This window comes from Dendrobates tinctorius, unplaced genomic scaffold (genome assembly GCF_039654945.1).
Source record: "Dendrobates tinctorius isolate UK_male_01 unplaced genomic scaffold, ASM3965494v1 ptg000006l, whole genome shotgun sequence".
Classification (NCBI taxonomy): Eukaryota; Metazoa; Chordata; class Amphibia; order Anura; family Dendrobatidae; genus Dendrobates; species Dendrobates tinctorius.
In genome coordinates this window covers 12209412-12281500 of record NW_027361674.1, presented here as the reverse complement: position 1 = coordinate 12281500, position 72089 = coordinate 12209412, and the positions used below count along the sequence as shown (strand labels likewise).

The 72089-nt window shown below is 44.5% G+C and overlaps 1 protein-coding gene across 1 annotated transcript; it reads left to right on the top strand.

The window, feature by feature from the left end:
• Positions 1 to 26757: 26757 nt before the first annotated feature.
• AKAP5 (A-kinase anchoring protein 5) lies at positions 26758 to 66842 on the top strand. The gene is made up of 2 exons (XM_073570749.1): positions 26758 to 26857; positions 61541 to 66842. The coding sequence occupies exons 1-2, from the start codon at positions 26773 to 26775 to the stop codon at positions 63043 to 63045; spliced, it is 1590 nt and encodes a 529-aa protein (XP_073426850.1). The 5' UTR covers positions 26758 to 26772; the 3' UTR covers positions 63046 to 66842.
• The last annotated feature ends 5247 nt before the right edge of the window (positions 66843 to 72089 follow it).

Sequence of the window (72089 nt, the reverse complement as noted above, 5' to 3'; positions counted from 1 at the left end):
CAACCTCGGAGACCGGGCCCCGGCCTTTGCGCTCTGGACTGGAAGGGTTCTCTCTCTTTCTCAACCTGCTTCCCACCGTCCTTCTATTCTCCTTCGTTCCGATCTGTTCTATCTCTCTTATGGAATCTGTGGTCTCCAGTCTACGTCTCTTTCTCCTTCTCTTCCTTAGAGAGCTCGTTCCACCAAGACCAGTCCTCAGCCTCTCCTGACTGACTGTCTTCCTCTGCCTTGAGCTACTCTCAGGCTGACCTGCTGTCAGCCTGCTCTCTCTCTCAGACCCTCGTCTGCTCACTCACCGACTGACCTGAAATCCTACACTTTCCCTCTCTTTTGTATCATCTCACTCCACCCGCCTCCCAGCACATCTTGTGTTACGAAGCAGGGTTCCACGAGGGGTGCTCTGCTAACCCCCAGCCTGAAGCTGTTAGGTGGCCCCACTGAACTATCCCGTGTGTGGAATGCAGGTGTGGAGCGTGGTCAGGATTTCCCACCCTACCTGTATGGTGGGGCACTACACCACATTCATCTCATCACTCCAAATCATCCATTTCCAATCTTCTACTGTCCTCTTTTCATACTATTTTGCACACTCGACCCTACGCTTCTTATGGCTATATTGAAGTCAAAGCTTCTTTACCTTTTTTCGAGCCACCATTCCAAACTTGTGCAACATGTGTCACATGGTGCTTGCATGGACATCTGTGATCTCAGTATTACAAAACATATGAGCCACCTCCAACTGCAGGGTTTTGTTGCATCAGAACTGATAGACCTTGGGATGAGCCAACTTGTTGACTCAGATATTTTGCCTGGAACTTCACCTATTGGCATTTAGATGGACAGACTTCATTTCGTATTCTTCCAACTGTCATGGCACTCACATAATGCAGTTTGGCAATTTTCTTGGCCAAGAGACCACTATTGATGAGAGGGATGATGCTGTTTATCTTTTCTTAGGAAATCTTCTTCATGGCTGCTCCTTGATTCAATCCAGTGACCTTTCACGTGGGAATCAACCTAATAACACACTGAGCTATTAGAGAATGTGAGAACAGGTTGTATTTTGTAGTATTCAGGAAGAAAAAGATTCTTCCATCACCAGGAGCAAAAAATAACAATGCAGTGACATCTGCACAACTAATCATATGCTAAATAGCTGCAAGTCAAATTTATGTATAAGATAGTCAAGAAGATTGTCTGTAAAATGATAGTAGCTTCACGTTCAAAACAGTAGTGGATGGTAAAATATGGAGCCTGAAAGTCAAAAGATCAAAACATGGTTACTCTTTTGCTCATCAGTGTATACTGTATATCCAAAATTTTTGAGGGGAATTATAAGAGATGACCTGCAGAAATATATTATAGATAATAATATACTGTAATAACTGACAACCAGTGCATGCATGAAGAATAAGTTGTGTCAAACTAACATTTTGGGTTTCTATGAGGAGGTAAGCACAAATCTACAGTTGTGGCCAAAAGTATTGACACCCCTGCAATTCTGTCAGATAATACTCAGTTTCTTCCTGAAAATGATTGCAAACAAACACAAATTCTTTGGTATCATTATCTTCATTTAATTTGTCTTCAATGAAAAAACACAAAAGAGAATGAAGCAAAAAGCAAAACATTGATCATTTCACATAAAACTCCAAAAATGGGCCAGACAAAAGTATTGGCACCCTCAGCCTAATACTTGATTGTACAACCTTTAGCCAAAATAACTGCGACCAACCGCTTCCGGTAACCATCAATGAGTTTCTTACAATGCTCTGCTGGAATTTTAGACCATTCTTCTTTGGCAAACTGCTCCAAGTCCCTGATATTTGAAGGGTGCCTTCTCCAAACTGCCATTTTTAGATCTCTCCACAGGTGTTCTATGGGATTCAGGTCTGGACTCATTGCTGGCCACCTTAGAAGTCTCCAGTGCTTTCTCTCAAACCATTTTCTAGTGCTTTTTGAAGTGTGTTTTGGATCATTGTCCTGCTGGAAGACCCATGACCTCTGAGGGAGACCCAGCTTTCTCACACTGGGCTCTACTTTATGCTGCAAAATTTGTTGGTAGTCTTCAGACTTCATAATGCCATGTACACGGTCAAGCAGTCCAGTGCCAGAGGCAGCAAAGCAACCCCAAAACATCAGGGAACCTCCGCCATGTTTGACTGTAGGGATCATGTTCTTTTCTTTGAATGCCTCTTTTTTTCTCCTGTAAACTCTATGTTGATGCCTTTGCCCAAAAAGCTCTACTTTTGTCTCATCTGACCAGAGAACAATTTTTCCAAAACGTTTTAGGCTTTTACAGGTAAGTTTTGGCAAACTCCAACCTGGCTTTTTTATGTCTCGGGGTAAGAAGTGGGGTCTTCCTGGGTCTCCTACCATACAGTCCCTTTTCATTCAGACACCGACTGATAGTACGGATTTACACTGTTGTACCCTCGGACTGCAGGGCAGCTTGAACTTGTTTGGATGTTAGTCGAGGTTCTTTATCCAACATCCACACAATCTTGCGTTGAAATCTCTTGTCAATTTTTCTTTTCCGTCCACATCTAGGGAGGTTAGCCACAGTGCCATATGCTTTAAACTTCTTGATGACACTGTGCACGGTAGACACAGGAACATTCAGGTCTTTGGAGATGGACTTGTAGCCTTGAGATTGCTCATGCTTCCTCACAATTTGGTTTCTCAAGTCCTCAGACAGTTCTTTGGTCTTCTTTCTTTTCTCCATGCTCAATGTGGTACACACAAGGACACAGGACAGAGGTTGAGTCAACTTTAATCCATGTCAACTGGCTGCAAGTGTGATTTAGTTATTGCCAACACCTGTTAGGTGCCACAGGTAAGTTACAGGTGCTGTTAATTACACAAATTAGAGAAGCATCACATGATTTTTCGATCAGTGCCAATACTTTTGTCCACCCTCTTTTTTATGTTTGGTGTAGAATTATATCCAATTTGGCTTTAGGACAATTCTTTTTGTGTTTTTTCATTTAAGACAAATTAAATGAAGATAATAATACCAAAGAATTTGTGTTTGCAATCATTTTCAGGAAGAAACTGAGTATTATCTGACAGAATTGCAGGGGTGTCAATACTTTTGGCCACAACTGTAGAAGTTGGTAATGTGTCTGATATGATTTATCTGGACTTTACAAAGGCATTTCATACCATACCACATAACCGCCTTATACTGAAGCTAAAGAAGCAGGGACTGGGGGCAACTATATGCAGATGGGTAAGGAATTGGCTAAATGACAGGAAACAAAGAGTCATCATAAATGGTACAGTTTCTAAATGGGATATAGTCAGCAGTGGGGACCACAGGGATCTGTGCTAGGACCGATTCTTTTTAACCTCTTTATTAATGACCTAGTGGATGGGATTGAGAGTAAAGTAACACCAAACTATGTAGGATACTAAAATCTGACCTTGACAGTACAATGTTGCAAAACGATCTGAATAAGATGTCTGAATGGACAAACACTTGGCAAATGAGATTTAATGTAGATAATTGTAGACGAATGCACCTAGGACGGAGTAATCCTATTTCTGCATATTCATTAAATGGGCTCATACTTGGGACTACAAAACAGGAGAAGGACTTGGGTATTCCGGTTACAAGTAAGATGAGCAGTAGTACTCAATGTCAAGCAGCAGCCGCAAAAGCAAACAAGATTTTAGGATCTATTAAAGAGATAAAACCCCGCCAACCCAACGTGTTGTTACCCCTTTATAAATCACTGGTGAGACCACATCTAGAATATGGGATCCAGTTTTGGGCTCCACATTTTAAAAAGGATATGCAGAAATTAGAGTCAGCAGCTAGATTGTTACAAGGGATGGAAGGCCTTTCATATGCTGAGAGGTTGAAAAAGTTGGGCTTGTTTAGCTTAGAAAAAAGATATCTCAGAGGAGATCTCATATACATGTATAAATATATGTGTGATCAGTACAAAACACCGGCGCATAACTTATTCCTTCCAAAAACCATACTGAGGACTAGAGGGCACTCATTTCGGGTGGAAGAAAGGCGATTACAGCTGCTAAATATGAAAGATTTCTTTACAGTTAGAGCAGTCAGACTGTGTAATTGCTAGCAGCACCACGCCGGCTTCCTAGCGTGTCAGTTCACTTACCCGAGCTGCAGTTGGTTCCTCTCCCCCTCATGCTCCACATGCTCCCAGCAATACTTCCAGCCAAGCCTCTGGCCATGTTCTAAGGGCACGCGTGCTCCCGCCCTCTTAAAGGGCCATCGCGTGCACTTGCTATTTCCTTCCCAGCCAATGAGGCATTATGTACTGTATATATTGCTTCCTCTCCACTGGGCAGGTGCCTGAGCAACATTACTGTTCCTGTCTATGTTGTGTAAGGTCGCATACCAGTGCAGGTTCTGTCGGCTGTACTCTAAGTACGAATTCTGCCTGCGGTACTCTAAGTGCAAATCCTGCTTGCTGCACTCTGAAGCAAATCCCGCTGGCTGCACTTTGACACAAAATCTGTCTCTGATACCAACTCTGTCTGCTGCACTCTTATACAAACTCTGCCAACTGCTTCATCTAGTGTGTTCTTTGGATCCAGCTGTTGCGCGACCGTTGGTCTGCCCTGGAGTGGTACCTGGCGTTCATCGGGAGCCAAGTCTAACCTCACTATCAGAGGCTCTAGTGAATAGTCACGTGATCGCTTTGTCACACCCCTGCAGGCTCTCCGTGGTCCGTGGTACAGTGGTTCCACAAACCACGTTCGTGTCAGTAATGCTGTCCACAAGTGGAATTAATGGCAGACATTATAACAGCTTTTAAAAAAGGGCTGGATTATTTCCTTTATACACATAACATTGTGGGTTATAGTTAAAATGTAAAATTGGTTGATAAAGGTTGAATTTGATGGACCTAGGTCTTTTTTCAACCTATGTTACTATGTAAAGGCCCCGTCTCACATAACGAGATCGTTAGTAAGATCGCTGCAACGTCACCGATTTTGTGACGCAACAGTGACCTCGCCAGCGATCTCGCTACATGTGACACATAGCGGCGACCGGCCCCCCCACTGGATATCGCTGATCATGCTCGAATGTCCTAGGCCATTTTTTGATTGTTGGGGTCCCGATGGCTAGCATGCATCACTGTGTTTGACGTCAATGAGCGACCTCGTTGGCGACACAGAACTCAGGGACGCAGGCGTGAGTCGTCAGAATAGCTGCTGTGTGACAAGGTCCCAACGACCGCCAAGGTCGTTATACGGATCGCCGTATTGTTGGTGCATCGTTGAATAGATCTGCCTGTTTGACAGCTCACTAGCGACCATGTAGCGACACACCAGCGATCTTTACCAGGTCGTATCGTTGTCGGGATCGCTGGAGCGTCGCTTAGTGTAATGGTACCCTTAGACTAAGGCTTCCTTCACACATCATTATTTTCCATGTACAAAAAAAACAGACCGATTAGTTTGATCAGGGTTTGACCAGAGTGTTGTCCAGGTGTAATTAGTTTTTGTTGTACATGGAGAAAAAAAAGTTTCTCCACCTTCTCCTATGTGACGGTTCTTGTAAATAAGACCCATAGACTTGCACTGCCGATTTTGATCCAAAGCTTGGATCAAAATCGGACGTCTCTGCAATTTTCCACACACCTCTCGGTCCGTGAAAAATCAAGGAAATATGACTGGCCCCATAGGCTATCACAGATAAGCTATCCGTGAATACCACGTAGAGCACTTATATGAGAACATAGGACATGTGAATGAGGCCTCCTAAAAAAAATAAATATATTTAAAATAATAATCATGTGAAAAAATCAGACCCCAAAGATGACAATAGGATCAATTTCGGATCTGAGTGACATTAGCATCATCGGCCCAATTCTCTCACATGAAAGAATCTGCGGCTGCATGAGCGAGCCTTTAGAGCAACACGTGTTTGTCCGACATCTAAAAGGTATGAACAATAAGGAAAAAGTTGCAGCTGGCTCACATAATATGGTTCATATCATACAGGGGCATGTAATTCCAATGTGGCCAAACATAAAATATTTTTTCTCCCTTTGGATAATTCCAGCTCCTGGTAAAATGCAAAGTTGGAAAGTTAAAAATGGGGTTCCACGTGACTCATGAAAAGAAGAAATACGTGGTTCAGACGCACTCCAGCGTCCTTTGTCTGAGCTAAATTACAGAGTCTCATGGTTCTTTTAAGCCCACTAGATGGTGGCCCGATTCTATCGCATCGGGTATTCTAGAGTCTATGTTAAAATAAAAAATAGTTATATACTCACCATTCGATGGCCCCCGATCTCCACTCCACGTGCCTGGCATCTTCCGGTCCCCGTAATGCTTTGCGCGAAACGCCGCTGATGACGCGGGATTTCGGTTACAGACAGACAGAATAAGATGATTATATAGTAGATAAGGAACCAATGCAGGAGCACAGATAAATCTCATGACTTCCATACTGTGAATTCAATAAAATCAACAACAAAGAAAAAATAGTTTGATACCTAAGGGATTGAAACCCTAAGAAAAAGAAAGGTTAAAGTATACAGAGATACAAAAAAATGATCCCGTCAATAGTGAAACATAATTTCCTTGCACATCAGAGAAGCACCATGGGACTCAATGTATGGTAAATTAGCTCAGTCAAAAAACGCTGGAGTGCATCTGAAACACGTAGATGTTCTCTTCGTGAGTCACACGGAATCCCATTTTCTTCCTCTGGATATCTAAAATGTATGATCATCTTTTAAGAAATACAGTGTAACTGTGGATAACTTTGGAATAAGGGATTAAAAAAAGGTTAGATTTTAGAATGAATAGTTAGACTCTACCTAATTTTCCCCGACGTATTTGATACATAGGAGCAAAAAATTACGAGTAAAAATGTTCATTTTCTAAAAAAAAAGCAAACAACCATAATAAAAAGAAATTCAACAATCTCCAAACATTCGTGTAAGGGATGTAATAATTAAGATAAGTGCCAAATGTAGCAAGCTCCAGACTGTCGAGTTCTTTCTCAAGTCGATACAAACAATATAATATCACACGTAATTGCATAAGTGATAGAGGTGCAGCGAGCATTGCTATGGGAACTGTGGAAATGTCAATGGCACTGGTAGCTGTGCTTTGATACCTTTTTAATTTTATTCCACATTACCGTAATTACCTTCTACCCTTTGTTTTAAAAAACTGACACGAGAGAACCTATATGGCCCATATAGAAATGTAGATACTGTGGCTGAAGATTTCGTCAGAGGTCATACAGTGTTCATGAATATACAGTGCCTTGCGAAGGTATTCAGCTCCCTGGAACTTTTCAACCTTTTCCCACATATCGTGCTTCAAACATAAAGATACCAAATGTAAATTTTTGGTGAAGAATCAACTACAAGTGGGACACAATTGTGAAGTTGAACGAAATTTATTGGTTATTTTAAATTTTTGTGGAAATTCAAAAACTGAAAAGTGGGCGTGCAATATTATTCGGCCCCTTTAACTTAATACTTTGCTGTGCCACCTTTTGCTGCGATTACAGACGCAAGTCGCTTGAGGTATGTCTCTATCAGTTTTGTACATCGAGAGACTGAAATTCTTGCCCATTCTTCCTTGGCAAACAGCTTGAGCTCAGTGAGGTTTGATGGAGATCGTTTGTGAACAGCAGTTTTCAGCTCTTTCCACAGATTCTTGATTGGATTCAGATCTGGACTTTGACTTGGCCATTCTAACACCTGGATACGTTTATTTGGCGCCCCTGAGGGTTCAGTCGCCACAGAGGTACTGCTCCTCCTCCTGAGGTGTAGTATCCCACTTCCTAGGTAAGATGGAGACACCTGACCAGGTTCCAGCACCTGCACCCAGCACGGAAACCTTAGAGCAGCAGGGCACCCTCTATGACCCCTGCTTGGTTCATGAAGGGTGCTGGGAGGTGGGTGCAGTTTAGTATTGCACTAGAGAGCGGGAGAACTGATAGGAAGTCAGGATCAGTTCCCCAGAGGGGGAAGCAGTGAGAAGTCATGTATGCAGCAGCCTCCTGTGAGCTGGAGCTGCTGGGATGGAGAGAGGAACAGAAGGATCATGTTAGGCGTCAGGTTTCTGCGCCTGCTCTGCAGGAATCCAGTCCCTTACATTCTGTGGTCTCTTGCTGTTTATCTACCTCAGAGGAGATTGCCTTGCAGCAAATCTCTCCAGGGGCTAAGTCCCTCTGTCCTCCTACTACTGAGCATGCTCTTCCCATTGGAGATCGGGAGTCATGTGCTCAGGTCCTGATCCAGATCTCATTGGTCCATCTCGGAGATCTGGAAGCTTCCGGAAGGTCCCGGCTGCTATAAAAAGCTCGCATGGCCGTTCCACCATGCGCTAGTATAGTCTCTAGTTGCTACTATGTGAATGATGATGGATGTATGATTCTGGTGAATGACTCATTTGAAACCCCTTCCCTCTGATATTACGTACGTGGACAGGGACTAAGCTTAGAGTCAGCGCCAGCGCGCCACTACTACATCATCCACAGTTGCTAGCGTCCGACATTGCGCTTGCGTACTAGCTTTGTCGTCTAGCGGCAGTGTCCTATGCCGCGCTGCAGTTGCAGTCCTCCTTGGCGTCCGCAGTTGCGACGTCGCACGCATGGTAGGTCTAGACGGACACAGTTCCGCTGTCTTTGGCTCTGCTCCAGTGACCAGATACTGTGTGTGCATTTACTCTGAGTACTGTGACTCCAACAGGCTCAGCCTTATTGTATTTGTCTTTGTTGGCACCTCTGTGACTTAACAGAGATTGCTCTGCGCACCTGGGTGACGTTTAACCCACACGCGCATTTCCGCCATATTGCTTGACTGCCACCACATAGCAGCAGTCATATCATCTACTGCACGGTGGACCCCGAGCGGCGAACGCACTTTATTATTATTTTTATTTAGTGCGTTTCGCCATTCCTAACATTATACTAGCGCCAGGTTCTGGCTAGTGATGGCAGAACAGCAGCAACTCTTACAGCATATTCGGCAGCTGGCTACTCTTGAGAGTGCTATCTCAGCTGCGAAATCCACTGAAGCTGCTATACAGGCAATCGCAGAGGCGGTTTCACGTATGTCCACGTCCTCCCACGCGCCGAAAGTTAACCGCCTCCTGTTGCCCAATAAATTTTCTGGCGATGGCGCCTCCTGTAGGGGTTTTGTCAGCCAGTGCTCTATCCAGCTGGAGATACTGGCTGCGCGATTCCCTATGGAACGGGCCAAGGTGGGATTTATTGTTTTCCTTCTGTCGGGCAAGGCATTGGAGTGGGCTACGCCACTATGGGAGTGTGGTGACCCAGAGGTGTAGACCGCTGCTCAGTTTTTAACAGCTATTAAGCAGGTCTTCCTAGGAACCACGGGTCACGCGACACCTCTCTTCAGCTACTTGCTTTGACTCAGGGATCCCTGTTGTGAGTTCATTTTCCCCTTCACCATTGAGGTCTGATGAACTCCCTCTTCTGGTGAAGGAAGGTAGTGAGGCTGATTACAAAGCACCTGAGCAGAATGATGATGACTGGGTGACTGGAATTGCTGACTGGATATAAGGCAGCCGACGCCCTTCTGCCTTGCGGGTGATTTCTCTGAGGGATTCTTGGAGACCAGTCTGATTCCTGCTCCTCAAAAGCTAAGTTTTCTGCTCTGCTTTTTGCATTTGTGTTTTGGTTTTGTTTTGCCTTGTTTTTCTGGATTTCTGCCTTTCCCTGCTGGGTGAGCTGAATTCCTTTTTGAGTACTGATATAGTCTTTTTGAAGCCTAGCGTCTTCAGGGCTTTTTTCCCTATCAGTCTGTTGGCTCTTGTTTTGATAGGGTTTTGGGAGGATTGCAGACAGCAGCTTTTCTATCCTGTCCTATTTAGTTAGCTTTGGCCCCATCATTTGCTCAGCCTATCTTTCTATCTGTGTGAGTGTTTTTTCATCTTGCTTCACCGTCATTATATGTTGGGGGCTGCCTATTGCTTTGGGGTCTGCTCTGGGGCGGTTTAGATTTCCCTTTCTGTCTTTAGGCTATGTAGTTCTCCGGCTGTGATCGAGGGGTCTAGGGCACCGTAGGAACCCCCCACGGCTACTGCTAGTTGTTGTTGTTAGGTTCAGGGGTCTGCAATCCGATAGCTGCCAACTTCTCTGGTTTTCTAGACTTAGCTAGTATTTCTGTTTTTGCCTCCTACGGTGACTCATTCAAAACAGAATCACCCGCCATACCTCAGATCCTAGGGTACTCAATAGCAGGAAAGAATTGTAAAAAAAAAAAAAAAAGGTGTGTATATTTTTTCCTCTATATCTCTGAGGCCATAGGGGGGATTTTTTTTCTCTCAATGGAGATAAAGCAATTGTCTGATCATTTGGAGCAGATAGCTGCAGAAGTGCGTGGAATTTCCACATACCTTGCTCATTCACATGCTGCTGAACCAAAGATCCCTACTCCTGATGTGTTTTTTGGGGATCGGTCTAAATTTTTTAATTTAAAAAATAATTGTAAATTATTTTTTGCCTTGAAGCCTAACTCGTCAGGGAGCTCTGCGCAGCAGGTTAAAATTGTCATCTCTTTGCTGTGTGGCGATCCCCAGGATTGGGCGTTTTCTTTGAAACCAGATGATCCTATTCTGACTAATGTGAATGCATTTTTTAAAGCCTTGGGGTTGTTGTATGACGAACCTAATGCTATTGATCAGGCTGAAAAGACCCTGTTGGCATTGAGCCAGGGTCGAGATTCTGCAGAATTGTACTGTCAAAAATTCCGAAAGTGGGCGGTCCTTACTACCTGGAATGATAATGCCTTGGCAGCTCTCTTTCGGAAGGGTTTGTCAGAAGCCGTAAAAGATACTATGGTGGGATTTCCTGTTCCCTCTGGTCTTGACGATTCTATGTCATTAGCCATTCAGGTTGATCGGCGTTTACGTGAACGCAGGACTGCACGAGAGGTGTTGCCATCTGTTGAACAAGTGTCTGAACCTATGCAATGTGATAGAGTTTTGTCCAGGGAGCAGCGTCAGGAGTTCAGAAGGCGTAATAAGCTGTGTTTTTTTTGTGGAGATGCCTCGCATATTATTTCTGTCTGTCCTAAACGAGAGAAACGTTTTGCACACACGTTTTCTGTGGGTGGTGTTCAACCTAAGTTTCTTCTGGCAATTACTCTGATCTGCTCCCTGTCCACATTTTCCGCCAAGGCTTTTGTGGATTCAGGAGCAGCCCTGAACCTAATGGACTTGGATTTTGCTAAACGTTGTGGATTTCCGACACCTCTGCGGTCGCCTATCCCTTTGAGGGGGATTGATGCTACTCCTTTGGCGACAAATAAACCTCAGTTTTGGACCCAGGTGGTAATGCGGGTCGCCCCAGACCATCAAGAAAATTGCAGATTTTTGGTGTTGCATAATTTGCATGATACCATTGTTCTGGGGTTTCCCTGGTTGCAAATTCATAATCCAGTTTTGGATTGGAAATCTGTGTCTGTGGTGAGTTGGGGTTGTCGGTGTGCCCTTAGTGAGGCTCCGGTTTTTTCCACCTCTCCTCAGTCGCATGATGTTCCTGACTATTTGGCGGACTTTTATGATGTATTTAGTGAGAATGAGTCTGCGTCTTTGCCTCCTCATAGGAGTTATGACTGTGCAATTGAACTGAGCCCGGGGTGTAAATTTCCCAAGGGTCGGCTCTTCAATTTATCTGTACCCGAGCACGAGGCTATGCGATCCTATATTAAGGAGGCATTGGAGAAGGGTCATATTAGACCATCCTCTTCACCCTTAGGTGACGTTTTTTTTTTCGTGGCCAAAAAGGATGGTTCATTAAGGCCTTGTATTGATTATCGTGCCCTCAACAAAATTACTATTAATTATCAGTGTCCGTTACCCCTGATTTCGGATCTATTCTCCAGAGTTAAAGGTGCTTGCTGGTTTACCAAGCTTGACCTCAGGGGGGCGTATAATCTTATCCGAATTAAGCATGGGGATGAATGGAAGACGGCGTTTAATACTCCCGAGGGACATTTTGAGTACCTGGTGACGCCTTTTGGGCTCACTAATGCCCCTTCTGTCTTCCAGTGCTTCATGAACGACATTTTCCGAGACTTTGTGGATAAATTTTTGATTATCTATCTGGATGATATTTTGATCTTCTCCAAGGATTGGGATTCTCATGTGGAACATGTTCGGACTGTGTTCCGGATCTTGAGGGAGAATTCCCTGTATGTCAAAGGATCGAAATGCCTTTTTGGGGTACAGAGGTTTTCATTTTTGGGATTTATTTTGTCTCCGTCAACTACTGAAATGGACCCGGCCAAGTTACAGGCCATTTATGATTGGGTTCAGCCCACTTCTTTGAAGGCCCTCCAGAAGTTTTTGGGTTTTGCTAATTTTTATCGGAAATTTATAGCAAAATTTTCTAGTATTGCCAAGCCATTGACTAATCTGACTAAGAAGGGTGCTGATGTGTTGAATTGGTCTCCGGAGGCTGTTTCTACCTTTCAGGAGCTGAAGCGAAGATTCACTTCTGCCCCGGTTTTGCGGCAACCTGATGTCTCACTCCCGTTCCAGGTAGAGGTGGACGCTTCTGGATTGGTGCAGGAGCTGTTTTGTCCCAAAAGGATCCTGTAACATCTAAAATGAATCCCTGTGCTTTCTTTTCCCGAAAGTTCTCTCCATCTGAACGTAACTATGATGTGGGGAATCGGGAACTGTTAGCCATGAAATGGGCATTTGAGGAGTGGAGACATTGGTTGGAGGGAGCTAAACACCAAGTCGTGGTCCTCACTGACCACAATAATTTGATTTACCTGGAGTCGGCCAAACGCTTGAACCCTAGACAGGCTAGGCGGGCCTTGTTTTTTACACGTTTTGATTTTGTGGTCTCTTTTCTTCCTGGCACTAAGAATGTCAAGGCAGACGCCCTCTCTAGGAGCTTCTTTGCTGATTCTCCTGTGGTGACCAAGCCTGCTACCATCTTAGGCGAAGGGGTAGTTCTTTCTGCCATCTCGCCCGATTTGAGACGTGTTCTGGAAGAGTTCCAGGAGGACAAACCTGAGCGTTGTCCCAGTGGAAAGATGTATGTTCCTGACCAGTGGAAGAAGAGAGTGATGTCTGAAGTTCATTGCTCTGTATTGGCTGGTCATCCAGGTATTTTTGGTACTAGAGATCTGGTGAGTCGGTCTTTTTGGTGGCCCGCCTTGTCTCGTGATGTCAGGAATTTTGTGCAGTCCTGTGGGACGTGCTCCCGGTCTAAACCTTGTTCTCGCTCTAGTGGGTTGTTGATGCCTTTGCCGGTCCCCAGGAGGCCATGGACCCATATTTCAATGGATTTCATCTCTGATATGCCTGTCTCTCAGAGAATGACTGTTATTTGGGTGATTTGTGATAGGTTCTCTAAGATGGTTCATCTTGTACCACTCCCTAAGTTGCCATCTTCCTCTGAGTTGGTGCCCCTGTTTTTGCAACAGGTGGTTCGCTTGCACGGGATTCCTGAGAACATTGTATCTAACAGAGGAGTTCAGTTTGTGTCTAGATTTTGGAGGACTTTCTGTTCCAAGCTGGGAATTCAGTTGTCCTTCTCCTCTGATTTTCACCCTCAGACCAATGGACAGACGGAGAGAACAAACCAGACCTTGGAGTCGTATTTGAGATGTTTTATTTCCACTGATCAGGATGATTGGGTTTCATTTTTGCCCTTGGCCGAATTTGCTTTAAATAATAGAGCTAGTTCTGCCACTTTGATGTCACCTTTTTTTTGTAACTTTGGGTTTCATCCTCGATTTTCTTCAGGGCAGGTGGAGCCTTCGGCCTGCCCAGGTGTTGACACTGTGGTGGAGAGAATGCAACAGATCTGGGACCAAGTGGTGGATAAGTTATCTTTCTCCCAGGAAAAGGCCCAGCGGTTTTCCAACCGACATAGGACCATTGGTCCCCAGTTTAAGGTTGGTGATATGGTTTGGTTATCATCAAAAAATATTACTATGAAGGTGGCTTCTCCTAAGTTTAAGCCTAGATTTATTGGACCTTACAAGATTTTGAAGATTATTAATCCGGTCTCTTTTTGTTTGGCTCTTCCTGTCACATTTAAAATCCATAATGTGTTTCATAAGTCCTTGTTGAAGAGGTTTGTTGAACCAGTTGTTCCTGGGGTGGCACCTCCGGACCCTGTATTAGTTGAAGGTAACATGGAATATGAGGTAGAGAAGATACTGGATTCCCGTCTGGCTAGACGGAGACTCCAGTATTTGGTTAAGTGGAAGGGTTATGGTCAGGAGGATAATTCCTGGGTCTCTGCCTCTGATATTCATGCCAAAAGATAGGTGCATGCCTTTCATCGGGCTCACCCTGATCGCCCTGGTGGCGTGGATGAGGGTTCGGTGACCCCTCCTCATCGGGGAGGTACTGTTGTGAGTTCATTTTCCCCTTCACCATTGAGGTCTGATGAACTCCCTCTTCTGGTGAAGGAAGGTAGTGAGGCTGATTACAAAGCACCTGAGCAGAATGATGATGACTGGGTGACTGGAATTGCTGACTGGATATAAGGCAGCCGACACCCTTCTGCCTTGCGGGTGATTCCTCTGAGGGATTCTTGGAGACCAGTCTGATTCCTGCTCCTCAAAAGCTAAGTTTTCTGCTCTGCTTTTTGCATTTGTGTTTTGGTTTTGTTTTGCCTTGTTTTTCTGGATTTCTGCCTTTCCCTGCTGGGTGAGCTGAATTCCTTTTTGCTCTGTCTTCAGAAAATACCTGAGTACTGATATAGTCTTTTTGAAGCCTAGCGTCTTCAGGGCTTTTTTCCCTATCAGTCTGTTGGCTCTTGTTTTGATAGGGTTTTGGGAGGATTGCAGACAGCAGCTTTTCTATCCTGTCCTATTTAGTTAGCTTTGGCCCCATCATTTGCTCAGCCTATCTTTCTATCTGTGTGAGTGTTTTTTCATCTTGCTTCACCGTCATTATATGTTGGGGGCTGCCTATTGCTTTGGGGTCTGCTCTGGGGCAGTTTAGATTTCCCTTTCTGTCTTTAGGCTATGTAGTTCTCCGGCTGTGATCGAGGGGTCTAGGGCACCGTAGGAACCCCCCACGGCTACTGCTAGTTGTTGTTGTTAGGTTCAGGGGTCTGCAATCCGATAGCAGCCAACTTCTCTGGTTTTCTGGACTTAGCTAGTATTTCTGTTTTTGCCTCCTACGGTGTCTCATTCATAACAGATCCCTCTTGGTTAGTCAGTATGCCGTTCGTTTTCGGACACTGGCTTCTGAGCTGGAGTGGTCTGACAAAGCACTCATCCCTGTGTTTTGGAGAGGTATGGCGGAGCATGTTAAGGATGCCCTCTCTACCAGAGAGGTTCCTGCAAGTTTGGAAGAGCTGATTGCCATTTCCACCCTCATTGATCTCCGTTTTTCAGAGCGCGGCCTGGAGCGTGCTCAATCCAAACGGAAAGTTACCTCGGCTCCCAACTTTTTTGAGCCTCTGGAACCACCTGAGCCAGAGACTCCACTTCCAGAGCCCATGGAGGTGTCTTGCGCCATTCTCGAGGCGCGTCCAGCACAAAACTCCATTTGCGGTTACCATTGTCAACACGCTGTTTCTCAGGACAACAGTGCCCCGCAATGGCCAAACTCTGTGCCGCCGGGCAAGACCTTTGTCCCTCCCCACCTTCGGCCGAGGGTTCTCGCGTGGGTACACGCCTCCAGGAGGGGTGGTCACTGTGGCTACATGCAGACCACAAAACTCCTGGCGGGGTCGTATTGGTGGCAGCACAGGGCTCGGGACATTAAAAAGTATATTCGGGCCTGCGCCTTTTGTGCTCGGAATAGCTTCCTTAAACAGAGAGTGGAGACGCCAGCCGACACACTGCGGCGTTCCACTTTAGCTTCTGCTCCTGGCGATTTTGCGGCCCCCGTTGTCTCCCACGCGTCCCTTCTCAAACCTGGCGACCTTGCAGCCTCTGATGCCTTCCACGTGTCCCGGTTTTCCTTGTCACTTACCAGGACATCAGACTTGCCTTCAGACGGGTCTGAGGCCTATGCCCCTGATGGGCACAAGGTGGTGGATCGGAAGGCTCAGGGAGGAGGGGGCCCTAGGAGGGAGGTAATGTTAGGTGTCAGGTTTCTGTGTCTGCTCTGCAGGAATCCAGACCCTTACATTCTGCGGTCTCTTGCTGTTTATCTACCACAGAGGAGATTGCCTTGCAGCAAATCTCTCCAGGGGCTGCTATAAAAAGCGAGCATGGCCGTTCTGCCATGCGCTAGTATAGTCTCTAGTTGCTACTGTGTGAATGATGATGGATGTATGATTCTGGTGAATGACTCATTTGAAACCCCTTCCCTCTGATATTACGTATGTGGACAGGGACTAAGCTTAGAGTCAGCGCCAGCATGCCACTACTACATCATCCACAGTTGCTAGCGTCCGACATTGCGCTTGCGTACTAGCTTTGTCGTCTAGCGGCAGTGTCCTATGCCGCGCTGCAGTTGCAGCTTCCTTGGCGTCCGCAGTTGCGATGTCGCACGCACGGTAGGTCTAGACGGACGCAGTTCCGCTGTCTTTGGCTCTGCTCCTGTGACCAGATACCGTGTGTGCATTTACTTTGAGTACTGTGACTCCAACAGGCTCAGCCTTATTGTATTTGTCTTGTTGGCACCTCTGTGACTTAACAGAGATTCCTCTGCGCACCTGGGTGAAGTTTAACCCACGTGCGCATTTCCGCCATATTGCTTGCCAGCCACTACTTAGCAGCAGTCATATCATCTATTGCATGTTGGACCCCGAGCGGCGAACGCACTTTATTATTATTTTTATTTAGTGTGTTCCGCCGTTCCTAACAGATCAGTTATTCAGAAGGAAAGATAGGAAAGGACCAGACGTGAAGAGGAGAGAACTGGGGACTAGGGCTAGAGCAGTGCCCTTCCATAAGTTTATGCGCCAAAGGTCGGGCGCCGGTATCCGAGGCTGTGTGAATGCTAATGGTTCTACAGCAGAAACCGGAGGAACAGAAGTTGTAACCACTTTATTCCCAACTAAAGACTCGACGACACAATAGCAATGTGTGTGAGCCGGGACATGATTGTAAGGAGTCCCTCAAGTAGGCTACAGCTACCTGTCATGCGAGTGGAGTTCTAAGTAACAGCAAGAAAGAACATGAGTGTAATTCATATCTGCAAGTACTTCAGATTAGCACTAGTAAGTAGACATCCAGTAAAGGCACATATGGGAAGGAGTGCTGGAAGGGTGTGTTCCATCTGCCTGGGAGTTGGCTGAGTCCCTCACCTGGAGGACGCGGCACTGAAGCTGGCACCTGTGTATGCCAGAAACGTGAGTAAAGCTTTGAAACTGCATTCAGCTGTGTCTCTGCCTTCTTCCTGCGTCAACCTTTCAGCACTGCTACATCCCTTACCTGAACACTACACCATCTACCTCAACATCTACCACAACTGCCCTGGGACTACAGCTCTGCCTGTGGAGAGCTATAACACCTCTGCTGCATTACACCATCTGTCCCAGAGGATCTGCACTGCATCGCTGGTCCCCTTCTGACCAGATACCACAGGTAGCGTCACGAACTTATCTGCATATAAACTTTATTCAGCATCAATCCTCTTATTTTACATGGACACTCAGGGCCACGGACCGGGTCACTGCCACCGCGACACATCCTTTTAAGACTCCGACCCAGTACAGAGTAAAACCCACAGCCCTGGGGGTGATCCATTTATTTGTGAACCATTCCATTGTAGATTTTGCTCTATGTTTGGGATCATTGTCTTGTTGGAAGACAAATCTCCGTCTCAGGTCTTTTGCAGACTCCAACAGGTTTTCTTCAAGAATGGTCCTGTATTTGGCTCCATCCATATTCCCATCAATTTTAACCATCTTCCCTGTCCCTGCTGAAGAAAAGCAGGCCCAAACCATGATGCAGCCACCACCATGTTTGACAGTGGGGATAATGTGTTCAGGTTGATGAGCTGTGCTGCCTTTACGCCAAACATGTCGTTTGGCATTTGTGAGGTAGCGTTGTCATTGAAGTAGGGGATACTCGCTCAGCAGCCACAAAATCAGATCCGGCACAGGTTTTCCATAAACCAGTATAGTCCATGCGGTTTATTAAACATCATAAACCATGACCAGCAATATATAAACGGCATAGCGTCCATGACAGAGCTTCACTCTGTTAGCAATGTCCAATACGCAGGCTTTTCAGCCTCACAGTTATATCTCACCCCGTCAGGATTCTCTCATGGCTGCTTCTCCATACTGCAGACATTTATTCCCTCCAGGGAACTCTCAGGCACTTGCAGCCATTACTCACAGCGTCCACACGTGCTGTCAGGCAGGAAGCCCCATCTCAGCGGGACCTTCCACACTGGACCAACCGGGTCCAAGCATTCACCCCATGAGACCTACCCTGGCCACCTTATATGGTCCGTAGCCATGCCCACCGGGTCACATGTCTATGACCTCATCACAGGTCCTTCACACACATATACACTTTACAATAGCATTATTAAACACACTCCCTGGGTGGGTTTGTAGGTAACTAGTCCCTGACACATTGAACCAGCACCTCAGCAGTATCACTGCTGATTAACACACACATAAATCTCCATCTCAAGGCCACCCACCTTGAGATACATAACGGTCATTCGGTATCTTGCCATTCATCCACTCTCCTGGGACATCCATACAGCGCCCCCTAGTGGATACAGTGGTCACTACAGCACACATTGTGGCCAAAAAGTTCGATTTTGGTTTTATCTGACCTGAGCACCTTCTTCTACATGTTTGGTGTGTCTCCCAGGTGGCTTGTTGCAAACTTTAAATGACACTTTTTATGGATATCTTTGACAAATGGCTTTCTTCTTGCCACTCTTCCATAAAGGCCAGATTTGTGCAGTGTACGACTGATTGTTGTCCTGTGGACAGACTGTCCCACCTCAGCTGTAGATCTCTGCAATTCATCCAGAGTGATCATGGGCCTCTTGGCTGCATCTTTGATCAGTCTTCTTGTTTGAGATGAAAGTTTAGAGGGACGGCCGGGTCTTGGTAGATTTGCAGTGGTATGATACTCCTTCCATTTCAATATGATCGCTTGCACAGTGCACATTGGGATGTTTAAAGTTTTGGAAATCATTTTGTATCTAAATCCGGCTTTAAACTTCTCGTCAATAGTATCACGGACCTGACTGTTGTGTTCCTTGGTCAACATTGGATCATTCAGAGATCCACAATGAACTTTTGTGGTGAGTTTGCTGCACTGAAAGTAAAGGGGCCGAATAATATTGCACGCCCCACTTTTCAGTTTTTGCATTTCCACAAAAATTTAAAATAACCAATAAATTTTGTTCAACTTCACAATTGTGTCCCACTTGTTGATTCTTCACCAAAAATATGTATTTGGTAATTTTATGTTTGAAGCATGATATGTGGGAAAAGGCTGAAAAGTTCCAGGGAGCCAAATACTTTCGCAAGGCACTGTACCATACAGTCAGCGCAAACACCGGGAAAACTTTGTGAATTACGCCAGAAGTGTCTACAGGACTCCAATCACCAGGTGGATGCTAAAAAAAGTGTCACCTTTGCATCCGCTGCCCCAGGGAAGTACACACTAGCATACATTTTTCATATGAAAAGTAATGCTTAGTCAGCTTGTACAGGCACAAAAACTGCTTATCTTATTATCATGGGAGGCTTTGAGCGATAAATTTAATATGTTCATATGATGCATCTGATGGAAGCCTCAATTATAGTGTAAGCAGAGTCTTAAGCGCATTACTTTCTTACAAGTCTGTGTTGTAAGGATCCATAATATGATTCCCATAGACTACTATACATCCATATCAAAATCTGTGAGAAAAAAACTGTGCCATGTTCCATCACATGCCGTATTACAGTGGTAATAATTATTTTTTGCACCAAATGGCAGCACATGTAGTGCCTTCTGCTGGGTACTACAAGATAATGTGCTGCCATGCAGGTATTGTGCAGAGAGTCATTGTCAATGGTAGTCTTCTAGTCAACTGCAAGCCATGGGGGTTCCAGTAAGAACCTTCTTGTGATGAATGTCCAATTCCCTCTTGTTTCCTTGCAAAATGAGTGGACACGGGCTGATCTGGAACAATGAAGTAGCAGAGTTATATGCAGCAGAGGCTGATAGCAGAGCTAGAACAATTATATAACAGAGGAGGCTGATAGAAATGCAATACAAGGGGTGTGAAGCTTAGGTCTGTTTCACACATCCGTTTTTTCCCTTCAGTCAAAATCAGCCAAATTTTTTAAAAAAACGGATCCGCCAAAAAAGGGGCGGATCCGTTTTTTTCCCCCATAGACTTACATTATTGGCGGATCTTGACTAACGGTCGTCTGGCCCACCCGTTTTTTACGGATGCGCCAAAATTTTAGCGGTTCCCGGGCGGATGAGACGGACCTTGCAACTTTTTTTGCTTTGACAGTCCGCTAATTTCAGCATTAACCCATAAATGCCGCTCCAGGAGCCGATAAAATCTCTCTCTCCACCTCCCGCGATATCCCTATCCCGATCGCGCTCCACCTCCCGCGATATCCCGATCGCGCTCCACCTCCTGCGATATCCCGATCGCGCTCCACCTCCCGCGATCTACATGCAATTCGCAACCGCCGTGGTCGCTTTAAATTTGGCCGCATTGCTTCTCCCACGGATCCTTCATCCTATGTGCTCCGTTGACATCCGTCCGTCACGGATCAGCTGGTTTCAACCTTTGGCGGATTTCAACTGACCGCCGATGACGGAGGTATGAAACAGGCCTTAGAAATTCCATTTTCAAATACCCTATAAGGACATTTTAAGGCTTCCATACCATTCACAAAGATAGTCTCTCTTCCGAGTGGACATGGAAAATCCAAGCATTATGTGGACAGTCTGTTGACTTCATTGTGCACCATGTAATGCTTTACTTCTCCTGTTGTGGTGCTGTAGGAGAATTAAACATTTGTAGCAATGTTTCACTGCAAATTATAACTGTATAATGGAAGTCCCAGCAGCAGGAATACATATGACCAGATTATTTTTCTGTGACAAAAGGGGATTATGAAAAAGTTGACCTGTGATGCTAGTCACCTCTCACGGCCAAGCCGTGAGTCAGAATAGTCAAGGAGTCCAAGGCCAGAAGGGAGGGTACTTCATAAACAGAAGGAATAGACAAAAGCGTGGTCAGGTAACATTCCGAGGTCAGAATACCAGGAGGATAGCAGATCAGAGCAGAAGTGGTTAAATAGACAGATGGTCAGAACAAGGTGCAAGATCAGGCAACGAAAGATCAACATACAGAATGCAAGGCACAAAGGGAAAAAACACGCTTAGCAGAATCTATGTCTGGCAGAGGTCTGGGAGAAACAGCTCAGGTTAGTAACCTGGCAATCACCTGTGATAATGAACACTTGAAGACCACAAGCGCTGTCTCAGATTGGACAGTCGAGCAGTCAATCAACACACTGACAGCTTAGGCTAGTTTCACACTAGAGTTTCCTGGAGCTGCGGAGGAATGCCCACGGCCGCCATGAAGCTCCGCCCACGTCCCACCTCCTCCGGTCAGCTCCGCCTATGGGCGTATGACGCTGCATGCGACCTGCGTACCATATCTTTAGCACTGGGTACGCAGGCCGTGCGCAGGTCTGCGTTTGCCGGCGCATGCATCCTTTTGACGGTGCGCCAATCGCACCAAAATGCAACACGGTGCATTTGGCTAGTGTGAAAGTAGCCTTAGCATGCCCCTGTATCAGACTGGATGACTGAGCTGTCAATCAATGTACTGACAACTTCAGCATGCCCCTGTACCAGATTGGATGGCTGAGCTGTCAATAACTGTATCCCAGACACACTGAGGGGTGGAACCGTGACACATTAATTTTAAAGTATCCTCCTTTTCTACAATGAACCATTTATAAGAATCGTATGGTAAAGTGGAAAAGCAGCCTTTGGATCCCTTTGGGCATAAAGGCAATGATGCTAATTCTATCTCTTCACTCCCTCCAGATGTGCCCCAAGAAAACTCCTATATAGGAACCAACACCACATCAGCTGATCACAGGGGTCTGGCTCTTAAAGGTAAGTTCTCGTCACCCATCATACAAAGTTCACTAGAACAAGAATTGCTGATTAAAGAAGCAGAAACTAAGAAAGGGCATCTATGATGTCCATATGGTTTTTAGAGACATATGGGCAAAAGATGCCCTGAGGGAGCATTGGTTTCAGCTGAATATGCACGTAAAGAGGAATGGTGAACGTCTGCTAAACAATTCAGATTCTGGTAATCAAGGAGAAAGGATGGGTACCTTAGAAGGCCACTTAAGAAGTAGAATTGCACAAAAATTAGCTCTTCAGGACACAATAGTAGAAGCTTCCACGGAAGGGCTGCCATTATTAATAAAAAGGTTTTCGATGAATGTGTTTTCATGACTGACTCATAGTTAAACCTTTGAAATTTCCTTTATATCGCATCCACTATGAGACCATTGAAAAGGCCATTTTTGTGTCATTGTTACCCAGAGAAAAAAAATATATTGAAAAAAAGAACGAGAAATTAAGTCTATGGAAGTGAGCTGTGCTTATGATAAAATGGTTTAAACTGTCATTATAGAAGACTGCAAGGACTGTTATTAGGGATTCAGTACTCATACATACCGAATTGAAAAAGACCTAAATCTATTAACGTAAGCCTTTTTATACAGATGTAACATTCCTTGTCATGTCGCACCATGTTTGTGGCATGCCACTTGTTATTTTAGCTTTGCTGCATCTGTAATTATAAATCCTAGCTTATCCAGAGGAAGAAAAAAAAACATCAATTCGCCATAAAGTGGAAATAATTGATTGATGGCTCCAACCAAATATTGAACCTGTAAAGTAGTCCTGTACAATAAAGTCCCTGACGATAAAGAAACAAGACAGAAGAATCAACGCCTTTGAATTGTGGTGCCGGAGAAGGATACTATCCAAACAAATCAATTTTGGAACAAATCAAGCCAGACATGTACCTCGAAAAATGGATCACCAAGCTACAGCTTGTGGTAAGGACTAACCTGGGTTGGAGTAGTGGTACTGCAACCTCTAGAGGCAGCAATGGCAGGTAGTGTAGTCAGTGATAGCGAGGGAGTCGGTAAACAGGAGCAGCAATGTAGTTTTAATGAGCAGCACATAGAGTAGTGATAGCCACGGGTCGGTACAAGGAAGCTTAACTAGAGGCTGGCAGCTCTATAATCTCTCAAGGAAGGGAGTGCAATGCCAGGTATAAATAGGGTGTTCAATCAGGGTGGAGCCAATCAGGAACGCAGGGTGGAGACAAACAGGAACTCAGGGTGGTATTTGTGGATCAGCACAAAACTGTCCAGTGTGCTGAATAGATCAGAGGGAAGAGCTGCTGCCTGTTGCACAAGAGCTGCTGGGTTTGAATCCTGACAACTTGCCTACTTTGGACACATCATACAAAGAGAGCAATCACTGGAGAAGGACATGATGCTAGGAAGCATGGTAGGAACAGGGCAAAGAGGAAGACCCGCAACCTGGTTACCAGTTGATGCAATCAAGATAATGCCAGAGAAGACCCTGGTGGACCTATCTAGGTCTAAGTCACCAGTAAAAAAAAAGGGTTGCCCTGCATACTGAGTTCTACAAGTATGATGTTTCACTCTTTTTCCATCCCCACTTTCAGCCATTACCAAATAGCTTTACTATTTTACAACAAATTGGATTTTTACAACTTTGTGACAGTTTGCTGCATCCTTTAAAATGGTAGTATTCATTTTAAGAAACTTTCTACATTTCATAATTAAGTCAGAAGTTTTATTTGGGTGAGAATCCAGATGCTGAAACCCCCACTAGCAACTGAAAAGAAAGGGATGTAAGCCCTCACATAGTACAGAGGGACAATACAAAGGCATGGTCAAGTAACAGTCCAGTATCAAATGCCAGGAGGGTACATCAAGATAATGGGATGGAGAAACAGAGACACTCAATCTTCTTCCAGAAAAAATGATTAACTGCTCCTTAGTGTCCCTCCTCCCTGCTGCCGAATCTCTGCCCACCAAGCCCAATTGACTGCTCCTCGGTGTTGCTCCTCCACTGCTACTACTGAAATTTCCCACTGTTCAGTACAAGGTGCAGCTGTCAGTCAAGCTGTGTGGGCGGTGAATGAACCTTTAGACTCGAGCTCTTTCACTTTTTACTTGGACACATAAAATGGTCATTCTATTATGAGGATTATATCAGGGGGGACATACCATTGATGCAACCTGTGCAGCCGCACAAGGGTCCATGAGGTAAGGGAGCTTTTCCTCCACCAAAGCAGGTGGAATTGTGCATTACAGTAAGCTCTTGGACTACAATGGATCCATATACTGTTCTTGCAAATGGACCCTTTTCTGTCTGTATCCACCAGTGGATTATATAACTATTCTGACATAGGTATTTAAAGTAAATACCCCAGCCTCTGCAGGGCTAGGATATCAATTTATTAATGCATAGATTTTATATTGTAAAATCTGATCAGATTCACTTTTATCGTTACACTGAGCCTTGTGTTAACTAAAGCCTGCTTCAGTTGAATCTTGCCACGTCTTTGAGAGTCAAGCCATCACCCTCAAATGGAGAGCCTAGATGCTGCAAGCCACACATCAAAAAATGCCAATCTTAGACACATCCACTAATAAAAGTTACCAAACCATGACTTGTGCAGGCATTAATCAAGCATGGATTGATAGATTTTTAGTCTGGAGTCAACAGAATTATGATTACAGCTCTGGACTACAATAATACAATGTACAGTGGGGAAAACAAGTATTCAATACACTGCCGATTTTGCAAGTTTTATCACCTACGAAGAATGGAGAGGTCTGTAATTTTTATCATAAGTACACTTCACCTGTGAGAGACAGAATCTAAATACAAAAAAAAATAAAAAAAACATAAAATCACATTGTATGATTTTTACAAAATTAATTTGCATTTTATTGCATGTAATAAGTATTTCATACAATAGAAAAACGTAATATTTGGTACAGAAACATATGTTTGCAATTACAGAGGTCAGACGTTTCCTGTAGTTCTTGACCAAGTTTGCACACACTGCAGCAGTGATTTTGGCCCACTTCTCCATACAGATCTACTCCAGATCTTTCAGGTTTCGGGGCTGCCACTGTGCAACATTGAGTTTCAGCTCCGTCCAAAGATTTTCTATTGGATTCAGTTCTGGAGACTGGCTAGGTCATTCCAGGACTTTGAAATGCTTCTTACGGAGCCACTCCTTAGTCGTCCTGGCTGTGTGTTTCTGGTCATTATCATGCTGGAAGACCCAGCCACGACCCATCTTCAATGCTCTTACTGCGGGAAGGAGGTTGTTGGCTAAAATCTTGCGATACATTACCCCATTCATCCTTCCTTCAATACGGAGAAGTCATCCTGTCCCCTTTGTTATGTTTCCCCTTCATGCTTCACGGTTGGGATGGTGTTCTTGGGGTTGTACTCATCCTTCTTCTTCCAAACACAGTAAGTAGAGTTGATGCCAAAAAGTTCTATTTTGGTCTCATCTGACCACAAGACCTTCTCCCAAGCCTCCTCTGGATCATCCAGATGGTCATTGGCAAACTTCAAATGGGCCTGGGCATGTGTTGGCGTGAGCAGTGGGACCTTGTTTGCCCTGCAGGATTTTAATCCATGACAATGTAGTGTGTTACTAATTCTAGTGTTTAAAAATGTCGTCCCAGCTCTCTTCAGGTCATTCACCAGGTCCTCTGGGGTAGTTGAGCTTATTCCTGACCTTTCTGAGAATAATCCTTACCACATGAGGCGAGATGTTGGATGGAGCCCCAGACCAAAGATTGACAGTCATCTTGTGTTTATTCTATTTTTTAATAATCATGACAATAGTTGTTACCTTCTCACCAAGCTGCTTGCCTATTGTCCTGTAGCCCATGACAGCAATGTGCAGGTCTCCAATTTTGTCCCTGGTGTCCTTAGACAGCTCTTTGGTCTTGGCCATGGTGGAGAGGTTAGAGTGTGAATGATTGGTTGTGTAGACAGGTGTCTTTTATACAGGTAACAAGTTCAAACGTGCAAATAATACAGGTAATGAGTGCAGAGAAGGAGAGCTTTTTAAAGAAAAACTAACAGGTCGGTGAGAGCCAGAATTCTTGCTGGTTGATGGGTGATCAAATACTTATTTCATGCAATAAAATGCAATTTAATTACGTAAAAATCATACAATGTGATTTTCTGTTTGTAATTTTTTAGATACTGTCTCATACAGTTGTAGTGTACCTATGATAATAATTACAGACCTCTCCATTCTTTGTAGGTGGGAAAACTTGCATAATCGGCAGTGTATCAAATACTTATTTTCCCCTCTGTATATAGAAAGTAACTCAAATTTAAATTACGGATTTACTCTGAGTCAGAAGGTGCGAACATTTATTTTAGCCTTGAAACTTTTCCATGAGCGACTTGCAAGGGTGGATGTCCCCCGACTCCGTTTATTCTGCTAATAGAGGAATCAATAAACAACTAAATTGCGGTGAATAGCCTTTCAGGGCTGTTTTCTGAACAATGATGAAGATCTCTCTTCCAGGCAATTGATTTAATTTTCTGCAAAGAGCGGATTCAGTCTCCGGCTGCTGTGTGAATGTACGCTCAGGCAATTTCACACTTTTCTACAATTGCAGCCCACTCTGTGACTTGTGGGGGCTCATTACTAACAACTTTGATTCTGTCATTGTGAAAGCGTAGCTGTCCATCACCGGGGTTGCCATGGTGATGACCAATAGCAAGCCTGTGTGTAGGAGTTTCCATCTGGCTCTGAATGCAGCATGACCTGTCGGATAGACACAAGCAGAGGCAGCTTGGCTCCAACAGGGACGAGGGATCGAACCCCATAACTGAGACATGTAAGTTGCAAAGTGAAACCCTTGCGATCGCATCTTGTCTATGTCTTCGGAGGATTTTGCAATGTTTGTTTTCTTCAATGTCTTCATTTGCAGCATTGTTCTAATTTTATACTGTGCATTTTTTTAGTGCAATGCAGTAGGCTATGCTACAAGGTTATACTATCAGACAATAAGGTGCAACAACAGAAACAGCCATAGTCATAGAAGGTTACTGCTGAGTTTGTTATCCGGGACAACTTATGATATTGTGCCATCCTTCATTGTCTATAGGTCTGCAATGTAAACCTACAATATCATTCTAATTAATGCAATCAATGGATTCCAAAGGGGGTTAAATGAATACAATAAGCTCTGCAGCAACTGTAGCAGAGGCGTAGCTAGAAGGGGACAGGAGGGGCTTTTCCCCAAATGCTGAGTGTTAAGGGGGCACCACTCTGCCTTGACCATGGTATTTTGGGCTGTGAACTGATTCTTTGCCCCCGGGTGATAGAAGCCCAGATGCAACTCTGCTGTATGTAAGAATGTGCCTAATGAACATGAAACTGCAGCATATGGCTCAATGTGCGTAATTCAAGGCTAATTTTGGAAACAGTGGACCCGGATATGTCTAATATCGTCTACTGAATTCTTCTATCCCAAATTTTAATTGCTATGTTAAATGCATTCAAAATTATTTTAGATATTTAGGTCAGAAATAAACATTGATATTTCATATAGAATTGGCAAATTCCCAAGAAATTACAGTTTTGCCCTCTTTGTTTAATCTTTGCATTGTCACTGTGTACATTTGTATCTGTCTATGGGTAAACAGAAGGAGAATCTGATTCTTGTCCACGGATATGTCTTACAGCGAAAATCATATTATAACCTAGACATTTTTTTTTAATACAAAAGTCTATTCTTGACCATACATTTACATTTTCTTAAACAGTGCAATCCATTGGTTCATAGATTACACTGAAAATCCAATGGGCTTTACAAAGACGTCAAGTCCTCTTTTAGAATCCTCAGGTGGCGTTATTACTACCCTCCCTATATACAAACATAACAGACACAAGGTAGAGCTATGGCACAGACATAGAAGGATGCAGATGCAACAGAGCTGAGTTTGTCATATGGTACAGCTTATGTTGATAGTGTGCTATCTAAAGTTTTACTTAGGGCCCTGTCACACATAGCAATCTCGCTAACGAGATCGATCCTGAGTCACAACTTTTGTGACATAACAGCGATCTCACCAGCGGGATCGCTGTGTGTGACAGCGATCAGCGACCGCCCCCCCTGCCGGTATCGCTGATCGCTGCAAGAAACCTCTGGACATTTTTTTGGTTGCTGGTCTCCGCTGGCCAGCACGCATCGCTGCGTGTGACAGGCGGGAGACCAGCGATCAGCTGTAAAATAATAAAAAAATAAAAAATATTGTTATTCTCACCTTCCGGCGTCCCGCGCAGTCTTCCCGCCTCTCTCCACGCTCCCGGTCCCTGTAATCCTTTGCAAGAATGACCGCGAGACTTCGCGATACCGCGAGAACGGACGTCATCGTGGTAATTCTCGCAAAGGATTACTGGGACCGGAGCGTGGAGAGAGGCGGGAATGCTGCGCGGGACGTCGGAAGGTGAGAATAACAATATTTTTTATTTTACCTCTATTTTTGACATGAATATGGCATCAGCGCTAACGAACAAAGCGATGCTGCGTGCGCGGCATCGCAGTGCTAATCGCTGGTGAAGCTGTCTGTTTGACAGCTCACCAGCGATCACATAGCGACTCACCAGCGATCCTGACATGTTGATATCGTTGTCGGGATCGCTGGTAAGTCGCTATGTGTGACTCCAGCTTTAGGCATGCAAGTAAATCTGCTATACTTTACAACTCAAGAGAGTTCTTACTATGCACATGGGTTAGGGTGGTTTCACATTAGCGCTTTTTAAGCGCACGCACGGCCGGGGGTAGCTCCGCCCCCGAGCCGGCTCTCTGCCCGGCGTGCCCGCCCCTTGCTTGTAGCGCCGCCTCCTAGCGCACAGCGGCGCCTGCGATCGGCGCACACTATCTTTAGCATAGGGTGCGCAGATCGTGTGCAGGCCGTGCGCTAGTTGCGCTTTGACCTGCGCTGCGCACTTTTGACGGTGCGCCGTGCGCGCCAAAATCAAACTTTTCGGATTTTGGCGCGCACGGCACACCGTCAAAAGTGCGCAGCGCAGGTCAAAGCGCAACTAGCGCACGGCCTGCGTACGATCTGCGCACCCTATGCTAAAGATAGGGTGCGCCGATCGCAGGCGCCGCTGTGCGCTAGGAGGCGGCGCTACAAGCAAGGGGCGGGCACGCCGGGCAGAGAGCCGGCTCGGGGGTGGAGCTACCCCCGGCCGTGCGTGCGCTTAAAAAGCGCTAATGTGAAACCACCCTTAGATGAACAAGTGCAGCTCTGCTGCATCTGCACGAAGTAGGAAGGGGGTGATAATGGTTTTGCCTTGGGTGCTTAGTGGAAAGGTAGGGGGGTAAACAAGCTGCTTGGTTTGGTCAGGAATTTTAAATATGTTGAATGTGGTTTTACATCGGACTGCAGTTGCATTTACTAACTGAGAGAGATATCATTCTGTGAAAAATTGACAGCTCTACTACATCTGCACAGAATGACATGAGGATCCTACAGGAATTATACAGCAATGGGAACTATTAGTAGATGCTTTGGATGGTGTCTATTGTATTAGGAATTCTGTATAATTTATAACTATTCAGCCATAGATAATACATGCATATCCATAGCTGCTGGGTAGAAGGAAAAAAAAAAAGAGTATCTTCGGTACCTAAACAGATATATCATCCTTTGCAACTATGTTTTATTTTTCCAGGAAGTCTATAATAATAAATGATGTATCTTTGCAAATAGTTTTCTGCATGCAGTTCTTATGCAAACCTATGTGTCTCCATGGTTACAGACTACAAAGTATTAATGTAATTAATAGTTTGCACTTTGACATCCTTTTTTTTTCCTTCAGCTTTTTGCTGAAATCAGACGTAAAATATACAAAGTTATACATTTTTATTTATTTTTTGCTTTTTTTTAATGTAATTATTTTATTACCTTAGCAGTAATCCTCACTCTAAGCTTAACCCTAAGGCCGGGGTCACACTAGCCTATGGCATCCGATGCCAGAGCATCAGATGAGATATGCTAATGACCTTGGCTCCTGCTCTGCTGCGAGTGGGAGCCAAGTGTCATGCGACTGTGCTCCGAGCCTCTCGCACAGAGCGGATCGGAGTACAGCTGCGGAGGAGGCAGAGAAACTATTTTCTCCATCTCCTCCATTGCCGGGGTCAGCGTATATCACACAGCACTCGGATGATATTCGAGTGATGTGTGCTGTGTCACTCGCACACATAGAATTATATGGGTGCGAGTGAGCCGAGTCTCAGTGCCAATTGCAGCACGCTGCGATTTCTCTCGCATGTAAAATACGAGCGAGAAAAAAAAAAGGTGATAGTTGCTGCCCCATACATTAACAGTGGTCCGAGTGCAATGCAATGTTTTATCGCATAGCACTCGTCCGTATTCAACACAAGTGTGACCCTGGCCATACCCAAAGCCTGGCCCTGAGATTAACCCTAACCCTAAGTAAAACCCAGTCCCTTGCACTAAGACAAATCCTAGTCCTTACAATAGCACTATGACTATCCCTAGAGCTATTCCAGACATCTGTCTGGGATGATTTAGCGAATCCTGCTTTGAGCAGGAGGTTGGACCAGATGGCCCAGGAGGTCCCTTCCAACTCTATGATTCTTTAAGTCTAACCCTAAGCTTAAACCAATCCCTAACCCTACTTAGGGTTACAAAAAGTGTAAAAATATAAAGGCTACACTTAGTAATGGATGCATCATGTGGAGTGCACTTCATTCAATATTGTCTTAATTCATGAATTGCTAATCTTCTGTCTTCACTGTCGCTGTTTATGTAAAAAGTGCAGCAGAGGAGATGAGTTTGTCATTGCCTGCTGCGCTTTGCATAGGCAGTGACTGAGATGATAAAACTAAGTTCATTATTCTAACTGTGGTTGCTGCATATGCAAAGCGCAGCAGTAAACTCATCTCCACTGCTGCACTTGTATAGGCAGCGGCAGCCAGGCCCGGATTGGTAATATGCCCAACCGGGCATTTTCCCGCTGGGCCGCTGTCATGTGGGCGCTCATCTGGCAGCTTGCCAGCTGATGCGGCCACTGGCCTGGCTGTTGTTCCTGCCGCTGGCCTTCTGCGTGCATGGCGGTTATAGTTTCCAACCCTCCCGGGATTTTTCTGTCCCGCACTGCAGGGAGATGAGCCGCCTTGCCCTAGCATGAGAGCTCCCCTCCCGCACCCCATCCTCGCCCTAGCATGAGACCTCCACCCACCCCATCCTCGCCCTAGCATGAGACCTCCCCCCCTCAGCCATTCACAGCGTCGCTTGGCTGTACACAGGACCTGTGATGAGGTCACAGGAGGGGAGGAGTCAGGGGGTCACATGATCAGGAGCCTTTGACCAGACCCCTGATCATGTGACCCCTGACTCCGCCCCCCTGTGACCTCATCACAGGTCCTGTGCCCACAGCCCTGCCTCTTGGTGTCTGCAGGACTCTGCTGTGCTGGTTGTCATGGTGCTGGATGAGGGAAGTATGTGTGGGGTCAGGAGGGGTTTACAGGGTAGATGTAGCAGAGCTCTGTGTGTGTGTATGAGGTGTACGGAGCGGAGTCGTGTGTGTATGAGGTGTACGGAGCGGAGCGGAGCCGTGTGTGTACGAGGTGTACAGGGCAGAGCCGGATGTGTACGAGGTGTACGGAGCAGAGTCGGATGTGTACGAGATGTACAGAGCGGAGCCGTGTGTGTACGAGGTGTACAGAGCAGAGCCGCGTGTACGAGGTGTACGGAGCAGAGCCGTGTGTGTACTTGGTGTACGGAGCGGAGCCGCGTGTGTATGGGGTATACAAAGCGGAGCCATGTGTGTACGGAGTGGAGCCATATGTGTACGAAATGTATGGAGCGGACCATATGTGTACGGGATGCACGGAGCGGAGGCAAGTGTGTACGAAGCATACAAAGCGGGCTTTTTCCCGCGGACACAGGAGTACACGGTGGAGCCCCGAGGAGCATTTTAAAACTCACACATGACGTTCCACCGGAAGTGATGTGCTGGAAGCTGACCGGAAATTAGATAATTTCATGAGGAGATTGTGACTGAACTAGGAATGCTTCAGATCCATCACCATGTCCTCCTCTGACAGCGCAGACAGCAGGATCGCCTTGGAATCGGGGTTGCCGGCCATGTGAGCGGATCATGATATGTCCTGCACCATGAGACTCAGGTGGGCACTACAATGGGAGCCAGGCTGCTATAGTATCTTTATAGAATCTTTCTTTATTTCTCTCTTTTTCTTTCTCTGTTCTTTCTTTCTCATTCTCTGTTCTGTCTTTCCCTCATTTTCTTTCTCTCTCTGTTCTTTCTTTCTCTCTCTAATCTTTCTTTTTTCTTTCTCTCTCAGTTCTTTCTTTCCCCTCTTTCTTTTTCTTTCCTCTCTTTCTTTCTCTCTGTTCTTTCTTTCTTTTCTTTACTTCTTTCTCTCTCTCTGTTCTTTCTGTCTCTCTCTGTTCTTTCTTTCTCTCTCGCTCTCCTTTCTTTCTCTCTGTTTTCTTTTTCTCTATCTTTCTGTTTTCTCTCTTCCTTAGTGCCAGTCAGTGTGCCCATAATGCCAGCCACTGTGCCCTCAGTACCAGTCAGTGTGATCAGCAGGCGTGGCCTAAAATTTGCTGCGTCTTTCTCCCTCTTTCCCATCTTCAAAACTTGGGAGGTATGATAGGGGCGGCTATGACCAGGGAGTTTGGTTGCCCAATGGATAGCAGCTCTGCCAGGAATTCTGTCACCGTGCGTACAAAAGGGGACAGAGCTTTGGGAGGAGTACTGTACCTAAAAGCAATAAATAGGACTGATCTGAAATACTGGGCACAGCTCTGACTACATGTTATATATTCATGTTAATCTCCTCTCACTTCTTGTAACCTACAAGTGTACAAAGATATTATATAGTCACCATTAGAGTTGAGCGACTTTGGTCGGATCGGGTTTCATGAAACAAAATTTGTTTCAGATGAAACCGGTCCGACTAGGGCAAAAAAAGTCGGAGTTTCGTCCGAAACCCGACCCCAATGCAAGTCAATGGGGAATAAAAGTCGGCATTGAGTGGATGAATGTCACCCGCTCAACGCCGACTTTTATTTCCCATTGACTTGCATTGGGGTCGGGTTTTGGACGAAACTCCGACTTTTTTTGCCCTAGTCGGACCAGCTTCATCTGAAACAAATTTTGTTTCATGAAGCCCGATCCGACCAAAGTCGCTCAACTCTAGTCACCATGTGACTAGTGGGCCTGTGTAACTTCAAATGCCAGGGCTGAATTTTAGTCCCACTTTGGCCCTGGCAGCAGCCCCAGGTGGCCACTCACTGCACACTTGCAGTCACATTCAGTTCACAGTGTAGCCGGCATTGGGAATGGGCGTAGTAGTGAATATTTTCACCCCATAGATTGGAGCACCTGAGGCAATGATCCCCCATCTCCTCCCACATACTGCACAACTAGTTATGCATTAGGTTATACCATTCTCTCTTTTTTATTTTGCTAACCTACAGACAGTAGACTTCATCCACATGACCTTTCTACTGTCTGTATATTAGCAAGAATATGCAAGTTTGGAAGCATGGAGACATACAAATTTGCAAGGGACCTGCATGCACAAAATGTTTGCTTGGTATTTCATTTTCAATGTATTGAAACAGTAAAAATGGCTGTAAAACTGCACAAAGCCTTTATGTTGGTTTGAGTCAGCGCCTGAAATAGTGGAATCTGTGCCAGGAACTCCCTGCAGTGATCGGCAATTAACAGCGCTGTTGCTCACTGCAGTTTGATTCCCTAGCTAGTGTGAAACCAGCTTCACTGCAATGTCTATAACTATGCTGTCATCACTCCACAATCATTAGTGTTTTGAGATCATTCATATCATTATTCAATTTCTTAAATAACTTTTTTTTTCTCTATGGTTACAAACTTCTTTTGATGTACTATAATTGTTATGTTCAATGTTCAGTTTTTCAGAATATCAAATATATTACGGTAATAATTAAAGGGGTTGTCCATGATTAGAAATGATGGGATTAGTCTAGTCAGCTTAGTATTAGCTTAGAATTAGACTAGAAGCACCAAATTACAATAGTGGCTCATGCTGGATGATACATTTTGTGCATGCTGAAACACTTTTATCTAATTTTATACTACTTTTTGGCTGGAACTTAAAGGGATGGTCTGAAGTCCAAAGTAATTTTTCTCCTAAATCCCTATCTATTTAGTGCCATAATAATCAAAACTATTTTTTAATAAATTCCCTATCCTTCCCTAACTGTACTATGTAACTGCTTTCTATTTTTTTTCACTTCCTTTTTGATGATGCTCCATTTGAGAATCCCAGTGCTTGCTGGTATACTCAAACGAAGCATCATTGGGGCCAAGGCTGCGGTCACTGCAGCAGCCCCTGCCCCTCACTGAAACAAGCATTAATGCTGGGCGATGTGCACAATGACAGCGCTCTGTCTGTTGGTGGCACAGATCAGCAGCAACGATCCGGCAACAGAGCGTGTTGTCAGAATACCCAGTGTGCAGAGACAAGTGACATCACTTTTGGGGGGGCTCTGCACTCTGGGTATTCTAACAACATGCTCTGTTGCTAGCTCGGTATTGCTGATCTGAGCCGGCAGGAGAGAATGCACTGTCACTGTGCACATGACGCAGAGATTAGGCCAGCCCCTGAAACAAGCATCACTGATAACGTTTCCTTTGATGGAGAGGGCAGCCTCTGTCCCTTGATGATAATTATGTTAATTATGTTAAAAAACAGGGATATTCCCAAACTGGCTCAATGGAGAAGCCTAAATAAACCACTTATTTTTAAGACATAAGGCATGAATAGGTACAAAACAAAATGATAAAAATGCTATATGCCAGTGCAGTATTAATAACCATGTTAGTAATAGATTGCTTCCATCTTATATGAGAGGTTGTTGTAGTTTGTGGAACCCTTTGGGCGGTGACAGCAACATGGATCTTGAAGTAACCCTAATTTTCCCTGTCATACCCCGCAAAGTGGCTCCTGTCCTCACAAGGGCAGTACCCAAGTATAGTACTAAACTTTATGTCCCCAAAAAAAGAATATCCCTCCTGACACGTTTCTGCCTCAACATTGAGGAGTCATGTGACACAAGTCTGGTATTTATCTATTTCATTCCTCTTTTGCCCCCATTGTGTACACTCCCCTGGTGAACGTGTCGGGTGGGCCCATTTATACCTCCAAAGCAGGTGCAATTTTGCATTTATTATTATTATTATTATTTATTGTTATAGCGCCATTTATTCCATGGCGCTTTACATGTGAGGGGGGTATACATAAAAACAAGTACAATAATCTTAAACAATACAAGTCATAACTGGTACAGGAGGAGAGAGGACCCTGCCCGCGAGGGCTCACAATCTTCAAGGGATGGGTGATAATACAGTAGGCGAGGGTAGAGCTGGTCGTGCAGCGGTTTGGTCGATCGGTGGTTACTGCAGGTTATAGGCTTGTCGGAAGAGGTGGGTCTTCAGGCTCTTTTTGAAGGTTTCGATGGTAGGTGAGAGTCTGATATGTTGTGGTAGAGAGTTCCAGAGTAGGGGTGATGCGCGAGAGAAATCTTGTATGCGATTGTGGGAAGAGGAGATAAGAGGGGAGTAGAGAAGGAGATCTTGTGAGGATCGGAGGTTGCGTGCAGGAAAGTACCGGGAGACGAGGTCACAGATGTATGGAGGAGACAAGTTGTGGATGGCTTTGTATGTCATGGTTAGGGTTTTGTAATGGAGTCTCTGGGCAATTGGGAGCCAGTGAAGGGATTGACAGAGGGGAGAAGCTGGGGAATAGCGGGGGGACAGGTGGATTAGTCGGGCAGCAGAGTTTAGAATAGATTGGAGGGGTGCGAGAGTGTTTGAGGGGAGGCCGCAGAGCATGAGGTTGCAGTAGTCAAGGCGAGAGATGATGAGGGCATGGACTAGGGTTTTTGCAGATTCTTGGGTGAGGAATGAACGGATGCGTGAAATATTTTTGAGTTGAAGTCGGCAGGAAGTGGAAAGGGTTTGGATATGTGGTTTGAAGGAGAGATCAGCATCAAGGATTACTCCGAGGCAGCGAGCTTGTGGGACTGGGGAGAGTGGGCAGTCATTTACTGTAATTGATAGGTTCGTAGGGGGGGTCACGTGAGATGGGGGAAAGATGATGAATTCTGTTTTGTCCATGTTGAGTTTCAGATATCTAGTGGAGAAGAAGGATGAAATAGTGGACAGACATTGAGGGATTCTGGTTAGTAGGGAGGTGATATCTGGTCCAGAGATGTAGATCTGTGTGTCATCAGCATAAAGATGATACTGAAAGCCATGAGATTCTATGAGCTGTCCCAGGCTGTTTATAAGAGTTCTTGGGCTTCAAAGGACCCATATATTGTTCTTGCACAGGGGGCCTTTTTTGTCTGTACCTGCCAGTGTGTAAATGTGGGTTAGAATAGTATTTGACCCAAGTTCTACTTTTTTTTTCAGGTTTCTCATACGCCGAGATACTGATGAGCTGCAATGTGACACATGGACCATAGACAAAGCAGACTGCAGTTTATGTCATATTTCTTAATGCAATCTGACATAAATGATCATAAAACAGTCAGAAGAATATGTAGAATTGAGAGTCCTCAGTGGTTGATACCTTTTAATGGCTAACTGAAAAGATGGTAACAAGTTGCAAGCTTTCGAGACTACGAAGGTGTCTTCATCAGGCTAGACTAAAGGGCCTGTCACACTAAGCGATATCGCTAGCAATATCGCCATAACGTCACTGGTTTTTGTGACGTTATAGCGATATTGCTAGCGATATCGCTATGTCTTATACTTACCTCCATTCGCTCCCCCGCTGGTTATCGCTGATCGCGCGAGAACATCCTGGGCCGTTTCTCGTCGTCAGCTTCCTGCTGGGCTTCCTGTGGCGCCGACGAGCGATGCGCGGACGCGGGCGGGAGGACGTCAGGATCGCCTCGTCTGACAGGTAAGTAGCGACCCCCGACCCCTGCTATATCACTGGTGAGATCTGCCTGTGTGGCAGCTCACTAGCGACCACTTAGCGATGCACCAGCGATCCTGACCGCAGTCATATCGCTGGTCGGGATCGCTGGTGCATCGCTAAGTGTGACAGTACCTTAATACAAAATCTGAAGGATAACATATTTATACAAAAGACAGCACAGAAATAACGAAATAGCTAAGACAAGTGATGTGAAGCGGAATAGTCATTATGGGGGAGTGATAAGCATAAATATTGGAACAGTTCATAGATAAGCAGTGTGAAGGTTTTATTGCCCTCTGATTGCGTATGTCTGGTTCTGTGTTGTGATGACCCCAGAAGGTCTAAAGAGCAAATTCCTTAACTGATGTAAAAAGACATAAATCCATGCTACACATTCATTCTGGAAACTGAATGTTTGGAAATTTTTCACATCACTTGTCTTTGCTATTGCATTATTTCTGTGCTGACTTTTGTATAAATATGTTATCCTTCAGATTTTGTATTAGTCTAGCCTGATGAAGAGACCTGCGTAGTCTCGAAAGCTTGCAACTTGTTACCATCTTTTCAGTTAGCCATTAAAAGGTATCAACCACTGAGGACTCTCAATTCTAAATATTCTTCTATCTACTGGCTAACACGGTACAAAGATATATATTTTTCCTGCATAAAACAGTCATAGAATTATACTTGTAGTGCAGGCAATTACTGGCATACTACAACGCCTAAGGGTGGTTTAGCACAAAGCGCCACTGCAGTTTTTTTTTTATGCAGTTTCTGAACTGAAGCCAAAAGTGAATAGGAACTACAAAGGATTTATCCTTCTCCTCCTTGCTGGATTCACTGCAGAGATTTTTTTCTTACAAGACATGTAAAACCACTGTAGGTGATTTATGTTATACGGACCATAAACATAAAGATTTTCCCCTTCACAGCAATAAATTAGTTCCTATCATTGCATTTTTTTCTCAAATGATATGCAAGTTATTTGATGAATGGAGAGACTTAGAACATAGAGACCCAAAGCAAAAATCTGGGGTTGACCTAACCAACAGAAAAAGAAAAATGGCTAAAAATGGTATTACCATCTGAGACATAGACCTCTAATTGTCTGATAGGTGGGAGTCTTAAGGCCCTTTTACATTTAGCGATGCACCAGCGATACGACCTGGTCAGGATCGCTGGTGCATCGCTAAATGATCGCTAGTGAGCTTCCACACAGAAAGATCTCACAGCGACGCAGCGCACGATACTCACCTTTCACACACAGCGATCCCGACGTCCTCCCGCCCGCCTCCACACGTCGCTCGTCTCACACAGCAGGAAGCCCAGCAGGAAGCAGACGACGAGAAATGGAGCCGCCCGATCTCGCGCGATCAGCGATGGACAGCGGGGGAGCCGGTCAGAGGTAAGTATCACACATAGCGATATCGCTAGCGATATCGCTATAACGTCACAAAATCAGTGACGTTTTAGCGATATTGCTAGCGATATCGCTATGTGTAAAACCCCCTTTAGGCCGGGGTCACACTTGCGAGTGCAATGCAAGAAACTTGCGCAAGTCTCTCACCTCAAGAACATGCGCTGCCGCCGGCACTCGGGACCGGAGTGTGCAGCTGCATATCTTTCTATGTAGCTGAACGCTCCGGTCTGAACTACCGGCGGCAGTGCTGGGTATTGAGGCGCGAGTTTCTCGCATTCCACTCGCAAGTCTGACTCCGGCCTTAGAAGCAAAATGGTCACCTTTTCTATCAAAAGGGAATCCAAAAATAAGGCACCTCGCATGTAGTTTTCCTCATTGTTTGTACTACTCCCCTAAATCAAAATGAAGTTACCCACACTCATGCATGGTTATCTTTTCACCTAATCTTTCTACAGTGCCATGCACAGGTCAGGAGACCCTCTTTGTGCCAATGTATGAGGGTCCCAGAAATGGCCTTACAATTCACCATTATTACTTCCCCACACCTGCTTCAGTGTTTGGCGGTACTCCTTTTCTCTCTGTCATGAAAAATACATGTTAGCAGACACTTGTCTGCGACCAAGTGACATTATGTTCTGCATGTGGCCCTGGGGCCACAGATTGCGTACTCCTGTTCTAGATAGTGATAGGCTATCTAGCTTTCCAGATGGTATCTCTGAGATAATAGAAATAAGATTATGAATTGCATTAAAAAAAAAATTAAGGTGCTCACAATCTACTCACAGCACTGCAGAATATGTTGGCGCTACATGAGCAGTGTGTAATAATGACAAAAAAAAAAACAGACAATGATCACCATAAAATAGAAAAAATGTGGGTCCAATTCATCATCTATGGTTTTGAGGTCTCTTTTTTTTCTATCTTGTGGTATTCACTGATGGTTTTTGTGCCAAATTCTTCAGTGTATGAGTTTTGCAAAAATCAAAAAATATTCTTCATTTTTGTCTGTTACCTTTTTCTTGCAACTTTTTAGAGCACAAAGTCACATGTTCCACTAAAAAGTTGTAAAAAAAAAAAATAAGATAAAGAATTCCGACTAGATAAATAAATAAATAAAATCACTATGCAGGACTGGAATACAAAACTTTTTCAACTTTTCAAAAAAAGTCACAATTGATGAATTATCTGAAAAAACATCTGGAAATCCCAAACCCTACTCACAATGGCGTATATATATATATATATATATATATATATATATATATATATATATATAAACAAGTGAACAACCATAAATTAGGCTAAAAAAAACCCCGCAAAATAAAAGGATAATGAGCAAATGAAAAACAGGCAAAAGCACAAAAAAAAACCTGTACAAAAAAAGGTGCAAATGTGTTTATGACAAGTTTTCCTTCATCTTTCAAATCACTGCTGTGAATACATATTCGGAATGATGTTAGTCATAGCAGTGTAACATAAAAAAAGGAAATTCTATCACCAAAAGCAAAAAGGAAGAATATTATTTAGTTGTTTGTAGATGTAGAAAACTATTAAAAAATAAATAGACCCCACCGCTACATATTCAACAGTCCATTACAAAGGTGGTGTCAATGTGACCTTGAGATATGGAAAAGGAACATGGGCGGATAATTTTATTTCTGTGCAATGAGGCAGCCGTATGACCTTTGTGGTTCTTGGAAATGGCTCCCAGTAATCATATATTACTCCTGGGCCGTGACATATGCAGACTGCTCCCCCTGCTTTTACCGATATTAGCTGACATTAAATTGTACGCTGCACAGCACATCTATAATATTGTCAGACATGCAGTAAGGAAGCCGGGCTCTCTGCCAGTTAATGTAAAGTGAGTGTGTCATGCTGCTCTAGTCCTTAAAAGAAATGCGGCAGGGAAAAAAAGGGTCTCATTGCGGATTTTGAAGGGGTATTACATTGTTAGAAAATGCATTATTTTGTATTGTATAATGTAGCATTGTAGAATTTTCCATTATACTTTGTGCAGCAATTCTTCATAATTTTCAAGATCTCTGGTGCATGTGATAAATGTAATGTAACAAGCCATACACATGACCAGGAGAGAAATGTATCTTTTTGTTTCTTCACTCGATGACAGCAAGCAAAAATCTTGAAAAATGTTAAGAATTTAAAACATAAAGTAAATTTGCAAATTGAATAACTATATTTGCTACGGCTGAAAAAAACAAAATCCATAAAGGTTAACGTTATGGAGCTAGAGAAGAGGTAAAGGTAATTACCCAGTTGCTAATTTTAGGAGGTTTAACAGTAAAATGAAACAACTTAGAATTATGAGAAAAGATGCCCCGCCCCATTTGATGAGAAATACAATGATTTGATGAGAAATACGATTATACACTAAAACAGACATGTCAGGAGTGGTAACAGATTCTTTCTAAAAGTCAGGGAAAATTCTAAACATTGGTTAAAAAGTATTTTCCCCTTTCCAATTACCTTTCTATTTAATAGTGTATTTTTAGATTATTATAAAATATTGAAAGACTTAGTTTTATTACCCGGAAAAAGACGTTTTAAAAAATAAGACATCGTTGGAGCAATTTATTTTCTTTAAAGCATGTATTTTTGGCTAAAAAACAAACTAACAAAAAAACATTTTTGCAATAGTGTTTCATGAAAAACTTTTCTACCATTTGGCTTCTACAGCCTTTATGTATTATTATTATTTATTTATATAGCGCCATTAATTCCATGGTGCTGTACATGAGAAGGGGGGTTACATACAAAGTTATAGATATTGTTAACAATAAACAAGTTTCCACAACAAATTTACAATGACAGACTGGTACAGAGGGGAGATGACCCTGTTCTTGCAGACTTACATTCTACGGGATAGCGGGGAAAAGACAGAAGGTCGGGGGTGCAGCAGCTCTGGTGGTGATGAGGCGGCAGCTCAGGCGGTGGTGAGGCGGCAGAATGGTTATTGCAGGCTGTAAGCTTTCCTGAAAAGATGGGTTTTCAGGTTCCGTTTGAAGGATCCGAGGGTGGTGGATAATCGGACGTGTTGAGGCATGGAGTTCCAGAGGATGGGGGATATTCGGGAGAAATCTTGGAGGCGGTAGTGTGAGGAACGAATAAGTGTGGAAGAGAGTAGGAGGTCTTGGGAGGATCGAAGAGTACATGAGGGAAGATATTGGGAGATTAGTTCAGAGATATAGGGAAGGGAAAGGTTGTGGATGGCTTTGTAGGTCAGTGTTAGTAGTTTGAACTGGATTTGTTGGGAAATTGGGAGCCAATGGAGGGATTTGCAGAGGGTAGAGACAGGGGAGTAGCGAGGAGAGAGGTGGATTAGTCGGGCAGCAGAATTGAGGACAGACTGGAGTGGTGCAAGAGAGATAGCATGGAGGCCACAGAGGAGGGTGTTGCAGTAGTCAATGCGGGAGATGATGAGGGCATGTACAAGCGTTTTAGTAGATTGAGGACTGAGGAAGGGACGGATTCTGGAAATATTTTTGAGTTGGAGGCGACAGGAGGTGGCAAGAGATTGGACGTGTGGTTTGAAGGACAGGGCAGAGTCGAGAGTTACTCCAAGGCAGCGGATTTCAGGTGCGGGAGAGAGCATGATGCCATTTACCATAATAGATAGATCGGGTAGGGAAGATACGTGAGATGGAGGAAAGATAATGAGTTCAGTTTTGTTCACGTTGAGTTTTAGGAAGCGAGAGGTTAAAAAGGAGGATATGGCTGATAGACACTCCGGGATTCTGGACAGCAGAGAGGTGACATCTGGGCCAGAGAGGTAGATCTGAGTGTCATCTGCATACAGGTGGTACTGGAAGCCATGGGACTTTATGAGTTGTCCTAGGCCAAGAGTATAGATGGAAAAAAGTAGGGGCCCCAGGACAGAGCCTTGGGGGACTCCAACAGAGAGGGGGCAGGATGAGGAGGTAGTGTTGGAGTGGGAAACTGAATGTGCGGTCAGAAAGGTATGAGGAAATCCAGGACAGGGCGAGGTCTTTTATGCCAAGGGAAGAATCTGTAGCAGTAGGCAGTGGTCAACTGTGTCAAAGGCAGAGGACAGGTCAAGAAGGAGGAGGATGGAGAACTGTCTGTTAGCTTTGGCTGTAAGTCATTAGTAAGTTTGGTCAGGGCAGTTTCAGTGGAGTGGTGGGGGCGGAAGTCAGACTGCAGGATGTCAAGGAGGGAGTTAGATGAGAGGTGGGAGGAAAGTTGAGCATGGACATGCTGTTCAAGGAGTTTGTAAGCAAACGGGAGCAGTGATATGGGGCGATAGCTGGGCAGAGCAGTTGGGTCAAGGTTTGATTTTTTGAGGATGGGTGTTATGGTGGCATGTTTGAAGGCAGAGGGGAAGGTAACAGAAGTAGTGTTGAGCGATACCATCCGATATCGTGAAATATCGGATCGGATTGGATTGGACCGATACCCAAAAAGTATCGGATATCGCCGATTCCGATACCGGAAACCCATGCAAGTCAATGGGACAGAAATATCGGAATTAAAATAAACTCTTTCTTTCCTTGTAGGTTAATTCTACATGAAGAAAAACAACTAATAATAATGTAGAATGTATTGGGGGAGGTGGAGGAGATATTAAAGGCATAGAGATTTAGCCCAATCAAATGGAATAGCAGGAATAATTTTTTTTTTTTAAAAGACGTTCGGAGTTACAAAGATATTGACTATGTTAACCTTTTTTATATTTTGTCAGATATGTACAGTGGGGAAAAAAAGTATTTAGTCAGTCAGCAATAGTGCAAGTTCCACCACTTAAAAAGATGAGAGGCGTCTGTAATTTACATCATAGGTAGACCTCAACTATGGGAGACAAACTGAGAAAAAAAAATCCAGAAAATCACATTGTCTGTTTTTTTTTCATTTTATTTGCATATTATGGTGGAAAATAAGTATTTGGTCAGAAACAAGCAATCAAGATTTCTGTCTCTCACAGACCTGTAACTTATTCTTTAAGAGTCTGCTCTTTCCTCCACTCATTAGCTGTAGTAATGGTACCTGTTTAAACTTGTTATCAGTATAAAAAGACACCTGTGCACACCCTCAAACAGTCTGACTCCAAACTCCACTATGGTGAAGACCAAAGAGCTGTCAAAGGACACCAGAAACAAAATTGTAGCCCTGCACCAGGCTGGGAAGACTGAATCTGCAATAGCCAACCAGCTTGGAGTGAAGAAATCAACTGTGGGAGCAATAATTAGAAAATGGAAGACATACAAGACCACTGATAATCTCCCTCGATCTGGTGCTCCACGCAAAATCCCACCCCGTGGGGTCAGAATGATCACAAGAACGGTGAGCAAAAATCCCAGAACCACGCGGGGGGACCTAGTGAATGAACTGCAGAGAGCTGGGACCAATGTAACAAGGTCTACCATAAGTAACACACTACGCCACCATGGACTCAGATCCTGCAGTGCCAGACGTGTCCCACTGCTTAAGCCTGTACATGTCCGGGCCCGTCTGAAGTTTGCTAGAGAGCATTTGGATGATCCAGAGGAGTTTTGGGAGAATGTCCTATGGTCTGATGAAACCAAACTGGAACTGTTTGGTAGAAACACAACTTGTCGTGTTTGGAGGAAAAAGAATACTGAGTTGCATCCATCAAACACCATACCTACTGTAAAGCATGGTGGTGGAAACATCATGCTTTGGGGCTGTTTCTCTGCAAAGGGGCCAGGACGACTGATCCGGGTACATGAAAGAATGAATGGGGCCATGTATCGTGAGATTTTGAGTGCAAACCTCCTTCCATCAGCAAGGGCATTGAAGATGAAACGTGGCTGGGTCTTTCAACATGACAATGATCCAAAGCACACCGCCAGGGCAACGAAGGAGTGGCTTCGTAAGAAGCATTTCAAGGTCCTGGAGTGGCCTAGCCAGTCTCCAGATTTCAACCCTATAGAAAACCTTTGGAGGGAGTTGAAAGTCCGTGTTGCCAAGCGAAAAGCCAAAAACATCACTGCTCTAGAGGAGATCTGCATGGAGGAATGGGCCAACATACCAACAACAGTGTGTGGCAACCTTGTGAAGACTTACAGAAAACGTTTGACCTCTGTCATTGCCAACAAAGGATATATCACAAAGTATTGAGATGAAATTTTGTTTCTGACCAAATACTTATTTTCCACCATAATATGCAAATAAAATGAAAAAAAAAACAGACAATGTGATTTTCTGGATTTTTTTTTCTCAGTTTGTCTCCCATAGTTGAGGTCTACCTATGATGTAAATTACAGACGCCTCTCATCTTTTAAAGTGGTGGAACTTGCACTATTGCTGACTGACTAAATACTTTTTTTCCCCACTGTATGTTTCTCCTTCATGATCCTCAGCAGCAGCAGCATCTTTTTCATCAACTTCTTCTTCACCTTATTCATCTTCTCCTTCTTCACCTTCTTCCTATTATTCTTTTTTTTTACATTCTTCATATTCTTCTTATTCAACTATTCTTCTTCTTCATATTCTACTTCTTCATCTTCTTCCTATTCTTCTTCTTCATCATATTCTTATTTGTGACAGGCATTCCTGTAGTTGTTATCTATAAAAGTTTGAAGATTACACCTTCCGTTCTGCCTGTCACAAAAGATTTACAACAGGATTTGTCCGCGTTCAGTTTGGCCTGCAGCAGCAGGCATTTTCCAGGGGCACCACGAGGAGGAACGGACTCACCCCCATACACTGCTTAGTCTTCTTCTGCTTATAATTTAGATAATATCTTTTTCTCTGATTTTTAGTCTTATGCTTAATGTTCTTCTGCTTTTTGTTCTTCTGCTTCTTGGTCTTCTGTCTCTTGTTGTTCTGTATCTTGGTGCTTGTCTTCATGTTCTTTGTCCTCTTGGTCAGCTTCTTCAGGGTCATCTTTTTGGTCTTCTTCGGGGTGGTCTTCCGGGTCGTCGTCTTCAGGGTCATCGTTTTTGTGGTCGTCGTCTTCTTCGGGGTGGTCTTCAGGGTCGTCGTCTTCAGGGTCGTCGTCAGGGAGATCCAGAGTGATAACCAAAAACCATTTCCAAAAGCTTGAACATGGAAATGTAGTAGAAGGTACAAGAAGGCTGAGGAACTGCCAAGAACCAGCTGACGGTACTGGAACCCAGATGGGTAGCAGAAGGAACAAGAGCCAATGGCACTACCGAGGACCAGCTGATGGTACTGGAACGCGGTTACTAAGCAGGAGGTACCTGTGCTAGAAAGCACTATCAAGGACCAGCAGACGTTGCTGGAACTCGGATACCGAGAATGAGGCACCTAAGCCAAAGGCACTGCCGAGAACCAGCTGACGGTACTGGAACCCGGATGGGAAGCAGAAGGTGCCCATGAAAAACAAAGTTGCAAGGCCGTGAGCCGGCCGCAGTTACCGAAACCCACAGTCCTACAGGGGGTTCTTGTCCTATTGGCACTACGGAACCAGCCTTTGTTGCCAGATCCCGCAGCCCACATAGGAAGCCCATAAACTGCAGGCACCATAGACTCGGCTAACCCGACCGCAACACGACAGGACAACGTATTGGTGGCAAAGTGACGTTGACACTACCCGGAAACAGCAGGCATGCTGGAACCAGGCTGGGCAGGAGGGAGTACCTGTGCCAAAGACACTGCCGAGAACCAGCTGACGGTGCTGGAACCCAGAGGGGCAGCAGAAGGAACAAGAGCCAATGGCACTACCGAGGACCAGCTGACGGTGCTGGAACCCGGTTACTAAGCAACAGGTACCTGTGCTAGAAAGCACTGCCAAGGACCAGCAGACGTTGGTGGAACTCGGATACCGAGAAGGATGCACCTAAGCCAAAGGCACTGCTGAGAACCAGCTGACGGTGCTGGAACCCGGATGGGTAGCAGAAGCTACAAGAGTCAATGGAACTACCGAGGACCAGCTGACGGTGCTGGAACCCGGAGGGGCAGCAGAAGGAACAAGAGCATATGGCACTACCGAGGACCAGCTGATGGTGCTGGAACATGGTTACTAAGCAGGAGGTACCTGTGCTAGAAAGTACTACCAAGGACCAGCAGACGTTGCTGGAACCCGGAGGGGCAGCAGAAGAAACAAGAGCCAATGGCACTACCGAGGACCAGCTGACGGTGCTGGAACCCGGTTACTAAGCAGGAGGTACCTGTGCTAGAAAGCACTACCAAGGACCAGCAGACATTGCTGGAACTTGGATACCAAGAAGGAGGCTCCTCAGCCAAAGGCACTGCCGAGAACCAGCTGACGGTGCTGGAACCCGGATGGGTAGCAGAAGGTACCCATGAAAAACAAAGTTGCCACTAGTAGTAGTGGGAATGTGGACAGAGCAGGAGACATTGCCGGACACACATCAGGGGATCAGCTGACATTACTGAACGCCAGTAACACAGGAACAAGTGTTGATTGTGCAGACGGCACTTCTGAGCAGCAACTGGCGGTGTTGGAGGCCAGGGTAAATACTAGAGACAGAGTGGAGCCAGAGGCCTAATTGGAGCAAGTTTGAAATCAGTAGTAATGTGAATGTGGAGGCAGCAGTAGACATTGCCGGACACACAGCAAAAGAGCAGCTGGCGTTACTGAACCCCACTAACACAGGAGCTAGTGTTTTTCTCCGTGCAGACGGCACGTCTGAGCAGCAACTGGCGGTGTTGGAGCCCAGGTTCAATCAGGGTTTAGACTGAGGCCTAATTGGAGCAAGTTTTATATCTGATGTAGTTTGAATGTGGAGGCAGCAGGAGACTTTGCCGGACACACAGCAGGGGAGCAGCTGGCGTTACTGAACCCCACTAACACTGGAGCATGGTTTGATGGACATTTGGAGGGTAAGAAATGACGGGAAACAGTGCTTCTCCTGCTATTCAGCTTCTTATAATACCCTATCCCGCATCGACATGGCATTAGCTAATGAGTTGATGAATGCAGTGGTGGGGGATGTGCAATACTTACCGAGAGTGATCTCGGACCACAGTCCCATCCTTGTGTCCATTAAATGGGAGCGTTTGAGAGGGGGGATAAGGGGAGAGTGGAAGTTACATCCGGCCTGGATACAACATATAAATATGCAGGGCATCATGCGGGAGATTGGGGAATTCTTTGTCCATAATGATGATAGTGCTCATCCTCTGGTGGTATGGGATGCCATGAAGGCATATCTCCGGGGAATTCTATACAGGGATATATGTAGGAGAAAGACACAAACTAAGCGAGATTAGGTGGATAGTCTGGAAGCCCTAACTAGGGCGGAAATAGAAATGGCACAGCACGCTACACCCGATACTCAACTGACACTTAGGCAGGCACATGAAAGGGTCAATAGGTTACTATTAGATAAAGCAACTAAGAAGCAGGCTTTTCAGAAGATTAGATTCTATGAAGAAGGGGAAAAAGTTGGTCATCTATTGTCGATTATAGCTGCAGCCCAGAGAGGCAGCTCATTTATACATAGTATGGATACTGCAAAGGGGACAAGGGTTACTGAGACGCCCGAAATTCTGGAGGTCTTCGCAGGTTTTTACCAGAACCTCTATTCATCGAGTAGAATGGGAGGGGAAGGGGGGGCGGAGGCATTTCTAGGAGCGGGACTGCTTCCGACACTATCTATGGAAGATAGGGATAAGTTGGAGTCTCCTATCACAGTAGAGGAGTTGGAGATGGCTCTGCATGGCATGACTAATGAGAGGGCCCCGGGAGCAGACGGTCTTCCTGCGGAAATATACAAACACCTAGAAGAAATTCTGCTACCCAAGCTATTAATAGTGTTTGAGGAGGCTATGAAAGAAGGGATTTTGCCTGCGTCTCTGCGGGAGGCGGTGATAGTGGTGATTCCTAAGGACGGTAAGAATCCAGGAATTCCAGATTCATACAGGCCAATATCCTTGCTGACAGCTGATGTGAAAATACTGGCTAAAGTGCTGGCGAACCGACTAACTGGTGTTGTTGATACATTGATCCATATGGATCAATCGGGGTTTATGCCCAACAGATCAACAGCAGCCAATATACGGAGACTATATCTCAATCTGCAGTTGCCAGTCGATAACCCAGGTGGGAGGGTGATAGCCTCACTTGATGCCCATAAAGCCTTTGACTCTGTAGAATGGTCATACCTGTGGAGAGTGCTGCATAGTATGGGCTTTGGTCCTCAATTTACAGCGTGGATTCAGCTATTGTATACTCAACCCACAGCTAGAGTTAAGATTAATGAGGTAATGTCCGCGGGAATACAGCTGCATAGAGGAACGAGGCAAGGCTGTCCACTGTCGCCGCTCCTGTTCGCTATTGCGATAGAGCCATTGGCGGCTGCTATTAGACGCAACAAGGCAATAAAGGGGTTTCAATATGGCAATTTGGAGGAAAAGGTGGCCCTGTATGCGGATGACCTTTTGTTATTCCTAGGGGACCCCTCGGCTTCATTGGATCATGCTGTGCAGACCATTGAGGGGTTCGGTGAGATCTCAGGACTGACCATAAATTGGTCTAAATCAAGCCTATTTAAAGTGGACAAGGAGGTGGTATGGACTCAGGAAGACATAGGGGCCAACAAACTACAATGTGTGGAAATGTTTAAATATTTGGGGATACAGGTTTCCCTACCGGTTACTGAGTACCTTAATACTAATCTAGTACCCCTAATGGCAATTCTAAGAACTAAGGTGAATACTTGGAACAAATTACACTTGTCGGTGGTGGGAAGGATTAATCTACTTAAAATGGTTTTAATGCCCAAGCTTTTATATACATTACACAACTCCCCAATCTGGATACCGCAGAAAAGGTTCGGAGTGGTGAATTCACTGTTTAGGGCCTTGGTATGGGGTAAGAAACAACCTAGAATAAGGCTTGAAACCTTGCAAAGACCAAAGGATGAGGGGGGACTGGCACTACAAAATCCGGAACTGTATTTTTTAACTGCCCAAAGTCAACATCTCAGAGGGTGGTCTAATCAAGAGAAGGCAGGCGTCAGAGGAGTGCTGGAATACGTACTAAATAGAAGCCCGTTGATACTTGGCCTAGAGGATGGGAAGATGGGTGTAATGGGAGACGGGTGTCCCACTCTGCGACTCTTACAAGACCTGTGGAACAGACTAAAGAGGGTGAGAGGGGTGACCGGGTTGACTAGATTCACAGTTATATGGGATAATAGTAACCTCCCAGAGATTCGGAAACTTGGGAGACTGGAATGCTGGAAATGTAGGGGGCTGACATTAATGTCTCAAATTATGGATAACGGGGAGCTGAGACCGTTTGTGCAATTACAGAGTGAGTTTCAGTTGCCGGATTCTGAATGGTATCACTACTGTCAGGTACGGCATGCCATTACGGCTCAAAAACTTTCCAGAAACTTGCAGATACAATCTGACATAGTGTTGGACTATATATGTGGTGGTGATGGACTTACAAAAGGGGTAATTTCTAACACCTACAAAGATATATTGCATACACATTTAATGGGGTTCCCACTTAAAGCAAGATCCAAATGGGAGGGAGAGATTGGGGTGATGACTGACGAGCTATGGGACAGCGTCCTAGAATATTTCCCCAAACTCACTATGAGTGAACCAGCTAGTTTGTCCCATCTTTATGTGATCCATCGTGTGTACCGTACCCCCCTTCTGATGTTTAAAATGGGGCTGAGGGACAACTCTGACTGTCCAAGATGTGGGGGGTCTGATGCCGGAATCCTTCATATGATGTGGACTTGTCCCAGGCTATCTGCGTTCTGGTTTAATGTCATTAACAGAAAAGAAGGGGCTTACGGAAGTGTTATACCCAAAAACCCACTGGTCTGCATACTGGGATATGTGGAGGAAATTGAAATAGTTAATAGTGCAAAGCTTGCTATAGCCAGACTACTATATGTAGCAAGGAAGCTGATTGCGAGGAACTGGATCAGGAAAGAACCACCTTCTGGGAGATAGTTTGTGAAACAGGTGTCTTGTATCATCCGGCTGGAGGAAAGGATATATTCTAAAAGAGGCAATTCTAAAACCTATGAGAGGTTGTGGAATCCCTGGTTACAATACGGTACAGTTAACTGATGGGAATGTGCTATATTTTACAATGCTGGTGTTGTGGATAAACCATTAATACCCGGACATAGGAACATTTCTGTTTTGTATGGTTTGATTGACAATATGGGTAAAAAGGATGACTAATGGTAAATTACGGTGTAAGAGAAATCTTATGGAGAAAAGAGTTATATAAGCTGTCTACATGGGGGGTGGGAGGGGGGGAACAGGGATGTTCAATTTGTAAATCTATTGTTTGTGGAAGATTACTGTATATTCTGTATTTTGAATTCTGATTAATAAAAATCTATTTGATCAAAAAAACACTGGAGCATGTGTTTTTCTCTGTGCAGACGGCACTTCTGAGCAACAACTGGCGGTGTTGGAGCCCAGGTTCAATCAGGGTTTAGGCTGAGGCCTAATTGGAGCAAGTTTTATATCTGATGTAGTTTGAATGTGGAGGCAGCAGGAGATTTTGCCGGACACACAGCAGGGGAGCAGCTGGCGTTACTGAACCCCACTAACACAGGAGCTAGTGTTTTTCTCTGTGCAGACGGCACGTCTGAGCAGCAACTGGCGGTGTTGGAGCCCAGGTTCAATCAGGGTTTAGGCTGAGGCCTAATTGGAGCAAGTTTTATATCTGATGTAGTTTGAATGTTGAGGTAGCAGGAGACTTTGCCGGACACACAGCAGGGGAGCAGCTGGCGTTACTGAACCCCACTAACACAGGAGCTAGTGTTTTTCTCTGTGCAGACAGCACGTCTGAGCAGTAACTGGCGGTGTTTGAGCCCAGGTTCAATCAGGGTTTAGGCTGAGGCCTAATTGGAGCAAGTTTTATATCTGATGTAGTTTGAATGTGGAGGCAGCAGGAGACTTTGCCGGACACACAGCAGGGGAGCAGCTGGCATTACTGAACCCCACTAACACTGGAGCATGTGTTTTTATCTGTGCAGACGGCACTTCTGAGCAACAACTGGCGGTGTTGGAGCCCAGGTTCAATCAGGGTTTAGGCTGAGGCCTAATTGGAGCAAGTTTTATATCTGATGTAGTTTGAATGTGGAGGCAGCAGGAGACTTTGCCGGACACACAGCAAGGGAGCAGCTGGCGTTACTGAACCCCACTAACACAGGAGCTAGTGTTTTTCTCTGTGCAGACAGCACGTCTGAGCAGTAACTGGCGGTGTTTGAGCCCAGGTTCAATCAGGGTTTAGGCTGAGGCCTAATTGGAGCAAGTTTTAGATCTGATGTAGTTTGAATGTGGAGGCAGCAGGAGACTTTGCCGGACACACAGCAGGGGAGCAGCTGGCATTACTGAACCCCACTAACACTGGAGCATGTGTTTTTCTCTGTGCAGACGGCACTTCTGAGCAACAACTGGCGGTGTTGGAGCCCAGGTTCAATCAGGGTTTAGGCTGAGGCCTAATTGGAGCAAGTTTTATATCTGATGTAGTTTGAATGTGGAGGCAACAGGAGACTTTGCCGGACACACAGCAAGGGAGCAGCTGGCATTACTGAACCCCACTAACACAGGAGCTAGTGTTTTTCTCTGTGCAGACGGCACGTCTGAGCAGCAACTGGCGGTGTTGGAGCCCAGGTTCAATCAGGGTTTAGGCTGAGGCCTAATTGGAGCGTTTTATATCTGATGTAGTTTGAATGTGGAGGCAGCAGGAGACTTTGCCGGACACACAGCAGGGGAGCAGCTGGCGTTACTGAACCCCACTAACTAGTGTTTTTCTCTGTGCAAACGGCACGTCTGAGCAGCAACTGGCGGTGTTGGAGCCCATGTTCAATCACGGTTTAGGCTGAGGCCTAATTGGAGCAAGTTTTATATCTGATGTAGTTTGAATGTGGAGGCAGCAGGAGACTTTGCCGGACACACAGCAGGGGAGCAACTGGCGTTACTGAACCCCACTAACACTGGAGCATGTGTTTTTCTCTGTGCAGACGGCACTTCTGAGCATCAACTGGCGGTGTTGGAGCCCAGGTTCAATCAGGGTTTAGGCTGAGGCCTAATTGGAGCAAGTTTTATATCTGATGTAGTTTGAATGTGGAGGCAGCAGGAGACTTTGCCGGACACACAGCAGGGGAGTAGCTGGCGTTACTGAACCCCACTGACACTGGAGCATGTGTTTTTCTCTGTGCAGACGGCACTTCTGAGCAACAACTGGCAGTGTTGAAGCCCAGGTTCAATCAGGGTTTAGGCTGAGGCCTAATTGGAGCAAGTTTTATATCTGATGTAGTTTGAATGTGGAGGCAGCAGGAGACTTTGCCGGACACACAGCAGGGGAGCAGCTGGCGTTACTGAACCCCACTAACACAGGAGCTAGTGTTTTTCTCTGTGCAGACGGCACTTCTGAGCAACAACTGGCGGTGTTGGAGCCCAGGTTCAATCACGGTTTAGGCTGAGGCCTAATTGGAGCAAGTTTATATCTGATGTAGTTTGAATGTGGAGGCAGCAGGAGACTTTGCCGGACACACAGCAGGGGAGCAGCTGGCGTTACTGAACCCCACTAACACAGGAGCTAGTGTTTTTCTCTGTGCAGACAAAATTTCTGAACAACTGGCGGTGTTGGAGCCCAGGGTCATTCATGGAGTAGGCTAAGGCCGAATTGGAGCAAGTTTAATATCTGATGTTGGGATGAATGTGGAGGGAGCAGGAGATATTGCCAGACACACAGCAGGGGAGCAGCTGGCATTACTGAACCCCACTAACACTGGAGCATGTGTTTTTCTCTGTGCAGATGGCACTTCTGAGCAACAACTGGCGGTGTTGGAGCCCAGGTTCAATCAGGGTTTAGGCTGAGGCCTAATTGGAGCAAGTTTTATATCTGATGTAGTTTGAATGTGGAGGCAGCAGGAGACTTTGCCGGACACACAGCAGGGGAGCAGCTGGCATTACTGAACCCCACTAACACTGGAGCATGTGTTTTTCTCTGTGCAGATGGCACTTCTGAGCAACAACTGGCGGTGTTGGAGCCCAGGTTCAATCAGGGTTTAGGCTGAGGCCTAATTGGAGCAAGTTTTATATCTGATGTAGTTTGAATGTGGAGGCAGCAGGAGACTTTGCCGGACACACAGCAGGGGAGTAGCTGGCGTTACTGAACCCCACTGACACTGGAGCATGTGTTTTTCTCTGTGCAGACGGCACTTCTGAGCAACAACTGGCAGTGTTGAAGCCCAGGTTCAATCAGGGTTTAGGCTGAGGCCTAATTGGAGCAAGTTTTATATCTGATGTAGTTTGAATGTGGAGGCAGCAGGAGACTTTGCCGGACACACAGCAGGGGAGCAGCTGGCGTTACTGAACCCCACTAACACAGGAGCTAGTGTTTTTCTCTGTGCAGACGGCACTTCTGAGCAACAACTGGCGGTGTTGGAGCCCAGGTTCAATCACGGTTTAGGCTGAGGCCTAATTGGAGCAAGTTTATATCTGATGTAGTTTGAATGTGGAGGCAGCAGGAGACTTTGCCGGACACACAGCAGGGGAGCAGCTGGCGTTACTGAACCCCACTAACACAGGAGCTAGTGTTTTTCTCTGTGCAGACAAAATTTCTGAACAACTGGCGGTGTTGGAGCCCAGGGTCATTCATGGAGTAGGCTAAGGCCGAATTGGAGCAAGTTTAATATCTGATGTTGGGATGAATGTGGAGGGAGCAGGAGATATTGCCAGACACACAGCAGGGGAGCAGCTGGCATTACTGAACCCCACTAACACTGGAGCATGTGTTTTTCTCTGTGCAGATGGCACTTCTGAGCAACAACTGGCGGTGTTGGAGCCCAGGTTCAATCAGGGTTTAGGCTGAGGCCTAATTGGAGCAAGTTTTATATCTGATGTAGTTTGAATGTGGAGGCAGCAGGAGACTTTGCTGGACACACAGCAGGGGAGCAGCTGGCGTTACTGAACTCCACTAACACAGGAGCTAGTGTTTTTCTCTGTGCAGACGGCATTTCTGAGCAACAACTGGCGGTGTTGGAGCCCAGGGTCATTCATGGAGTAGGCTAAGGCCGAATTGGAGCAAGTTTAATATCTGATGTTGGGATGAATGTGGAGGGAGCAGGAGATATTGCCAGACACACAGCAGGGGAGCAGCTGGCGTTACTGAACCCCACTAACACTGGAGCATGTGTTTTTCTCTGTGCAGACGGCACTTCTGAGCAACAACTGGCGGTGTTGGAGCCCAGGTTCAATCAGGGTTTAGGCTGAGGCCTAATTGGAGCAAGTTTTATATCTGATGTAGTTTGAATGTGGAGGCAGCAGGAGACTTTGCCGGACACACAGCAGGGGAGCAGCTGGCGTTACTAGACCCCACTAACACAGGAGCTAGTGTTTTTCTCTGTGCAGATGGCACTTCTGAGCAACAACTGGCGGTGTTGGAGCCCAGGGATTACAGTGCAGGTGGTAGAAACATGAACACAACAGGAGACCTGGATACTGTTGCCAACCAATTATTTATTCTGGAAGAGGACTGGCAAATTCAGTCGAGATCCAGGCCTTGTTCATTTTCAGAAAACGTCAACGTTATCGGAGGATAGTCGCGTGCGACGGTCTGTTAGTACACCACCTGCGGCACTAAAGATGCGTTCCGATAATGCACTAGCAGCAGGGCAAGCCAGCACCTCCCATGCATACTGGCTAAGCTCTGGCCATGTATCCAGCTTAGAGACCCAAAACTTGAAGGGGGAAGAGCCGTCTTGGAGTACACTGAGAGGGCAAGACATGTAGTCTGTCACCATCTGACGGAAACTTTGCGTCCTGCTGACTGGAGCCGTCTGTGATGGTGTAGACATTTGTGTCGGGCACACAAAACTTTGCCACATTTGGGCCATACTGGTCTTGCCTTGTGCTGAGGCGCTGCCTCTGCTCCCTCTTTGTGCAGAGCTTCCTCCACTGCCTCAACGCACAGAGCTGCTTTGTAAAGCACTAGCAGCACTGCTCTCGGGTGGAATGGAGAACATGATGGAATGCACCAGTGTGTCTTGGTACTCCCGCATTTTACGCTCCCGGTTCAACGGTGTTATGAGGCTTTGTAAGTTGTCCCGGTAGCGAGGATCTAGGAGTGTGTACACCCAATAATCAGCCGTGTTGAGAATGTGGGCGATGCGGCGGTAGTTTCTCAGGCACTGCAGCATGAAATCAACCATGTGCTGCAGACTCCCAACTGCCCAAGAAACGCTGTTCCCTGCTTGAGGCGTTATCTCTGCCTGCTCTGCATCACCCCACCCTCGCTCTACTGTACATACTGACTACTAGAGCATTGTGTACCTCCCTCCTCTGGAGAGATGTCTTCCTCCTCCATTGACTCCTCCTCATCCTCCTCACAAAGTGTCCCCTGCCTAGGCCTTTGTGAGGAACCACGTTGCGCAGACTGTCCAGAAGCAGATGGCATTTGTGACTCCTCATCCTCCACCTCTTCCAAAACCTCCTCCCTTAGTGCTTGCAGTGTTTTTTGAAGCAGGCAGATAAGGGGGACAGTCATGCTGACTAGTGCATCATCTGCACTCGCCATCCGCGTGGAATCATCGAAGGCATGCAAAACGTGGCAGATGTCCTTCATAGAGGCCCACTCAGTGGTGCTGAAGTGTGACCGGCGCACAGTGCGACTTTGTTTGCGCCTGGTGCAGCTGGTACTCCATTACTGCTGCCTGCTACTCACACAACCGCTCCAACATATGTAACGTTGAATTCCACCTGGTGGGTAGGTCACATATGATGCAATGTTCCAGAAGGCGGAATCGGCGCTGCAGAGCTGCAATGCGCGATCTTGCCGTGCTGGAACGCCGCAAGTGAGCGCACTCTATGCGGACCTTGTGCAGCAGTGCATCAAGATCCGGATAGTCCCTCAGAAAGCTCTGCACGACCAAGTTCAGCACATGTGCCAGACATGGGATGTGAGTGAGGTTGCCTAGGCCCAGAGCTGCCACCAGATTTCGGCCATTGTCACACACTACCAAGCCTGGCTGGAGATTCGCTGGCACAAACCACACGTCGCTCTCCTGCTTGATGGCATTCCAGAGCTCCTGCGCTGTGTGGCTTCGATTCCCCAAAGAAATTAATTTCAGTACGGCCTGTTGACGTTTGACCACGGCTGTGCTCACATCGGGTAAGCGTTCACGGGTCCATGTGGAGGTAGACCGTGACGGCTCCTTCAGCGCTGATTCAGAGGAACTGGAGTATGAGGAGGAGTCAATGTGTACAGACTGGATTCCTGCAATCCTTGGAGTTGGCAGAACATGTACAGCGCCACTCTCAAGATCTGTACCCGGCTCCACAACATTGAACCAATGGGCAGTGAGGGAAAGGTATCGTCCCTGTCCATGGTTACTGGTCCACGCATCGGTGGTCAGGTGGACCTTGCTACTGACGGCGTTTAGTAGCGCATGTTTAATTTTTCCCTCCACATGCTTTTGCAGGGCAGGGACGGCTTGCCTGCTGAAATAAAAGCGGCTGGGCACGGTGTATTGTGGGACTGCCAATGCCAAGAAGTTACGGAAGGTGTCAGTCTCCACCATCCTGAATGAGAGCATTTCAAGGGCCAGTAGTTTTGCAATGCCAGCATTCAGAGCCTGTGCTCGGGGATGGTTTGCCGAGTATGGCCGCCTTTTCTCCCATGCCTGTGCTACCGATGGCTGTAGAGTGGCCTAGGAGTGTGAGGATGACAGGGAACGTGGTGCTGTGGGTGGAATGTCACTGGGTCTCTGGACAACAGTGCCAGAGGTTCTTCCATGGCGATCCTGTGAGGAAGCCGAACCAGCTGTGTGTGAGCTGGAGGAAGAGGCTACAACACGAGCTGAAGAGGTGGTAGGTGGTGCTGTAGGTTGGCTTCGTCTTCAGTGTGTCTTTGTAACTCCACCACGTGCTTGGTCCGCACATGTTTCCACATATTTGTGGTACTGAGGTTGCTGACACTTTTCCCTCTTTTGACTTTCTGATTACACAGCTTGCATTTGACAAAGCAAATGTCATCTGCAACTGTGTGAAAAAAGGACCACGCACTGCAAGTCCTGGGAGCGCCCATTTTAGGTTTTGGAAGAGGAATGCTCCCAACGGGTGCCGAAGTGGAGGCTACAGGCAACCAAGTCTGCCCCCTCCCTCTCCCTCCTGTTTTGGCCGTTCGGGGAATCTCTTCCTCAGAGCTGCTCCCACCACCTTCCTGTTCCTCACGCCATGATGGGTCAAGGACCTCATCATCTACACTCCCCTCTTCAAACACCTGCTTCTCCTGGGTAGTCTCGCCAGCACAGTATGCACCAGAAAGTGGCACCTGAGTCTCATCATCTGATGCGTACTGAGGTGTGCTGACCATAGGCACTGGCCCACCCACCTCTTCAGATTCAGAGGGACAAAGCAGTTGCGCATCACTGCATACTCCCTCTTCTTCACATTCTAGAATGCTGCTTGGCTGGCCCCGTTTCCAAGCCAAGAGATTCAAAGAACAGAAGTAGAGATGGCTCCTGTCTAGGGCTCTCTGACTGCCTGGTCAATTTGGCAGGTGGTGAAGAGAGAGATGGTTGCTCTTCAGTGCTCTGGCCCTGAGAGGATGTGGAAGTAATTGAAGTCGATGCGTTAGGTGCCATCCATCACACAACGGCTTCAATTTGTTCGTCCCGCAGCAGTGGGGTACGGCAAGGTCCTACAAAGCTGCGCATAAAGGACTGTTGCCTCGTAAATCTGGGGGATGCTGAGTCACTGGTGCCCGCAGCAGGCACAGAATCCCCACGTCCTCTCCCTGCTGGAACTCCACGCCCACGACCACGTGCCTTACTCCCTGCCTTCTTCATCTTGGTAGACTGATAAAGATAGGCAGAAAAGTACAAAGGGGGGGCTTAGTGTGCTTATTCCTGAACAGCTGCTAACAGGTATAAGAAACACTAATTTTATAAAGTGTGTGGACTACGCTTTAATATGAGCTAATGTGGCCTACACAACTGTCAAGTGGAGTATTTGGTGAACTTTATTTATGTGTTTTTTTTCAAAAAAACAAAAAGGATGTGACCAAAGATGTGAAAGTGATAGTATCACAAACTTTTTGGAGCTATTACAATGCAAGAAGGTAACCTACAATGCAATAGATGAGGCTCCAAAAAATAGGCTAATACTAATCTGGCTGCGGCTGCAGGGCACAAGCCAGAAAAAAGGCTCCTCTATCTACTCCTATATAGTGTTTGTAACTAACCAATGTAGATGGATATGGATGGAAGCACACTAATAGGAGAAAAAAATCAGGAAAAATGAGCTGCAATAAAACAAAAAAGGACTATGTATGAGGCAGTGACGCATGCTGAGTGGACTACAACCAGAGGTGGCTGCAGAACACACTACAACGTGAGCTGCACTCACACACAGAGACCTCACAGACAGCCGTGAACAGTGCAGAGAACTGGGCACTAGCACTGAAAGGCTGCAGAAAGGCTCCGCTGTCTACTCCTATAGTGTTTGCAACCAATGTAGATGGATACGGATGGATGCACACTAATAGGAGAATTAATGAAAAATGAGCAGCAATAAAACAAAAATAAATATGTATGAGGCAGTGACGCACGCTGAGCAGCCTACAACCAGAGGTGGCTGCAGGACACACTACAGCGTGAGCTGCACTCACACAGACCTTGCAGACAGCTGTGAACAGCGCTGCAAGGCAAAAGAAAGCTACAGTGATTGATAATGTAGCCTTGGTAAAGCACAATATTATATAGCAAATCGATATCTCTAACTGTCCCTCAGAGTCTTGAACAGCAGCCTGTCCCTGAACCCTAAATGGCGGCGGCTTTTATAGTGCATCATGACATCATTTCAGCAGCCAATCACAGCCATGCCATTAGTTAACTTGCCTACATGCCTAACAGGATGTGCCCACACTTCTGAGGATTCCTCATTGGCTGAATCAAATCAAACTGGCTCATAGCATTATGGGAACTTCCGATTCCGGTATTCGATATGCAAAAAGTATCGGAACTCAGTATCGGAATTCCGATACCGCGAATATCGGCCGATACCCGATATTTGTGGTATCGGAATGCTCAACACTAACCAGAAGTTAGGGATAGGTTGAAGAGATGGGTTAGGGCTGGAATGATCATGTTACTGAGGTTGGGGAGCAGGTGGGAAGGGATGGGGTCAAGTGCACAGGTGGTGAGGCGTGATTTGGAAAGGAGATGAGTAAGCTCTCCTTCAGTGATGTTGGAGAGGGAGGTAATTAGGGAAGGGCAGAGGTCTGGTATGTGGAGCGGATGGGGTGGTGGAACTGTAAAGGTTTGCCTTGTTTGGTCGATCTTGTTTTTGAAGTAGGTAGCAAAATCCTCAGCAGAGAAGAGGGGAGTTGGAGGTGGCAGTGGTGGGCGGAGGAGAGAGTTGAATGTGCTGAACAGTTGTTTTGGGTTGTGGGATAGTGAAGATACAAAGTTTGTGAAATAGGTCTGTTTAGCAGAGGTGAGGACTGATTTAAAGGCAAGTGTAGCTTGTTTAAAAGCAGTGAAGTCGTCTGGCAGGCGTGTTTTTTTCCAACGCCGCTCTGCGACCCTGGATGCTTGTCTAAGTTTTTTGGTGAGGTTGTTGTGCCAGGGTTGCCTATTGGTTTGTAACACTTTGCCATGCATGAGAGGCGCGATTGAGTCTATGGCTGATGTGAGGGTGGCGTTGTAGAAAGCGGTGGAACTGTCCGTATTGTGGAGATATGGACGACAGAGGTAGAAGAGAGTCTGAGAGTCTGTGAATGTCTAGGTGTGCGAGGTTTCTGCGAGGATGTGCTAGTGGCTGGACATAAGGGGCAGGTGAGAAGGACAAGGATGAGAAGGTGAGTAGATGGTGGTCAGATAGGGGGAAGGGAGAGGTTGTGAGATTAGATAGGGAACAGAGGCGGGTGAAGATGAGGTCTAATGTATGTCCATCTGTGTGGACTGTGTACACAGCAGACTGCAGAATGAGATAACAGTGAGTCTGTAAGTGAGCTTGCACTGATGGGAGAGTTTTTAATTCTAAACTTTTTAAGGGCTCATGACCGTATTTTAGGTCCAATTGCGATCCAACAAAATATTGGATCACACTCGCAACAATGTTATTCTATATGGCCCCAAACATATGTGATTTGTTTCCTCGGACCGAGCTGGTACAAGAGAAAAATCAGAGTATGCCGAAGTTTGATCTGATATTATGATCACACTTGGTCATACAAGTCAATGAATCCTTGGAAAACATTGGACTGCACTGGGATGACATTTGAGTGCAGCCTGATTTTCATGGACTGACACAATGGAGAAGATGGAGAATTTTTTCTCCCATTTTCTCCTGATCTGAGAGAATCGGTTCACACTGTGATGAAACTCAGGTCAGAGTGTGATCAGAGTGTGATTAGCATGATTGGCCCGATTTTCTCGAATGAAAACATCTTCTAAGTTGATTTATGACAGGATCAAAGTTATAAGTCCTGCAGTCAGTACGAGCTCACTCACTCATGGATTCATTAGTAACTTATTCTGCAGTCTGCTATGTATTGTCATACATAGAGGCTGTAGAAGCTAAACTGTTCAACATTTATTATAAAACCCTACAGAAAAATTTATATTTAGGCAAAAATACACAGATATATGTTTTAAAAAAAATGGACAAGATGTTCATATCTTTTAAGAGACTGCATTGTCAATACATAGAAAACATATTTGCATCAGTGATACCGGTAGCTTCATCAGCTGGCTCACCCAGGCATTGGGAGTGGTTAGGCACATTGTGATATTACTAAACACATTCTTACCTGTCAAACCAAGTGAGAATTGTAACCCAGTGGTCCACATTCATTTGCACCAGTGGCATTCATTTTCAGGCGTCAATGCCTCCTGCAGTTTGGCCATTTGGCAGACAATCATTACCTTGAATTTACTTTTTTGTACATCATGGTAAATGAACAGATTGCATGCTTGTGAACGGCATTTCTGTTAACAAATGTTTTTGCGTAGATAATGGAAATTCTAAAAAACAAAAAAGGCTATTCGTGGTAACACATATAATCTAATCACTTACTTATTTGTAAGTGTATTTACTATTTCTTATCACTTACCTATAGAAAAACTTATTGCTGTATCAAGGTAGAAATACATCTTAATTTTTATCCAGATTTGTAACTTTTTTCTACTTCACAGGTCACTTGAAAGCAACAGATTTGGAAAGAAAGCAATCGAAGAGAAGCAGCAAAGTATACAATAAAAAAAAACAAACACTTTATATCCACAGATATTATATAACATTTTTGGTTCTATGTCCATACATTAAAATGTCGGAATGTAAAGCTATTTCTTCTGATGAACCTCAGTCACAATTAGGGCAAAATGACCAAGTCAGCAAACACTTCAGAGGATATTCATCTATGGGATTTCTCCGGAAAGGTAAGAACAAAAGGAAACCAAGTCGAAGTAATTTATGTATTAAACCCAAGGACTTCAATGATAGTGACAAGAAAACTGTTAACATGGTGGCAAAAAAAGGTGAGGTCCTTGGTCTGGAAGAAGTCTCCAATGAGTTTACTTGTACTTCATCAATTATGGAGACCTACAATCTTAACGCTAACAAAGAGACAAAATTCAGTTTTCGTAAATTAGAAGACGGCACTTTTGCTTTAGAAACCAAAAGCTTGAGCGAGCTTAACCAAGACAAGAGTGAATCTGGACTTATAAAGAGGTCTTCAAAGAAGCGACATAAAAAAGGGCAAAATTCTCACAAGCCATTGAAAATTTGCTTCAAAAAAAGGAGCAAACCTCTAAGGAAATCTTTAGATTCGAATGAGGAGAACAAATCAGATCATAAAATATTAGCATGCTCAACTTCACAAGAGGATAGCAGTTGTGTTGTGGACAACCATGATAAATGTTCAGAAGAAGAGCAGACAAAAAGAAAAACCTGGGCAACTTTGAAAAGTTTGGTTACTCGAAGACGAAAGTTACGTTCTTCAGTAAAAAGACAGTCCCAGTTGAGTGGAAGACACCTTGAAACCAACACAGGCAATGCTTCCATTCAAAGGAATTCAAAGAAGAGGAGATTCTCAAACATGAAGTTATCATGCATGAACTTTTCAAGGGGAAAAAGGTCCTCAAATAACCCACTACCTTCTGAAGACAACCTATGTACAATTAAATCCTCAGATACCAGTGGAACAGATTCAGGACCTGATTGTGATAAAAGTGAAAAGGCTTTGGTCGTTAAGTATAAACTTCAGAAGTCTGTAGATGTAGAAAATGGCAAAATTGGTAGCAGTTTTGATGATGGCATACAGACAAAGTCAGAAGACATAGATAAAATGTGTGGCCAGTCAAACAGAATATCTAAAAATATACAAAAAATCCAAGAACCCACTAGACCAAATTTGATGGAGAACTTATCATTAAGTGATGATATCCAACGTGTGACTGAATCCCAAAGAAGAAACAGTGGAAATTCCCTCAAAGGCTGTGAAGGTGATGTGAAAGTCCCTCCGGTCAGTGAAATTACCATCACAATTGATTCACCTTCAGATGTGTATGAAATGCTTCTTGCATCTACAGCCACTTCTCTTGTTAATAAAGTTATTGAGTCATCGATTCAAAAATTAATTGAAGAGGAAACTTTCCTTAATCATGTTCCAAGCAAAGACTCTGAAAGATTCTATATTTGACGCACAAAAAAGGAACAAAAAAATACATATTTATGCCATGTTGTAAAATATTGTGCCTTCAAAAATAACTAGATAATACAGATGGTTAGCACTCGACTTGAAGGTTTGAGTTCACGGTGCAAGTGAAAAGGGACGGGGTGTCCCCAAAACACAAAATACATATAGAGTCACTGCACACGCTGATTATGCTCAATGTGAAGAAATTTTATTAATTGACGGTGAAGAAGCGACAGCTTCGACGTTTCGGCCTCAGCGGCCTTTATCACAGTCGCTGAAATAATAGAAATACACACAATATAAAAATCAAGGAATATATACAAAATATAAAATCCGTATCACAAAGAAGCGAAATGATGATAGATCAATGTTCTAGGATCACTTAGGAATGTAGAGAAACTTCAAGACAAGCTAATGGAAAAAAGAGACATGGCGGCAGACAAGACAAAACTACATATAGAAAAAACTACATATAGAAAAAACATGAAATAAGGTCATACCCCTTTTGGAGAGAAGAGTCTGTGTTCACCGGTTAAATAGTGTCACTGCTAGGCAATATATATTTGGTAGATTATTCTGTGAATAAGGATAATTGGAGGTATGGTTAGGGTGGTACACAATATGCATACTCTTAAAAACAGGGGTAGAATATAATACCAAAGAGTTCAGCACAGTTCCCAAATGTGTGTATGGGGGCACACTGGTAATCAACCATATGTCGGCATAAAAATAATATAATGCCAAGGAGTGTGGCACAGTTACCAACTGTGTTTATAGAGGCACACTGGGAAGCAAACAAATGTCGGCATGTAAAATATTTATAGTGGCTAAATGTTATTTCAACTGAAATTATGGTGGTTGAGAGGTAAAAAGATTTATGCCAAAAAATAAAAATAAAGATATCCGCAATTTCATATAGTTGGGGTGTATCTATAAACATGGCAGTGTAAATAAGTGTCATGGATATGAGAACAGTGGGAAAAAGGGGCATACATAGGGGAAATAAATACCAAGGTAGCCAGTAATCCTGATGCCTGATGAGAGGAGGAAGAATGCCAGAGCTAAATGGAAAAAGAGGCCCAATAAGTATGCAATAAAGTTGGTGGTACAGCGGTGATCCCTTGCATGGGACAATACTAAAGTTGGTGGTACAGCGGTGATCCCTTGTATGGGACAATACTAAAGTTGGTGGTACAGCGGTGATCCCTTGTATGGGACAATACTAAAGTTGGTGGTACAGCGGTGATCCCTTGTATGGGACAATACTAAAGTTGGTGGTACAGCGGTGATCCCTGTATGGGACAGTACTTACGATCATTGGTGGCGCAGTTGGGGATGCAGGCACAGCCGTGCCAGAGCAGTGAATGAGCGCTGTGTTCCCAGCAGCGCTCTTTACAATGTCAGACCGATCACATGATAGGAAATGATGTCAGACGCCGGCGCGTGCGCAGTGGGGCATGGCCGTGTCGCCTGACACAGTGTACTACCAACACAATGGCGCAGGCTGCCCGCGCATGCGCGGTGAGGCGCGATTAGGTTCAATATGTTCACAGGAGAAAGCGGAGGCAAACTGAGGCTAATGAGACGTGCAGTGTAGAGCACGGGGGCATTAGAGGAGATACAGGAATAGGCACAGTGTATAAAAGATGAACGAACAAAAAAATATATACTATAGCATACAATATTGATAAATGGCATACAAATGCACCGATGCTTCTGTAAATAGAGATAATATACATAGGTTAAATATATGACATTCATATCATGTAGGAGTCCAAACTGAAAAAGACCAAGGAAAAAGGCTGGAAGATAACGGAAGTGAGAGATATTAGTTAGAAAAAGGGGGGGGGGAATAAAGAATATGTAAGAGATTAATATGTGATCTAAAATAACTGGAACGGGGGAGGGGAAAAGGAGATGAAAAAAAAGGGGAGAAGGGTGGATACAGTTAGAGACATCATTACGGGAATGATAACCAAACTTGAAAAAGAAAACACTGGGAAAAAAGGGAAATTTTGGGGGTAAAAGATGAAACAATAATGAAAATGATGAATGAAAATGATGAAATGATGAAAAAATGAAACAGAAAAATCAGAATAAAAATAATGAAAATGAGGGGAAAAAGAAATGAATAAATGAAACAAAAAAATTAAAAAGTTTTTTTGAAAAAATAAAAAATAAAATAAAATTGAAAAATAGAAAGTATCATAGGTAGAACATAAAAAATTGGAAGTGAAAATTGGAAAAAAAATATAAACAAAATAAAAATATGAAAAATTGAAAAAAATAAATAAAGGGTAAAAAAAAGAGACAAATTGTAGTTCAATATCTTACCGCCAGTAAAGATGTTAAAAAAGACTCATGAAGGCAAACGTTCAGTGGGTCTAAAGGAAAAGAAAAATATCAGATTAACCAATCAATTTCTTGATTGGGACCCTTGGGATGTAAGGTGTCTAGAGTGTAAATCCAGTAGGTCTGTCGTTGCTTCAAAATGCGAATATGATTGCCACCCCTCATAGGTCTAGGAACTTTTTCTATGATTTGGAACCTTAGCTGAGACACGTTATGGCGGGCTTCCTGGAAATGGGCAGGGAGTGGGAGCCATGTTTTGCCACATCTAATAGTTGACTTATGGCTAGATATTCGGTCCCTAATGGCCAGGGTGGTTTCACCCATGTACAGTAATCCACATGGACATTTGATGATATATATGACGAAGTTGGTTTCGCAGGTGAAATAGTCTTTAATCGGGTAAGATTTACCAGTACGTGGGTGGACGACTTCATTGCCTTTAAAGATGTTGGAGCAGCTCATACAGTTGAGGCAGTGGAAGGTACCTGTTCTTTTCTGCCCTGTCAATGTTCTTGTGGTGACGTGACTAGAATTTCCTATGTCCGCCCTGACTAGCTTGTCCTTGATGTTTTGGGGTCTTCTTAAGCACATCAGAGGTGGAGATTTGAAAACATCAATTTTAGGGTAGGCTTTTGTGAGTAAAGGCCAGTGTTTATGAATAAGGTTATGTATTCTCTGCATAGAAGGGTGGTGACCATGAACAAAGGGAGTCTGGTGGTTTGGGTGCTGTAATTCTGGTACAGTCAGGGTCGTTAGTGCTTTTGTCATCTCAGAGGTCAGGAGTGTGGGTGGGTAGTGTCTGGTTTCATATCTATTGGACATTTCTAATAGTCTAAGATCTCTAGTAGTAGGGTCCGACACAATCCTGGTGACCCTTTTAAACTGTGACCGGGGGAGACTATTACGGGTAGCTTTTGGGTGGCAGCTGTCATACAGAAGAAGGTTGTTGCAATCCGTAGGATTAGTGTAAATGTCAGAAGAAAGTTTTCCCTGTAAATCTTTGTTGATTCTGGTGTCCAAGAAAAAAATAACTAAACATTCTACAAGAAATAAAAACAACTAAATGGGAAAAAATGTCTAAAACCATCTTGGAGTCATCTAAAGTCCAAATAATGTGAAGGTTCTACTCCAGTAAAAGACATTGGAGTCTGTCTACTTGCTTAAAAAAATGGATCGGGCATAGTTGTTACAGCTACATTATAATGTTATTGAGATTATTATATGTTGTTATTTCTTTTATTAAATGTTAATTTAAGTAAAATTTCTACATTTATTATATACTGTAATATATTTAATTTGTAATAATTGTACTTATTATACTAATTAAAACTAACTAATATATTGTACCTCCTGTTCTGGTTCAAATCTAAAAGTAAATCCTTGAAAAAGAAACTAAAACCAGCAACAGATGTGACAAAATACCCAAATAAACGATATTTGCCCCTTCTCGTTCTTGCGGTGCTAACAGTCTTAGTTTACAAGTTGGTGGCACATGCTATTGAGTGGCCATAGCCACGTGTTGTATCACCATTTCTGGTGCTATATGTTTCTATAGGTGTTGTCTTACAGTATAGTCTTATTATTGCATAGTATATTGTTAGACTCTGTTCACGCTAGTGCCATGATTTGTTCATAGCAGATACCATTTCAAGTGGATTCAAATGAACAATGATTTTAAAGGGAATCCATTGATTTTAAAGGGAATCAGTCAGCAGGTTTTTTGCTAGATGATCTGAAAGCAGCATAATGTAGAGGTAGATACCCTGATTCAAACGATGTATTACTTAGTTTACTCGATGCAGCTGTTGTGATTGAATCACAGTTTTCTCTGCTGCAGAGCAAGCAGAGCTCTGAATGCTGAGCCCTGTATAACCCCACCCACAACACTGATTGGCAGCTTTGTGCATACACTGTACATTTTCAGAAAGCTGCCAATCAGTGGAGGGGCGTGGTTGGACTAGGAGGCACGAGACACCTAGTCCTGTAATGCAAATCTCCTACTGATAAAACATTGATTTTTTTTGAAATTACAGCACAGCCTAATAAGTGACACATCACTGGAATCAGGGTCTCAATCCTTACATAATGCTGCTCTGAGATTACATACCAAAAACCTGTTGACAGATTCTCTTTAATGGCGTCTGCTCTGGTTACAATATACAGGTGCATCTCACAAAATTAGAATATCATCAAAAAGTTAATTTATTTCAGTTCTTCAATACAAAAAGTGAAATTCATATATTATATAGAGTCATTACAAACAGAGAGATCTATTTCAATTGTTTATTTCTGTTAATGTTGATGATTATGGCTTACAGCCACTGAAAGGCCAAAGTCATTATCTCAGTAAGTTAAAATACTTTATAACACCAGCTTGAAAAATGATTTAAAATCCGAAATGTTGGCCTACTGAAATGTATGTTCAGTAAATGCACTCAATACTTGGTCGTGGCTCCTTTGGCATCAATTACTGCATTAATGCGGCATGGCATGGAGGCGATCAGCCTATGGCACTGCTGAGGTGCTATGGAAGCCCAGGTTGCTTTGATAGCAGCCTTTAGCTTGTCTGCATTGTTGAGTCCGGTGTCTCTTATCTTCCCCATAGATTCTCTATGGGGTTAAGGTCAGGCAAGTTTGCTGGCCAAACACGCACATTGATACTGTTGTTTTTAAACCAGGTATTGGTACTTTTGGCAGTGTGGACAGGTGCCAAGTCCTGCTAGAGAATGAAATGTCCAACTCCAAAAAGCTTGTCAGCAGAGGGAAGCATGAAGAGCTCTAAAACGTCCTTGTTTACGGCCGTGCTGACTTTGGTCTTGATAAAATACAGTGGTCCTACACCAGCAAATGACATGGCTCCCCAAAACATCACTGATTGAGGAAACTTCACACTAGACCTTAAGCAGCTTGGATTGTGTGCCTCTCCACTCTTCCTCCAGACTCTGGGACCTTGATTTTCAAGGTCTAGTGTGAAGTATCCACAATCAGTGATGGTTTGGAGAGCCATGTCATCTGCTGGTGTAGGTCCACTGTGTTTTATCAAGACCAAAGTCAGCACAGCAGTCTACCAGAAAATTTTAGAGCACTTCATGCTTCCCTCTGCCGACAAGCTTATTGGAGATGGAAATGTCATTCTCCAGCAGGACTTGGCACCTGTCCACACTGCCAAAAGTACCAATACCTGGTTTTAAAACAACAATATCACTGTGCTTGATTGGCCAGCAAACTCGCCCGACCTTAACCTCATAGAGAATATTTGGGGTATTGTCAAGAGGAAGATGGGAGACACCAGACCCAACAATGCAGATGAGCTGAAGGCTGCTATCAAAGCAACCTGGGCTTCCATAACACCTCAGCAGTGCCAAAGGCTGATCACCTCCATGCCACGCCACATTGATGTAGTAATTGATGCAAAAGTAGCCCCCAACAAGTATTGAGTGCATTTCCTGAACATACATTTCAGTAGGCCAACATTTCGGATTTTAAAATCATTTTTCAGGCTGGTGTTATAAAGTATTCTAATTTAATGAGATAATGACTTTTGTGTTTTCATTGGCTGTAAGCCATAATCATCAACATTACCAGAAATAAACACGTAAAATAGATCACTCTGTTTGTAATGACTCTATATAATATGAGATTCACTTTTTGTATTGAAGAACTGAAATAAATTAACTTTTTGATGATATTCTAATTTTGTGAGATGCACCTGTACTTGGCAGTAAGAATAGTGCCATAGACTGCCTTATTGTTATCAAGAATACTCGGAATCTTCTGTAAAGCTCAACTGAACACCAGAACATAAGACTCATTACCAGTTAATGTTCTGTTTGATGTTAGGTTTTCACGAGAACAGGAAGTATATTTTATATAAAGTTCATAATTTTTCCATTTCTACATCAAGTCAAGGAGAAATGTAGCATATTTTGGATTTGCACAGCTGCAAAGGTCATGAGTATATGTATTTAAGATTATTTTAATTAAATAGACCTGATAAGGCTAGTGTACTTACTTTGAAAATCCATGTTTGAGTGTAAGAACTCGTGAGTCTACGTGTATTCATGAGATAAACTAAAGGTCCACTCACTTAGTTTGATTGACAGCTCCTCAGTGTTCCTGCTCCCTGCTTGTAATATCCCATTGCAACTTGCAAGCCGCAGCTGTCAGTCAGGATGGCAAGCCAGAGACTGAATACACTTGGACTCGCTAACTCTCTCTCTCTCTCTCTCTCTCTATCTCTCTGGCTGGTCTCAAACATTCAAAAAGGATTATACCCCAATTTGACAAGGATTTTCATAGAAAATTCACCAGTCTCATTAGGGCTAAGAGAAAATATTTAATAATGGATGTAGCTAGTATTCTGAAATCTGGTAACAGTTTAACTTTAAAGAATCACAGACCAAAAATATTACTTTTGAAAAAAACAAGTTTTTAAAAAGCTATGCTTTTGTATCGTCCTAGTAAAAATACTCCAGCAGTAAGTAGAGTTACTGGGGCTTACATGACACATGTGTGCTATAATAGTAATTATTAGCATATACTCATCTATCCATCCCTCGCTGCTTCTCCTTACTGCGGTCAATGCTCTCTGTCAGTCTCCTCACCTATTCATCCTGCTTTATTGGCCCGTAACTACAATAGCCATATAGTGGTGCAACGGGAATGTGCCGATCCACTATTTTGGCTGCAAACGAGATTCATCGAAATAGTGGCGGAGAACCTGACCAGTCGTATGGAAGATCAGCGAGTGATCAATAGGTGAGTATTTGCTATTTTATTTTTGTAGCACTTTTTGGAGTATTTTTATGCGGAAAAACTCCTTTATATTTAGCTCCAAATAGACGCCACTAGTGGAGATCTTTTATTCATACTACAAAAGATAACACCAGGGACGTCCAATACATTTTTCAAGAAGAAAAAGGGTGATTGAGAGGAAATAAGCGGGTTTTATAGGTGTCCTTTCTTCCAGAAACAGCGCCACTCTTCTCGTTGGGCTGTGCCTGGTAGTGCAACTCAGCTTCACACAGTTGAGATGTAATAGCTGTGTTAGTCCTCGGACATCAGTGATGCTGTTTCTGTAAGCGGTCATGGTTTCCTAATCTTAAACTAAAAATGCTACTTAAAGCTGACTTTCATCAAGAACCAGAAGCATCAAAAAGTGAATAGATGGTGGCCATGTCAGTGTATGTTAGGTTCCGACACACAAACTTTCAACTTAAGTACAGGTAAGGGTTGCAGAAACCAAAAAAATGATTACCGTACTCCAAATTTTGAAGGACAAAAATGGTATTTGTTCCACTTCTCCTTTTGGCTTTCTTTGCTTTATTGTTCTATTCTCTGTCAGTCTACACTTTTATTATAATGTTCTTGCTTTTAGATGTTGTAAATGTATCTGGGTGAAAGATTTAGACAAAACAAGCCTATCTCTTACAGTTCAATTATTTAGCTAACACTTTTATTTCCATACCCAAACTCTTTAATTAAAGGGGTTGTCCAATATGAGAAAGAAAAGAACTCTACTTATCCCACTAACAGTGCCACTCTTCTCTATGGGCTGTATCTGATACTTCCAGTTTCACTTAAGAGGCATGCTTAGTGCACCTTTGCTATGTGTACGTTGTTATAATAGCATTTTTTTTTGGTTCTTTTTATCTTATAGTTACTTTAAAAGTAATCCAAATAATTGAAACATCCAAGAAATCACTATGGCCATGACAACATCCTGCAGAGTTAAGGGTTATTTTTACCATTATACTAGCTGAAGAGCCCGGCGTTGCCTGGGCATAGTAACCAACTGTGGTTAGTTATAACAAATTATAATGATTATATTCCACATAAAAACATTTCACATCATATATTCAACACTACAGATTTGCAACACAAATTAACTAAACGATTACCCAAGTATTGATAGTATTTTACATTAAACTCATTCAAGATTTTTGGTTTTTCCTTTCGGTGCAAAGATGAACAGATTTTTGGCAGTTCCAATTCTTGAACAGACCACGTAAAGTTGACCATGAGAAAAGCATGGAGACTGCAAATCGATCCCTACTACTTTCAAGGACTGTCCCTGAGCATTGTTAATGGACATTGCAAATAGCAGTTGAACTGGAAACTGGAGGCGTTTAAAATCAAAAAACAAATCAGATGGAATGACTGGAATTCTTGGAATGAAAATGTTCTCTCCTTTGGCACATCCTGTTTCTAAGCTGTGTATCTAACCCTATCCTGTGTGATAATGTCTGCTGAGCTGTGAACCTAATTCTCTCCTGTGTGATACTTTCTGCTGAGCTGTGTATCTAATCCTATCGTGTGTTACTGACTGCTCAGCCGTGTATCTAATCCTATCTTGTGTGATACTGACTGCTGATCAGTGTATCTAATCCCATCCTGTGTGATACCGTCTGCTGAGCCGTGTATCTAACCCTATCCTGTGTAATACTGACTGCTGAGCCATGTATCTAATGCTATTGTTTGAACTGGAGGCGTATTCTGTGTCATACTGTCTGCTGAGCCGTCTATCTAATACTATTCTGTATGATACTGTGTGCTGAGCTGTATATCTAATCCTATCCTGTGTGATACTGTCTGCTGAGCTGTGTATCTATTCCTATCCTGTGTGATACTGACTGCTGAGCTGTGTATCTAATCCTATCCTGTGTGATACTGACTGCTGAGCTGTGTATCTAATC

Coding starts and splice junctions, on each gene's coding strand:
- AKAP5 (XM_073570749.1), top strand. CDS start 26,773: ATGCAGCATGACCTGTCGGATAGACACAAGCAGAGGCAGCTTGGCTCC. Junction 26,858..61,540: donor GAACCCCATAACTGAGACAT/GTAAGTTGCAAA, acceptor TCTACTTCACAG/GTCACTTGAAAGCAACAGAT.